The sequence below is a fragment of the Esox lucius genome, chromosome 25, assembly GCF_011004845.1.
Source record: "Esox lucius isolate fEsoLuc1 chromosome 25, fEsoLuc1.pri, whole genome shotgun sequence".
NCBI lineage: Eukaryota > Metazoa > Chordata > Actinopteri > Esociformes > Esocidae > Esox > Esox lucius.
The window spans coordinates 21,785,930-21,858,018 of NC_047593.1; the positions used below are offsets into that span (position 1 = coordinate 21,785,930).

General features: G+C 44.2%; 3 protein-coding genes across 16 annotated transcripts in view; 1 reads left to right on the forward strand and 2 right to left on the reverse strand.

Annotated features, from left to right (window-relative positions):
• The first annotated feature begins 9,160 nt into the window (after positions 1-9,160).
• On the forward strand, positions 9,161-51,857 carry rbm47 (RNA binding motif protein 47). 13 transcript variants are annotated; one of them, XM_034291012.1, is made up of 9 exons: positions 10,097-10,270; positions 10,690-10,858; positions 24,834-24,860; positions 45,146-46,016; positions 46,231-46,573; positions 47,992-48,015; positions 48,694-48,906; positions 50,349-50,539; positions 50,817-51,857. In XM_034291012.1, exons 4-9 carry the CDS (start codon positions 45,177-45,179, stop codon positions 51,057-51,059), a joined length of 1,854 nt encoding a protein of 617 aa, XP_034146903.1. In that variant the 5' UTR covers positions 10,097-10,270; positions 10,690-10,858; positions 24,834-24,860; positions 45,146-45,176; the 3' UTR covers positions 51,060-51,857. The 13 variants fall into 13 exon arrangements, with proteins under 13 accessions (XP_028974057.2, XP_034146903.1, XP_034146904.1 ...); XM_034291013.1 differs by lacking the exon at positions 24,834-24,860 and adding an exon at positions 34,320-34,348; XM_029118224.2 differs by lacking the exons at positions 10,097-10,270; positions 24,834-24,860 and adding an exon at positions 9,161-9,323.
• Positions 51,858-59,055: 7,198 nt separating this feature from the next.
• mettl14 (methyltransferase like 14) lies at positions 59,056-68,942 on the reverse strand. Its single transcript, XM_029118233.2, has 12 exons — positions 68,700-68,942; positions 68,038-68,126; positions 67,645-67,732; positions 67,391-67,468; positions 66,876-66,963; positions 66,186-66,276; positions 64,234-64,375; positions 63,404-63,496; positions 63,205-63,321; positions 62,210-62,420; positions 60,555-60,647; positions 59,056-60,258 (listed from the first exon to the last, which is right to left on the reverse strand). Exons 1-12 carry the CDS (start codon positions 68,763-68,765, stop codon positions 60,047-60,049), a joined length of 1,368 nt encoding a protein of 455 aa, XP_028974066.2. The 5' UTR covers positions 68,766-68,942; the 3' UTR covers positions 59,056-60,046.
• Positions 68,943-71,980: 3,038 nt separating this feature from the next.
• The window catches only part of prss12 (serine protease 12), a 34,436-nt gene continuing 34,327 nt past the window's right edge, over positions 71,981-72,089 (reverse strand). For both annotated transcript variants that reach the window (XM_034291001.1, XM_034291000.1), the window contains exon 13: positions 71,981-72,089. This exon is cut by the window's right edge and continues 2,027 nt beyond it. The gene's annotated coding sequence lies outside the window, so the exon portion shown is untranslated.

The window sequence follows — 72,089 nt, forward strand, 5'->3', positions numbered from 1 at the left end:
GTAAATTACTGCGTCATCCGCATACATCTGCGAGAAGACGTTTGGGCATGAATTTGGTAGGTTATTGATATAAAGAGAGAACAGAACCGGCCCAAGGACAGACCCCTGTGGGACACCAACTCCAGAATCTAAACAGGGAGATTTGACACCATCTACTACCACTGTAACATGGTGTTAGCTTCAAGAATTTATCATGACATTTGAGGAGAAAATGTGTTGGGAAGCACTTTGCCAAAGGATGTTGATTTGCATTTGACGCAGCCACCGTCCATACAGGTAGGCCATGTGATCCTGCTTTTGCTTTGCATCTAAGGAAATTGTGGTTATCATTGGCTGCTGACCACATTGAATTTAAGCTAAGAGTGCAGGTGTATAGCCACAGTTTATTTCTTTCATTTGCGTTTTGAAAATCCATCGCTGGTGGCCCTAACAATCACAGGTTACGTTCACACGTAAAATGTATTTGGGTGCGATTGTTCACGATTGCAAACATGCATTCGCATGGGTTATGGGTTTTGCAACGTTTTGACAACGTTTGTGGTTGTGGAGCAAAACATCAGACTACTGCAGATTTAGTGTACATAAATGTATGCAAATTCTGTTTTTGGTCAGCTATGTAAACTCCTAATGTTGATTGATCCCGCAAAATGTGTTCAATTGGTTAAAGGCTATTTCTATTTGTTTTCTAATTCCTCTTAATATTAAAGTAATCTAAAAGTAATTCAAAGTAATCGGATTATGTTACTGAGTTTGAGTAATCAAGAGGTTACGTTACTGATTTCAAATGTGGACAGGAAACTTGTAACTGTATCGGATTACATTTAAAAAGTAACCTACCCAACCCTGGGCGGGGTAAAAGAAAAAAATATCATGAGAGAACTCCACCAGCTCATGACCTTGCTGTAAAACCGAAATAAGTCATTTAACTTGGTGACAGATTACTATTTTACCTTTTGGTTGTTCACTCTTCCATTTGGTCAACTGGGCATGTTAGGTTATTTAGCAGATTTTCTCAATTCATTCCTATCATACATAATAAAAGGATAGGATAGTCATGTATTTATTTTCCAATCAATGTACATAAAACTTTGAGACTTTGAGACTCGAATTTATGAGAGATCAGTTGTTGCTTCTGTTGATGACGAGGCACCCAGTTGATCCTGTTAGACATCACATGCAGAAGACAGAAGATTCATCTGCTTTTGGACAGCGGAACTGAACTGAGCTCATTGATTCCTGCGGTTTGGTAGGACTGTTATCCACACAGAACAAAGACACACACATTCAATTCAAGGATATAGTTGGACCAAACAGAAATTAATTTGGCTTGACTGACTAAACATAATGACTTGACGTGAACAAAAACATATCTTTACAATGACTTTTTTGGTTTTACTGTTCCTTTGAACTGCTCAGTGATTGTACACTTTGAAGGTTATTCTGATATTCTGTCACTAAATAAATATCTGTTCTGTCATTCATCTGGTATATTCTATTCCTTTAACTCCTCCCTACCAAGTGTTTGTGTACTTACCCTTACAAGTGGGTTATATTATGTAGTGATTATGTCCTTTGTTGTAGAGGTCAGGTTGTTCACAGGGAATGGCAATACATCTGTAATGTAATACATCTGTAATCTCCATTTCTTAATGAGAGCAATTCCTGAGATTCAACATGATTTCCTGTATAGTTTTGATCTTATTTTCATACATTCTACAGGATTGTATCTAGTACAACAATTACATATTTGGGGCAATTATTATATAATGTAACACACCAGATCATGAATGTGATGATGATGAGATTATTCAGGTGACATAGACATATGGATGACTGCAGTACACCTCCCTCACCACTGGGGGGAGACATGTACTAAGAACCTAGCAGCATCATTAGTGTAATTTATCACAAGTCTGGTCTAAAACATATATACATGTTCTCCTACCCACGAGAAAACCTTCCCCTAGCCCTGTCCCTCATACAAACCCAGAACCCTAAGTCCTGCCCGTCAAAGAACACCTCCCAAAACCCTTTCCCCCACTTGAAAGTTCCCTCTAAGCCAGGGGCGGACTGGGTGATTTGGAAGCCTGGGCTGGATTCTATCAGACCACAAACAGAGCATGAATGTCCCCCTGCTGAATGCTAGTGCACAACCACCTGATCTACACATCATCACAGTGTCTAACATACAACCACCTGATCTACACATCATCACAGTGTCTAACACACAACCACCTGATCTACACATCATCACAGTGTCTAACATACAACCACCTGATCTACACATCATCACAGTGTCTAACACACAACCACCTGATCTACACATCATCACAGTGTCTAACATACAACCACCTGATCTACACATCATCACAGTGTCTAACATACAACCACCTGATCTACACATCATCACAGTGTCTAACATACAACCACCTGATCTACACATCATCACAGTGTCTAACATACAACCACCTGATCTACACATCATCACACTGTCTAACATACAACCACCTGATCTACACATCATCACAGTGTCTAACATACAACCACCTGATCTACACATCATCACAGTGTCTAACATACAACCACCTGATCTACACATCATCACAGTGTCTAACATACAACCACCTGATCTACACATCATCACAGTGTCTAACATACAACCACCTGATCTACACATCATCACAGTGTCTAACATACAACCACCTGATCTACACATCATCACAGTGTCTGACATACAACCACCTGATCTACACATCATCACAGTGTCTAACATACAACCACCTGATCTACACATCATCACAGTGTCTAACATACAACCACCTGATCTACACATCATCACAGTGTCTAACATACAACCACCTGATCTACACATCATCACAGTGTCTAACATACAACCACCTGATCTACACATCATCACAGTGTCTAACATACAACCACCTGATCTACACATCATCACAGTGTCTAACATACAACCACCTGATCTACACATCATCACAGTTTCCACCATGCAATTCACTTGCTGAAGAAGTTACTAAAGTCAGAACCTCCCTAAAACAAGCAACAGCTCCAACTAGCTGCAGTAAACTGACAAAGCATCTCAAAGGACGACCCCATGAGTGTGGTGATGTCAGTGGAACTCTGAAAGTGCTGGTATTCTTAATTGAGGAAAAACACATATGTATTGAAGGAGCCAGAAATAAAAGCTGATGTTCAGTACTTTGGCCACATTTATCTTTTAATAACATTTTAATAAGCCTTGAGTATGCATCAAAAACAGCAATATGGATTCTACCATTCAAATGCCTATGGAGGGAATTGTATAACCAACTGTTCAACATCCAACACAACAACAGCCATTATTTCGGTCATGGTATGAGGGCTTGGTTATAAAACAGTTTGAAAGAGTTGTTGCTGCAGGATTTCGGGACCAGGAAGGCTTTCCTGTTCACTACACAACAGGGCGTATGTGTGTGTATATATGTGTAATGTTTATGATTGTGTTCAATAATCACTCCTAGGAGGGGGGTGGAGCTTGTGGGTAAGCTGACCTGGAATTTTCACAATTAAGGTGTAATCTTTACTGAAAGCCTCCAGACTGTTCAAACTCCACTTTTTCCACTTTTCCCAGTTTTTTCCAATTGCTAAAATATAATTTGGCAAACTAGGCTGGTTTTATCAAAATACTTAACACAATTCACAAAACCACACACACAAACTGCAAAATACCTCATATATCCTGCAAAATGAAGCACTGCAGCCAAAACTACATATAGCATTATCAAAATCAAACTTTTGCATTAAATGGCACACACTTCATTCATATTACCAGATTTTTGTCTAACCAACTACACGCTGTTGGGCATAATGAAAAGTACTCTCATCATTAGCATGCTTTGCCATAATACTAAAACAGTTCAAATTGTAGAAAATTCTTCAGATTGTTCACATGCACAGAAATATTTGCAGATACACACACATGCTGTTGAAACATGTATTTATTTGTATTTTTCACCAAACAAGTCAGTGCAACATATGCCCATATGGACTGAACAAAAATATGCTCTCAAAAAACAGTAAATTGAAAAAGAAAATTGCAGAACAAATGTGAAGAAAATAATTAGGCAGCATCTTGCCGAGCAGCTGGGTCTGGCCACAACGCCTCGTCCACATCACAGGCAATATCCTCCCCTGCCAGACATCGAGGGAAGTGCCTTGAGTGCCTCTTCCATCCCTGAATCGCACCCACATCAGTCTCATCACATGCCTCTTCCATAGCCTGCACAAGAGGCATGAGCACAAAGGGCTGCCGGTCGTATACCTTCCACCACCGTGCCGAAAAGAACTCTTCTATGGGTTCAGAAATGGTGAGTATGGTGGGAGGTATTGCATGATGAAATGGTGAGTATGGTGGGAGGTATTGCACAAGAAATTACACTGGGAAACAGTGTTGTGTGTAGTGTACTGCAGTCAGTATGATGTTATCCAGTCCACTGGGAAACTGTGTTGTGTGTAGTGTACTGCAGTCAGTATGATGTTATCCAGTCCACTGGGAAACTGTGTTGTGTGTAGTGTACTGCAGTCAGTATTGTACTTACATCCACATATGCTCGTCTGACCATATGCTTGTCTGAAAGTTGTTTCATTCTGATTTGGTTTCTCTTGAGAATGCAAGCCAATGTGGACAGACTGACTCATTGAATGTTGTTGAATGTGGTGTTCTCTTGGATGATGTGGCTTTGAATTTCTCGTAATCTGATTTCATTATTTTCCAAAACCATTTACAACGGCAGCTTCCTGTACCCCGGGTGAAAATGTGGCCCCTCCTCCACCATGGTTGTGTCTCTCAGCCATTCATGAAGTAAACAGGTGTCACCCAACTGATACACTATGACATTGGGTGTACTGCATAGTGTGAAAGACATGTTGGTTACATACCTGTACTCCAGTCTAAATGTCCGGATGACACAGGCGACAGTAAAACGGCTCATGTTGGGCTGCACTTCCTGTCCAGCCTCTCGCTTTGTCAGCCCATGGTTGATGACATGATCAACTAAGGTTGCTCTGATTTCATTTTGAAAGTTGTTGTCTTCTTTGGCCATGAACTCCTCTACCAGCTGTACCCCTACCTCACACTCTTCCTCCTCCTCTCATAGTGCTTACTTCCTGATTGAAGTGGTATCAATGAACCATTGAGGTGTTTGGCCAGGTGGCACATGTATTGGCCAATTAGCTCATGTAGTGTTATTTTGAATGGCAGTGTTTTGAAATGGCAAATGTGACTTTATGTCAGATTGTTGTGTCTTATGCAGAGAACTGTGTTCAGTGCATTTAAAAAGTGCCATTCTGTCTTTACAGTCTCTCTCTCTACTTCTGTCTTTACAGTCTCTCTCTCTCTACTTCTGTCTTTAAAGTCTCTCTCTCTACTTCTGTCTTTACAGTCTCTCTCTCTACTTCTGTCTTTACAGTCTCTTTTTCCATTTCTGTCTTTACAGTCTCTTTTTCTACTTCTGTCTTTACAGTCTTTTTCTACTTCTGTCTTTACAGTCTCTTTTTCTACTTCTGTCTTTACAGTCTCTTTTTCTACTTCTGTCTTTAGAGTCTTTTTCTACTTCTGTCTTTACAGTCTCTTTTTCTACTTCTGTCTTTACAGTCTCTCTACTTCTGTCTTTACAGTCTCTCTCTCTACTTCTGTCTTTACAGTCTCTCTCTCTACTTCTATCTTTACAGTCTCTCTCTCTACTTCTGTCTTTACAGTCTCTTTTTCCATTTCTGTCTTTACAGTCTCTTTTTCTACTTCTGTCTTTACAGTCTCTTTTTGTGCTTCTGTCTTTACAGTCTCTTTTTCTACTTCTGTCTTTACAGTCTCTCTCTCTACTTCTGTCTTTACAGTCTCTCTCTCTACTTCTGTCTTTACAGTCTCTCTCTCTACTTCTGTCTTTACAGTCTCTCTCTCTACTTCTGTCTTTACAGTCTCTTTTTCCATTTCTGTCTTTACAGTCTCTTTTTCTACTTCTGTCTTTACAGTCTTTTTCTACTTCTGTCTTTACAGTCTCTTTTTCTACTTCTGTCTTTACAGTCTCTTTTTCTACTTCTGTCTTTACAGTCTTTTTCTACTTCTGTCTTTACAGTCTCTTTTTCTACTTCTGTCTTTACAGTCTTTTTCTACTTCTGTCTTTACAGTCTCTCTCTCTACTTCTGTCTTTACAGTCTCTCTCTCTACTTCTGTCTTTACAGTCTCTCTCTCTACTTCTGTCTTTAAAGTCTCTCTCTCTACTTCTGTCTTTACAGTCTCTCTCTCTACTTCTGTCTTTACAGTCTCTCTCTCTACTTCTGTCTTTACAGTCTCTCTCTCTACTTCTGTCTTTACAGTCTCTTTTTCCATTTCTGTCTTTACAGTCTCTTTTTCTACTTCTGTCTTTACAGTCTTTTTCTACTTCTGTCTTTACAGTCTCTTTTTCTACTTCTGTCTTTACAGTCTCTTTTTGTGCTTCTGTCTTTACAGTCTCTCTCTCTACTTCTGTCTTTACAGTCTCTCTCTCTACTTCTGTCTTTACAGTCTCTCTCTCTCCTTCTGTCTTTACAGTCTCTCTCTCTACTTCTGTCTTTAAAGTCTCTCTCTCTACTTCTGTCTTTACAGTCTCTCTCTCTACTTCTGTTTTTACAGTCTCTCTCTACTTCAGTTTTTACAGTCTCTCTCTCTACTTCTGTCTTTATAGTCTCTCTCTCTCTGTCAACCTGTGGCAACCTGTTAGCTAGTCAAGCCCTCTACACATAAGCCCACGCTGGTCAAAAACCTGGAGCTTTCTCCAGTTCACTTAGTTTACATTTTTAAGCCTTTTCCAAAATGTAACCCTTTAATAGACTAAATTCCTGAACATCACAGTAGAGGATATTGCAGTTTGGATTGAGTTTCTGTTCCTGTTTACACAACAGAACAGCCTGGTACTTTCTGACACTGGCAGCAGGCGTACTTTGACCTTCAGACGTTTGTCCCGCATGTAATTAACGTCACAATATGAATTAGATTGAAACGTCTTATTCTGTGCTGAATTTGTGATACAGTGTTGAGTTTTATCAGGGTATTTGGGCTGTAATGGCCAACTAAAGACATGAGACCTTGAACAAGTCACAAGGGTACAAGCACTCTGTGTGTGTGTGTGTGTGTGTGTGTGTGTGTGTGTGTGTGTGTGTGTGTGTGTGAGTGTGTGTGCGTGTGAGAGAGAGTAGGTTTGGGTCAGATCTCTCTCTCACTCGTCAGTACTGAATTAGACTCCATTACAAATGTGTAACACACACATACACACACACAGGTTCTGAGAAGGTTGTGGTCTCAGCTGTCATTAGACTGATAAAAGCAAGAACAGTAGCGTTCGTATAGAGAACAAGGTCATTCACCACAACACACTGTAGCTGGTCCATCATCTAATGTGTATGTTTTAGTGTGTGATGTGATGGCTTTGGACAGATTAACATTCTAACAGCTAGAGCCCCCAAATCCACTGGGAGGGGGTGTAGGAAAGAAGACAGACAGAGAGACAGAGAGACAGGCAGGCAGGCAGACAGACAGGCAGACTGACTGAATAAACCAGGAACAGGATAAATAATAATAATGAGACATCATTTCCCCCCCTCCTCTCCCAACAGGTGTTCTGGTTTCTGTGTTCTCTTTCTTATGGGTTCTGCTTGTACTATGTTTTCTTTGTTCTTGAATTGTGTATGTTCTATGTATTCTATGTGTTCTGTGGGTTCTGTATGTTCTATGTTCTCAAAGTGTTCGGTGGGTTTTGCATGTTCTATGTTCTCAATGTGTTTTGTGGGTTCTGTATGTTCTATGTTCTCTATGTGTTATGTGGGTTCTGTATGTTCTCTATGTATGTTCTGTTAAATATTCTATTGACTTGTTGGAAGTCCACTCCCCTTCCCTTTGTCTTGCTTTGTAATGTGTTTGGAGAGTGTGTGTGTGTGTGTGTGTGTGTGTGTGTGTGTTTATACCTGTACGTGTGTGAGTTCGCAGGCTGAAATTACATGGCCTTTACATGGGAGGCCCTCCACTCATGGACAGCATTTACATGGGAGGCCCTCCACTCATGGACAGCCTTTACATGGGAGGCCCTCCACTCATGGACAGCATTTACATGGGAGGCCCTCCACTCATGGACAGCCTTTACATGGGAGGCCCTCCACTCATGGACAGCATTTACATGGGAGGCCCTCCACTCATGGACAGCCTTTACATGGGAGGCCCTCCACTCATGGACAGCCTTTACATGGGAGGCCCTCCACTCATGGACAGCCTTTACATGGGAGGCCCTCCACTCATGGACAGCCTTTACATGGGAGGCCCTCCACTCATGGACAGCCTTTCCTTTGGGGTTAGGCATTTCTGGTTCGGTCAGTGTTAAGCATTAGGGCTAGGTTAAGTTTAGGTACAAATGTTTTTGAGGTTAAGTTAATGTTAGGGTTAGGATTAGGATTAGTAGGAGTTTTTATGAGCAATCAGCTTTGGATAGCTAATGTGTCTGAGTCTGTCTGTGTGTGTTTGTGTCTGTGTGTGTGTGTGTGTGTCTGTGTGTGTGTTCGTGTGTGTCTGTGTTTGTGTGTGTGTGTGTTTGTGTGTGTCTCTGTGTGTGTGTGTCTGTATGTGTCTGTGTCTGTGTGTGTGTCTGTGTCTGTGTGTGTCTGAGTGTGTGTGTGTGTGTGTGTGTGTGTTTGTGTGAGTGATTTACAGGAGTCAGCAGGTTGAGTAAGTATTAAAAGGAATTCTCTTATTGAGCAATATCCCTTAACTGCCACTTCCCAGTCTCTTTGTCCCTCCCTCTTTCTTTTTCTCGGACTCCCACTCCCTCTCCTAGCCTCCCTCCCTGCCTCCCTCCCTCCCTCTCCCTCTCCTAGCCTCCCTCCCTGCCTCCCTCCCTCCCTCCCTGCCTCCCTCTCCTAGCCTCCCTCCCTGCCTCCCTTTGCCTCTCTCTCCCTCCTTCACCCCTCCTTCCTTATCTCCCCTCCTTGTTGAAATATATTTCAGTTTCAGTCCATTTCTGACTCAACCTCACCTTCCTAATATATAAACACACACACACACACACACACACAGACACAGACATATGGACAGACACACACATATACACACTTTAGGGAACTTGACAGTACGCAGTGTGTGTGTTGTCACTCTAAACACAAGCGGTCATCAGTTCTCCTTTCTGCCTGTCACAGTGCTGCTGCTACCAACTGTCGCGCCGTCCTGTCACACGCCAATGTGGAGTTGTCACGGTGACCGCCGGGGACAGGAAGAGGACCGTGGGTATGGAACAGACCGTGGGTCCCAGGTAGGCGGAGTCCACACATTGACAGAAGAGGTTTCACTGAAATGGACCCAACAAGAACATATTGGTCCCACTGTGGACAGGAGGGGTTGTGGGGGACAGAAAGAGAGAGGCATAGAACAGTCTAGAAGTGGAGGTGGAATGATGGGATGGATGAAAAGAATGTCATCACACCTTTGTGGAGGGAACACAGGAAGTGCCATCACCCCTGAGTTGTCATGTGATATGTTGGACAGGAAACACAATCCTTCAAAGGCCTGTGTATGTCTGTTTGTCTGCCTGCCTGTCTGCCTGCCTGCCTGTCTGTCTGCCTGCCTGTCTGTCTGTCTGTCTGTCTGTCTGCCTGTTTGCCTGTCTGTCTGCATGTCTGCCTGCCTGTCTGCCTGTCTGTCTGCGTGTTTCTTTGTGTGTGGTCAGTAAGGATGGCTTCAACATGGTTTTCAGGAAAGACACCTGTAATGTATCAGAATGCTGTTCTGGTCCTTATCCAGCCTTGGGCATACACACACACGCGCACACACACACACACGCACACACACGCACGCAAACACACACACACACACAAAACACTGGCAAGGACCTTTGGAGGATTGCATTTCCCACTCGGAATGATAGAGCAAGGGAGAGGGAGGACAGACAGAGAACAGAGGGAGTCAGATTCTGGTTTGGTGAGTTTTAGAGATAGTGTACACCACACAGGGTGAGACACACACAGAGGGAGAGAGACAGAGAGAAAGAGAGACACAGAGAGAGAGAGAGGGAGAGAGACAGAGAGAGAGAGAGACACACAGAGTGAGAGACACAGAGAGAGAGACAGAGAGAGAGACAGAGAGAGAGACAGAACAGAGACATTCATGTTCTCAGTTCCAGAGAGGATTGGAGGACAAACATTTGGTCCAGGCACCACCGGGTGGCCATAACGGCCTGGAGTGAAGAGACAGAGGGAGCAGGTGAACTGGTTGGGCATGTGCACTTCAGTCTGTGTGTGTGTGTGTGTTTTCCTTCCAAACTTTCTTTTCCGTCTGTGCTCTGGAATGTGGGGCTTATGTCAGTGAGAGTCAGGTACAGACCCACTAATTATCAGTAACCTCCCTCCCTCCAACGGCAGACCTTCTCTCACTGTGAGACCGGCACTGGAGACCAGAGGAGAGACAGGAAGAAATGAAAGAACTGACTCAGAAGCCCACTCACACTATCAGAGAACAGAAACTGTGGCTGGCTAGCTTGTGTGTGTTGATTGGTTAGTGTGTGTGTGTATTGGGGTGTGTGTGTGTTGACTGGTTAGTGTGTGTGTGTGTGTGTGTGTGTTGGGGTGTGTTTCAATCCCAAACCCAGCTGAGCTAACTGCCGCTTCACGGTCCTGTCATAGAAGACAGGAGACTGGCCAGACTGGAAGAACCAGTGGACGGAGGTAGAGAACAAGTCAGAGGAACGGAGAGAGCAGACGACAGCGAGGAGGAGAGAATATGAGACAGTTGGACTTTTAAATGGTGGCAACAGATCCTCGGACGTGACTCTCACATTCACTACTTTACCAGGTAAGAAACAAGATGTCTGTCTGCCTGTCGGACTGTCTCTGCCTCACTCTGTCTGTCTCTCTGTCTCTGCCTCTCTCTGTTTGTTTCTCTCTGTCTCTGCCTCTCTTTGAATCTCTCTGCCTCTGCCTCTCTCTGTCTGTTTCCCTCTGCCTCTCTGTCTGTTTCTCTCTGCCTCTGTTTATTTGTCTGTCACTATTCATGTCTGAATTTCTCTGTCTGTCTGTCTTTGACTGACTTTCTAACTTTTTTCTCTTCTTAACCTTCATGAGTCCCAGTGTGACAGAAAGTTTGTTTTAATATTGTCTTGCTGTGTCTGTGCGTGTGAGACGTGTGTATGTGCACATTAATGTGTGAATGTGTATTTGTGGGTGAATGTGTATTTGTGAGTGTAATAGGTTTGGGTACAGAGTACTTCCTACTTTGTCACCTGTAGAACTTGGGGTCATTATAACCTTACAACAAATGAAAGCCGACAGTTTATGCTGTTTTACCACAGAGCCTCTAGTGGCCAAAAGGCCAATCACAGAGCCTCTAGTGGCCAAAAGGCCAATCCTAGAAAGGCAATGCAGTGAAATGGGAGGGACTTCCTTCTAAATCCTCCAGTTAGGGAGTCCTGTCCAACTGGCTCATTAAGAGAAGCACACCTTGTTGAGAACTTTATTGTCCCTCCCCAGGTATGTTGTCATGTCAACCGACTCAGCTTGTGTTCATGTGACAGCATTCTGCTGTACAGCAGGTGTCAGGTAGACATACATTACCTAATACTACATTATCCAGACTCATCTTCTACTTTACACATTACTACATTACCCAGTTCACCCCCTCTTTCACTATATCACCCAGACTCCTCTCTCTACTGCATTATCTATGTCTACATTACCCGGTCCCTCTCTTCTACTACATTACCCCGACTCCTTCTCACCTCTCTCCATTTATTTCCTGAAGGGTAGCGAAGTGTGAAGGAGACACACCCCTGTCCCTGCCCACTCCCCTATCCCTAACCCCTCCCACCCCTGTCCCTGCCCACTCCCCTATCCCTAACCCCTCCCACCCCTGTCCCTCCCGCTTGTTTCTGTGCCTGGAGGTGAGAGCAAGGATTCAACAGGGCCTAGTTCTGCCCGGTGAGAGTGTGTGTGTGTCTGTGTGTGTGTGTGTGTCTGTGTGTGTTTTTGTGTTTGTGTGTGTGCCAGTGTGTGTCTGTGTGTCTGTGTGTGTGTCTGTGTGTGTGTGTGTGTGTGTGTGCGTCTGTGTCTGTGTGTGTGTGTTTGTGTGTGTGCCAGTGTGTGTCTGTGTGTCTGTGTGTGTCTGTGTGTGTGTGTGTGTGTGTCTGTGTATGTCTGTGTGTGTTTGTGTGTGTGCCAGTGTGTGTCTGTGTGTGTCTGTGTGTGTTTGTGTGTGTGCCAGTGTGTGTCTGTGTGTGTCTGTATGTGTCTGTGTGTGTGTGTGTGTCTGTGTGTGTCTGTGTGTGTGTGTGTGTGTGTCTGTGTGTGTCTGTGTGTGTCTGTGTGTGTGTGTGTGTGTGGGCATTAGTATGCCTACGTGTCCTAAAGATACGTTGAGTAAACTCAAAAACCCATGAATGGTTGACAGTTTCATAATGATGCAATCACTGATGGAAATCAACCCTACATAACCTGAAAATGATCTTTGTTATAACCCGAACACTTTCTGTCATAACCTGAACACTCACTGTCATAACCTGAACACTCACTGTAATAACCCGAACACTCTCTACAATAAACTGAACACTCTCTGTAATAACCTGAACACTCTCTGTAATAACCTGAACACTCTCTGTAATAACCTGAACACTCTCTGCCTCTGTCTTAAATGTTTCTCTCTTTCCCTGTCCATCCCCCTCTCTCTTTCTCTCTTTCCTTGCCGTTCCTCCATGTGTTTGTTGTGGTATAATACAGGGGTAGGTCGGTTGACACGGATCACTTGTAAGTTGTTCAGAGTTGAACCAGTTTCCAGTTTGTGATGTTTATCTTGTCACTATCAGACGTTCCACAAAAACACAGACACAAAGAGACAAAAGGAGAGGTATAGAAACAGAAAGGGGGGTCAATATTAAAGGAGCAAGTTGATGAGAAGACTCTAAAAACACAATCATTTACGCACTCATCAACATTCATCCTCCTTATTCTACTGTCCTACCCTTAACCCCAAAAACAACCCGAAGATAAGATGATTCATAGAGTTAAACCTGTTCCCACACACTTCTGTTTAAGAGGCATGGGACTGACCATGTGACAGTCATGTGACCTTAGCCTGACGCTGCATTGTGTGTGTGTGTGTGTGTGTGTGTGTGTGTGTGTGTGAGTGAGTGAGTGAGTGAAAGAATGAGAGCATTTGTGTTGAAGATGTGAATAGATCAACAATTCGAAAAAAAGAGAGAGAAAAGCACCTGTAACAGGACCCTCTCTCTCCCTCTCTTTCTTTCTCTCTCTCTCCTTCTCTTGTCTCTCTCTCTCCTTCTCTTTCTCCTTCTCTCTCTCCTTCCCTCTCTCTTTCCTCTCAACTGAGTGACAGTAGAAGAGTACATACCTGAACAGGACAATGGCTGTATTCTTCACCCCAGGTCTGAAAGAGAGAAGAAAGAGGGAGGAATGTAGAGAACAGTACTGTCTGAAAGTGAAAGGGGATAAAACATGCAACACTCTTCTGACAAAGGCCTCTTTTAATTCACCTAATCTAATTAAGAATGACTTACCAGGCATATGTGTGTGTATGTGTGTGTGTGTGTGTGTGTGTGTATGTGTGTGTGTGTGTGTGTGTGTGTGTGTGTGTGTATGTGTGTGTGTGTGTGTGTGTGTGTGTATGTGTGTGTGTGTGTGTGTGTGTGTGCCAACGTTGTGATGCATCCTGTCTGGCCCCCTCATCAACCTCAACTAAACACGCCCAACAACTACACTCCCCTACAACTAAACAGCCTGACAAGTAAACAGCCTGACAACTAAACACCTCTGACCACTAAACTCCCCTACAACTAAGCACCCTCAAAACTAACCACCCCACAGCTAAACAACTAAACACCCCACAACTAAACAACTAAACACCCCACAACTAAACAACCACACGAATAAATACTCCACAGCTAAACAACTAAACACCCCACAACTAATCACCCCACAACTAAATAACCCCACAACTAAACAACCACATGAATAAATACTCCACAGCTTAACAACTAAACACCCCACAACTAATCACCCCACAACTAAATAACCCCACAACTAAATAACCCCACAGCCAAATAACCCCACAGCTAAATAACACCACAGCTGAACAACTAAACACGCCACAACTAAACAACCACACAAATAAATACTCCACAGCTAAACAACTAAACACCCCACAACTAATCACCCCACAACTAAATAATCCCACAACTAAATAACCCCAAAACGTTCTCTCTCAACCCCCGTATGAATTGTACGTTCTGGGGAATATGTTCAGAAAAACTGAGAAAGCGTAACAATCCTATACGACCTTGCTAACACACACACAAACACACACACCATACACGCACACACCACACACAAACGCACCACTCCACAAACACACACACCATACACCACACATACACACACACAGATACCACCCACACACACACACACATACACACACAGACACACACACACACACAGAATGTGACACGTTGATTCTTCTCTCCCGTCTCCTCGACACTTCACCCAAATCATTGTTTATCTCTCCTTTGCTCTTTCACCCTCTTTCTCTCCCCTTTACTCCCTCTCTCTCCCCCTCTCTCTCACTCCTTCTCTTTCTCACCCTCTCTCTCTCTCACTCCCTCTCTCTCACTCCTTCTCTTTCTCCCCCTCTCTCTCTCTCACTCCCTCTCACTCCTTCTCTTTCTCCCCCTCTCTCTCTCTTCTCTCTGTCTCTGCCTTTCTCCCTCCCCCTCACTGTCTGTTTCTCTCTCTTCCACTCTCCCTTTCTGTCCCTCTCTTTTCTCGACCCTTCCTCTCCTTTTCACTCCCCCTTTCTCTCCCCCTTTCTTTTTCTCTTTCACAATCCCCCGCTACCATCCCTCCCTACCTCCTCCTACTCCTCCTTCCTCCCTCTCTCACTGCCTCCTTTCTTTTGCTCTCTTCTTGACCTTGACCATGGGACGACTAGCCACTCTCTTCTCCTATTGGCTGTCTGAGATCACATGACTCCTTTGTCAGCTGACAAGGGGAAAACTTGTTAACAAAGAACGAAAAAACACACACAGCAGTTTAATGATTGACAGGTTGTGTGTACGTGTGTATTTCTGCAGAGTCATCTAGGGAATAAGTGGGATGAGATTAACCAAAGACAACTACTTCCTTATCTCTTTCATGTTCCAAAAACTGTAAATGTGTGTCTCTGTGTACGGTTGGGGACTTAAAGTCACCAATACGTGAAGTTTAGGCATTTCATTTATAATGGTTAGGGTTAGGGTAAGGGTATGGTGAAGTTTAGGGTTAGGTTGAGGTTAAGGTATGGGCAAGGTTAGGGTTAGGTTAGTGTTAAGATATGGGCAAGGTTAGGGTTAGGTTAGGGTTAAGGTATGGTGAAGTTTAGGGTTAGGTTAGGGTTAAGGTATGGGCAAGGTTAGGGTTAGGTTAGGGTTAAGGTATGGGCAAGGTTAGGGTTAGGTTAGGGTTAAGGTATGGGCAAGGTTAGGGTTAGGTTAGGGTTAAGGTATGGTGAAGGTTAGGGTTAGGTTAGGGTAAGGGTATGGTCACGGTTAGGGTTAGGGTAAGGGTATGGTCAAGGTTAGGGTTAGGTTAGGATAAAGGTATGATCAAGGTTAGGGTTAGGTTAGGGTAAAGGTATGATCATGGTTAGGGTTAGGTTAGGATAAAGGTATGATCAAGGTTAGGGTTAGGGTAAAGGTATGGTCAATCAATCAATCAAATGTATTTATAAAGCCCTTTTTACATCAGCAGTTGTCACAAAGTGCTTTTACAAAACATCTGGCCTTAAACCCCAAGGAGCAAACAATAGTAGTGTTGAATTTCAGTGGCTCGGCACGCTAACCCTATTACCTATCTAACCTCCCCCTATTACCTATCTAACCTCCCCCTATTACCTATCTAACCTCCCCCTATTACCTATCTAACCTCCCCCTATTACCTATCTAACCTCCCCCTATTACCTAGCTACCTCCCCCTATTACCTATCTAACCTCCCCCTATTACCTATCTAACCTCCCCCTATTACCTATCTAACCTCCCCCTATTACCTAGCTACCTCCCCCTATTACCTATCTAACCTCCCCCTATTACCTGTCTAACCTCCCCCTATTACCTATCTAACCTCCCCCTATTACCTAGCTACCTCCCCCTATTACCTATCTAACCTCCCCCTATTACCTGTCTAACCTCCCCCTATTACCTATCTAACCTCCCCCTATTACCTATCTAACCTCCCCCTATTACCTATCTAACCTCCCCCTATTACCTCTCTAACCTCCCCCTATTACCTATCTAACCTCCCCCTATTACCTATCTAACCTCCCCCTATTACCTATCTAACCTCCCCCTATTACCTATCTAACCTCCCCCTATTACCTGTCTAACCTCCCCCTATTACCTGTCTAACCTCCCCCTATTACCTATCTAACCTCCCCCTATTACCTGTTTAACCTCCCCCTATTACCTGTCTAACCTCCCCCTATTACCTGTCTAACCTCCCCCTATTACCTATCTAACCTCCCCCTATTACCTATCTAACCTCCCCCTATTACCTGTCTAACCTCACCCTATTACCTATCTAACCTCCCACTATTACCTATCTAACCTCCCCCTATTACCTATCTAACCTCCCCCTATTACCTATCTAACCTCCCCCTATTACCTATCTAACCTCCCCCTATTACCTATCTAACCTCCCCCTATTACCTATCTAACCTCCCCCTATTACCTATCTAACCTCCCCCTATTACCTGTTTAACCTCCCCCTATTACCTGTCTAACCTCCCCCTATTACCTGTCTAACCTCCCCCTATTACCTATCTAACCTCCCCCTATTACCTATCTAACCTCCCCCTATTACCTGTCTAACCTCCCCCTATTACCTATCTAACCTCCCACTATTACCTATCTAACCTCCCCCTATTACCTATCTAACCTCCCCCTATTACCTAGCTACCTACCCCTATTACCTAGCTAACCTACCCCTATTACCTAGCTAACTTCCCCCTATTATGTAGCTACCTCTGATCCTGTACAATTCATCCCGTTCACACAGCCTTTCCAATCATCTTCTTAGCACAAATCCAACATGTAAGGTTTAATAACACCACTTCTGAAAAGGTATTAATCAGGCCTCAGTCTTGATATATGGCCACTGTGTTGCGTGAATTAAGTTATGTAGCTAGAGGACAATCGTGAATCATACAAGGACAAATCGTGACTGCATTTGAAATGACTTAAAGAGCAAAAGATAAAATGGGGAGCATTTGCTAAAATGAAACCAAACTTGATTTTCAGATCTTGCTTGCCCTTCATTACACACAGTGACACACTAGTGTGTTGATTGGTGAAGAAAACACATTCCTAGGCTTTAAAAAAAAATCACCCTAGAAATAGCTCCCTTTAGGCTTAGGGGTTAAGGGTTAGGGGTTAAGGGTTAGGGTTTAGGGGTTAGGAAATTATGTTTTTCTTTTAAGGCAAATCAACTTTGGTGTCCCCATTTAGATAGCGAAGTAAGCGTGTGTTTGTAATACACTCTGGAATGTGTTCCATCCATGGGGACACAGAGCTAAAAGCTGACAAACAGTGGGGGTGTTCTCTAATAGTGTGTGTGTGTGTGTGTGTGTGTGTGTGTATGTGTGTGTGTGTGGAAGCCTGCAAGTGTCAGAGGGCAAAGTTGTCTCCAACATAGACCCTCCTGCTGTGAACTTGACCCAAAACACACACACACACCACACATATACACACCACACACACACACACCACACACACACACACCACACATATACACACCACACATATACACACCACACATATACACACCACACATATACACACCACACATATACACACCACACATATACACACCACACATATACACACCACACATATACACACCACACATATACACACCACACATATACACACCACACATATACACACCACACATATACACACCACACATATACACACCACACATATACACACCACACATATACACACCACACATATACACACCACACATATACACACCACACATATACACACCACACATATACACACCACACATTATTGCTGAAGTGGTGAAATACTTAATCCTCTGAAGGATTTTTGGACAAACAAGTACTTTGTTCCCTTCAGCTGTTTCACATGTTTCAAACATCACTACCATTAACTGTTACTAAACCACATCACTGTTATATTGGACATAACCTGCAGCAGTTACTAAATTACGTCACTGTTATATTGGACATAACCTGCAGCAGTTACTAAATTACATCACTGTTATATTGGACTTAACCTGCAGCAGTTACTATATTACGTCACTGTTATATTGGACATAACCTGCAGCAGTTACTAAATTACGTCACTGTTATATTGGACATAACCTGCAGCAGTTACTAAATTACGTCACTGTTATATTGGACAGATCCTGCAGCAGTTACTAAATTACCTCACTGTTATATTGGACATAACCTGCAGCAGTTACTAAATTACATCACTGTTATATTGGACATAACCTGCAGCAGTTACTATATTACGTCACTGTTATATTGGACAGAACCTGCAGCAGTTACTAAATTACCTCACTGTTATATTGGACATAACCTGCAGCAGTTACTAAATTACATCACTGTTATATTGGACATAACCTGCAGCAGTTACTATATTACGTCACTGTTATATTGGACATAACCTGCAGCAGTTACTAAATTACATCACTGTTATATTGGACAGAACCTGCAGCAGTTACTATATTACGTCACTGTTATATTGGACAGAACCTGCAGCAGTTACTAAATTACATCACTGTTATATTGGACAGAACCTGCAGCAGTTACTATATTACATCACTGTTATATTGGACATAACCTGCAGCAGTTACTAAATTACCTCACTGTTATATTGGACAGAACCTGCAGCAGTTACTATATTACGTCACTGTTATATTGGACATAACCTGCAGCAGTTACTATATTACATCACTGTTATATTGGACATAACCTGCAGCAGTTACTAAATTACGTCACTGTTATATTGGACAGAACCTGCAGCAGTTACTACATTACGTCACTGTTATATTGGACAGAACCTGCAGCAGTTACTAAACCACAACACTGATCAATAAACCCAGTAACTTTGAGACACACTTGTGACTTTACCTGTTGCCTCAACTGTCACCTAAACGTTGATACCTCAACCTTTACCTCAACTCTGTTAGGTCAACCCTGTTACCTCAACTCTTTACCTCAATTATTACCTCAGCTCTATTATCTTACTTCTGTCACCTCATCTAATGCTATAACTCTGTGACCCCAACTGTTAGCTCATCCCAGTTACCTCAACCTGTTACCTTAGTAGTCACCTCAACTTTGTTACCTCAACTGTGTGTGTGTGTGTGCGTGTACATGTGTGCATGAATGTGTGTGTGTGTGTATGTGTCTGTATGTGTGTGTGTGTGTGTGTGTGTGCGCGTACATGCGTGCATGCATGTGTGTGTATGCGTCTGTATGTGTGTGTCTGTGTGTGTGCGTACGTGCGTGCATGCATGTGTGTGTGTGCGTGTGTATGCGTTTGTTGTGTGCGTACGTGCATGTATGTGTGTGTGCGTACATATGTGCATGCGTGTGTGTGTATGTGTCTGTATGTGTGTTTGTGTGTGTATGCGCGTACATGTGTGCATGCGTGTGTGTGTCGGTGTCTGTATGTATGTGTGTGTCTGTGTGTGTGTGCGTAAATCCGTGCATGCGTTTATGTATGTGTCTGTATGTGTGTGTGTGTGTACGTGCGTGCCTGCGTGTGTGCATTCATGTATGTGTGTGTGTGCGTTCGTGCATGTATGTGTTTGTGTGTGTGTGTGTGGTGGAGGGCTTCCATCACCATGTTAGTAGTGTTGCTGTGACCAGGGTCTTTATCAACAGGAATGGAAGTATGACTACTGATAGCATGAGACTGCCTACGCCAGATCATCTCCCTGTGTACAGGGTCTCTGTCTCTAACCAGCAGTCTGTTCATTCCCTCTGCTCTCTCTCTCTCTTCATTCCCTCTTCCTGCTCTCTCTCTTCATTCCCTCTTCCTGCTCTCTCTCTTCATTCCCTCTTCCTGCTCTCTCTCTTCATTCCCTCTTCCTGCTCTCTCCCTTCATTCCCTCTTCCTGCTCTCTCTCTCCGTATTTCCTATTTTTCCCTCTCTCTCTGTTTATTCCCTCTTTCTGCTCTCCCTCTCTCTTTCTCTCTCTCTCTCTCTCTCTCTCTCGTCATTTCTCCCTCCTCCTTCTCCTCTGGTCTATTGCTTTATTGCTCTGATTCAGTGTAGATTTATCATATGGGAACTTTATCTCCAGCAGAGATCTTTGAACTGAGTGTGTATAAGTGTATGTGTGTGTGTGTGCATGTGGGAGAGAAAGAATCAGTGATTACAGGTCCTTCATTAACAGAGTCAGTGGTTAATGTTTCACTGGTGGGCCCACTAATACACACACACATAAGATGGAAGACATTGGGGTAATATAATGGTTTACCCAACCCACAATACGTTTGGGGTCACACTGTTCAGAAGATCGTCTGTTGGGACATTATTATGTGTCTTTCACGCTTCTACTCTAATGCTGCCTTCTTTAACTTGTGGGAGGTGTGAATTTACCTGTGGCAAAGTGTTAAATACCAAATGCGTGCGTTCATATGCTGTTGAGAAATGCTGATTTGCTAATGGCCAACAACTGTGTGAACATAAAATAATGAGATGAACATTCACATGACAGGATGAACAAACACACATGAGAGGATGAACATACACACATGACAGGATGAACATACACACATGACGAGATGAACATACACACATGACAGGATGAACATACACACATGACGAGATGAACATACACACATGACAGGATGAACATACACACATGACGAGATGAACATACACACATGACAGGATGAACATACACACATGACGAGATGAACATACACACATGACGAGATGAACATACACACATGACGAGATGAACATACACACATGACGAGATGAACATACACACATGACAGGATGAACATACACACATGACGAGATGAACATACACGACTGGATGAACATACACACATGACGAGATGAACATACACGACTGGATGAACATACACACATGACGAGATGAACATACACGACTGGATGAACATACATGACTGGATGAACATACATGACTGGATGAACATACACACATGACAGGATGAAACATACACACATGACAGGATGAACATACATGACTGGATGAACATACACACATGACAGGATGAAACATACACACATGACAGGATGAACATACATGACTGGATGAACATACACACATGACAGGATGAAACATACACACATGACAGGATGAACATACATGACTGGATGAACATACACATATGAGGAGGTACAGAATTAGCTCTCCATTAAACAGAACAAAAGACTGAAATGCGACAAAAAATATTTTTATTGGTTACAAAGTCAGACTAGATCCTGTGGGCCAAAAGTTAGTCATAAGGATTAGACCTCAATATGTTAACTGTTACACCCTGACAAGGTTCTCCACATGACATGTGCTGAGCAATATTTCTTCGTCAGGTTGGTAATTCATATGTTGTGTTGCACCCAAACACACACACACGTGTGCACATGTACACACACACATGCAGTTTCAGTTCTCCACATAGTGTTCCTTTAAGACATCTGTGGAATGTGTTCAGTTTGATTTCTATTCACTTTCTCAGGCTCCTTTGTCTGTGTATATCTGTGTGTCTGTGTATCTGTGTGTGTCTGTGTGTGTGTGTGTATCTGTGTGTGTGTGTACTTTAATCAAACTGACCATCAACAAAGAATGCTTTCTGGCCTAGCTGTTAGATTATTGTGACTTTTTGATGCTGTTGTTGGCTTCAAATTAATCAAACCAACGACAACATGTGTCTTCATTTCCCAGTCCATGCTAGCCTAAACGACAAGGTCTCAGATCACGTCTTTCCAGTCCATGCTAGCCTAAATTTCAAGGTCTCAAATCACGTATTTCCAGGCTATGCTAGCCTAAATGACACGTCTTCCCAGTCCATGCAATCCTAAACGACAAGGTCTCAAATAACGTCTTTCCTGTCCATGCTAGCCTAAATGACCATGTCTCAAATAACGTCTTTCCTGTCCATGCTAGCCTTAACGACGAGGTCCCAAATCACGTCTTTCCAGTCCATGCTAGCCTAAACTACAAGGTCTCAGATCACGTCTTTCCAGTCCATGCTAGCCTAAATTTCAAGGTCTCAAATCACGTATTTCCAGGCTATGCTAGCCTAAATGACACATCTTCCCAGTCCATGCAATCCTAAACGACAAGGTCTCAAATAACGTCTTTCCTGTCCATGCTAGCCTAAATGACCATGTCTCAAATAACGTCTTTCCTGTCCATGCTAGCCTTAACGACGAGGTCCCAAATCACGTCTTTCCAGTCCATGCTAGCTGAAATGATAAGGTCTCAAATCATGTATTTCTAGTCCATGCTAGCCGAAATGACTAGGTCTCAAATCACGTCTTTCCAGTCCATGCCTTCATATACGACAAGGTCTCAAATCACATCTTTCCAGTCCATGCTAGCCTAAACGACGAGGTCTCAAATCACATCTTTCCAGTCCATGCTAGCCTGTATGATGAGGTCTCATATCACATCTTTCTAGTCCATGCTAGCCTAGATAACAAGTTCTAAAAGAGAAGCCTAAATGACAGGGCCTCTCTCTCTCGCACTTCTTGTCATTAATTTGAGCATTCACACCTGGCTTTTGCACAAGGCTTCCAAAGCAGAGGGAGTGAAAAAGATGCAGTGTGTCAGGCTAGTTAGACCCTCAAGTTTAAAAAACCATCAGATGTAAACAAGGTGGGTCTACTGTGATTTGCCATCTGATTGTGAGACTAGACATGTGTATTACATTTAATGAGTTCCAGGTCCTGGTCCACACCTGCGGAGTACCTGGTTTGGGGGGCCTGTTGCTGTCCCTGTCCTTGTCCACCTGGTCATACTTCTGACCTAGTCTAAATTTCAATAGACTCTGGATTTAGCCCACATGCATTTATTAATTATTCCAATTGGACTCTTAATTGACTCTTATGTCACCCGGCACAGCCAGAAGAGGACTGGTCACCCTGAGCCTGGGTCCTCTCTAGGTTTCTACCTAAAATTTGGCCTTTTTAGGGAGTTTTTCCTAGCCACTGAAATTCAACACTACTGTTGTTTGCTCCTTGGGGTTAAAGGCTGGGTGTTTCTGTAAAAGCACTTTGTGACAACCGCTGTTGTAAAAAGGGCTTTATAAATAAATGTAATTGATTGATACCTCCCAATTTAAATTATTCAGTGTTTCAAATGTTTAAAATATTTAAAATGACAGGGCAGATATTTGCATTTTAAGAGCAGCCCCTAACCCTTAACCATTTTCAAGGTAATTGCAAGTCTGAACTGTTCATAAGTATATTGGAGATATTGTGCTGCACCTACATGCACACACACACAGACACAGACACACAGACACACAGACACACAGACACACAGACACACACACACAGACACAGACACACACAGACACAGACACACAGACACACAGACACACACACACAGACACAGACACACACACACACACACAGACAAACAGACACACAGACACACAGACACACACAGACACAGACACACAGACACACAGACACACAGACACAGACACACACACACACACACACACAGACACACACACACACACACACAGACACAGACACACAGACACACACACACAGACACAGACACACACACACACACACACACACAGACACAGACACACACACACACACACACACACACACAGACACACAGACACACACACACAGACACAGACACACACAAACACACACAGACACACACACACACACAGACAAACAGACACACAGACACACAGACACACACAGACACACACACACACACACACACAGACACACACACACACAGACACACACACACACACACAGACACACACACACACAGACACACAGACACACAGACACATAGACACACAGACAAACAGACACACACAGACACAGACATACACACACAGACACACACACACACAGACACAGACAAACAGACACACAGACACACAGACAAACAGACACACAGACACAGACATACACACACAGACACACACACACACAGACAAAGACACACAGACACACAGACACACAGACAAACAGACAAACAGACAAACAGACACACACACACGTACCAACACACATCAATGATCTCACTGGAACTTTCAATGATTGTTGTCAATGAACAACCTATTCTCTCCCTTTCTCGATCAGTTGGGGGAGGAGTACGGAGGGGGGAGGAGGGGGGAGGGGGGAGGAGGAAGGAGGTGGGAGTTACCTGTAGACCCACCCCTCCCTCCTCAACGTTGGGTAAACACTCAGACACCTTTGGAACCTACACACACAAACACACACCAGCAGAGAGTCAGGTAGAATAGTACGGCGTCACATTGTGTCAGAGAGCGGACAGAGACTGTCAGAGAGTGTGTCAGAGAGGGGACAGAGAGGGACAGCGAGTGGACAGAGACTGTCAGAGAGTGTGTCAGAGAGGGGACAGAGAGGGACAGAGAGTATCAGAGAGAGACAGAGAGTGTGTCAGAGAGGGGACAGAGAGTGAGCCAGAGAGAGACAGAGAGTGTGTCAGAGAGTTTAGGGATTTCTATCACGGTATCTCCCTGATTTGGACTGCTCTCTCCCTCCTCCAGGTTTGGACTGCTCCCTCCCTTCTCCAGGTACAACTGACCCGCCTGTCTGTTGACAATGATTGTGTGTTCTGATTGTGGCGTCTGTGGTTTTCTGCTTAATTACATGTTTATTCACGTCGCGTGTTACCCTCAGTGTCCACATTAGATTTTTTATTTGCCCACAGCTTTCATCGCATGTTCAATCTCAGTCTAGGTTTTTACTCTTGTCCGACCCTGGGCAAAATACTATTTTTCTTTCTGCTTTTGTAATAGTTTTCTATAATCTATTTATTATATTTCTTTATTTCCAAATGTTCTGTTAGTTACATTTCTTTACTTCCTTGGAAAGGAAAGGAAGCGTTTGATTGTATGTTGGCTAACTTGTACTGTTTCTCTAAACCAGGGTCTTTACCAGGCTAACTAGTACTGTTTCCAGAGCCTTTACCAGGCATGGATGAAAGCCTTACTATCAGACAGGGAAATGAGAACTTTTTACACAAAAAAACAGCAGATTGTCATGTGGTATGTGTGTGTGTGTGTGTGTGTGTGTGTGTGTGGGTGTGCATTAAAGTGCGTGCTCGTGTGTGTGTGTGAGGAGACTAGAATAACAGAGAACTGCCATTCATGTTGCTTGTAGTGATCATATGATCAATAGTCTTTCACCATGCTAGGGCAATTTGTGTGTGTGTTGTGTGCACTGTGGTATTGTGTGTGTGTGTGTGTGTGTGTGTTGCTGTTTACAGGTGTTGGATAGACCTTGTCAGCAGACTTGATGTTTCTATGGTTTCTATGGTTTTACATGGCATTTTACAGTCATTCAGCAGAAATCCAGATTCGGTTGAACAACCAACCCATAGACAGTACATAGTGTTAGTGTTTCTATGGAGTCTCCCTTGACAACCAGCTTCACAATACGGTCATGTGATTCATACCTTTAGCAGATTGACACCTTTCAATGTTAATGTTGTAAAAATGTTTTGGTAGGGTTGGGGTTAGGCTTGTGAATGAACTCTGATGTGGTAGGTTCAGTCCCTTTGAAACACTATCTCTACTATATGTACAGATGAAAACCTATCCCCTACATATTCCACTACTTTAGATCTGAGTATTATGGGATACAGGGATTCTCAAGGTCCTGCAGTGCTTTTGTGTTTTCATAGTTACTGTCTTTCACACCAGTTTCATTGTAATTGGTCAACATAGCTTTGGGGAGATAGACTGGGTATTGTGGTTTGACATGGTCACACACACCCTCTGTGTTTGCAGAAGGGGTCGGCAATAAACAGTGTCTGTGTATCACCGTAGCCCTTATCAGAGTCCCTACCAGCAGGATAATGTTAGTGAGTTTGACTCCAACTAGCAAGTCTGGATGCAAAGTGATCTCATGATCAAAACACACACACCTTGTCCTCACCATTAGGAAACACTGCTGGGTGACATCGTCTTTGATGTCACAATGGGTTGAACCTTTTTTTACTCAGTGATTTGACAACGTCAATGTCTGTAACAAACACTGGAGTGGTTATCAGTGGGGTGACAGCATTAACTGTAACTGTAGTGGTGATAGTGTAGAACAATGTCAGCTAGGGCCTTGAGGACAACGCTAGCTGATTATTTAAAGGAATGTGTTGGTCTCATAACCCAATGCTAAATCATGACCTGATGCTAACTCATAACCTGATGCTAACTCATAACCTAATGCTAAATCATGACCTGATGCTAACTCATAACCTAATGCTAACTCATAACCTAATGCTAAATCATGACCTGATGCTAACTCATAACCTAATACTAAATCATAACCTGATGCTAACTCATAACATAATGCTAAATCATGACCTGATGCTTACTCATAACCTGATGCTAACTCATAACCTAATGCTAAATTATGACCTGATGCTAACTCATAACCTAATACTAAATCATGACCTGATGCTAACTAATAACCTGATGCTAACTCTTAACCTGATGCTAACTAATAACCTGATGCTAACTCTTAACCTGATGCTAAATCATGACCTGATGCTAACTCATAATCTGATGCTAACTCATAACCTAATGCTAAATCATGACCTGATGCTAACTCATAACCAGATAATCATAACCTAACCCTAACTCTTAACCTAATGCTAACCTGATACACAAAATAATCAAACATTTGAACTCATATCCTGATGCTATAACTCTAATGGGGGCCACTTTGGTTGATAAGACATCAGTATGAGGGCCGCCCCAAGACAAATGAATGCAGCCCTTTATGCAATGGTGGACACGTCACAGGCTGCACAAAGCCAGAACATTCAAACTAAGCTTGCCATTGATTAAGCCAGCTCATTAAGTCATTGCTCACTCAGAGTGCCAGCTCATAACACACACTCTAACCTATATACTTAAATATGACCAGATGACCACTTCCTCGTTAAGGTGAAAGAGTTCATTATTAGTGGTTACAATAATAAGTGTCACATGGCGTTATACCAAGTTCTGTGCCTCTGTATTATAGCATATGGCCATTTTGTAGATGTAATTGATGTCATGATTCAGCAGGATGTGATGTTTGTGGTCACTGCTGTTATTCTCCATTGTGATTGGTCAGCAGGTTTGTTAGAATGTGACGAGTCTCCCTGGGACTGGAGTGAGATCAGGATGTCACTTCCCACATTAGATAAGATGGCTGTGGTTTGGGACAGTTCATCCAGCTGTTGCTGTCAGATAAATCCCTGAACACATAAAGGTGTGACTAGAGGACTGGGACATGAGAACACAACGACATACGGCAGGAAATGCTGTGGGAGGAGTGTTGTGGGCTGGGGGGGGGGCAGGACAGAATAGGGGAAGAGGAGGGTTTAAGCAAATTAACTGGAAACAACCTGCAGTTGTGTGTCTGCTCATGTGTGTCTATGTGTGTGTAGTTATGTGCGTGTGTATTTGTGTGTGTATGAGAGTAAGGGAGCGGGGAAGGCGGGGCGGGAGGTCGTTTGCCCTCAGTGTGACCTGGCATTCTTTGTGCCAGCTTTACTTTGAAGAGCTTTCCAGTGCCGGGGTGGGTGGGTGGGGGTGGGTGAGGGTGGGTGGGTGGGGGTTGGTGGGTGGGGGGTGGGGGGTTGGGGACGGAGGGAACATTCAGTGCTCTCCTCCTCTACTTCCCTCTTTCCATCACTCCCTCTCTCCTCTCCCCATATCTCCATTTACTTCCAACCCTCACCTTCTCTGCACCTCCTCTCCTCTCCTCCTCACCCTCTTTTCACCACCTCCCCCTTCCCTCACTCCCTCCCTCTCTCCCTCTCTCCCTCTCTCCCCATTCATGTACCTGTACCCCTCATTCCTCTGGTTCACTCAAGCTCGATGAGAGGAGCAGATGTGATGGGAAAAGAGGGAGAGGAGGTACAGGTCCTGGAGAGGGGAAGGGAGAGGAGAGGGGAGAGGGGAGGAGAAGAGGAGCAAGGGGTTGTTTTAGGTGTTTTAGGGATTTCTTGACTTCTCTTTTCTATTCTTGTCTGAATTCTCTTAATAACTCTGTCATGTTATAACAGTATTGTTCTTGTCTGAATTCTCTTAATAACTCTGTCATGTTATAACAGTATTGTTCTTGTCTGAATTCTCTTAATAACTCTGTCATGTTATAACAGTATTGTTCTTGTCTGAATTCTCTTAATAACTCTGTCATGTTATAACAGTACTGTATCAGTACCTGTTTCATTTAAACCTGTAAAAAACCATTATATTAACCATTTTTATGTCCAACACAGGGAGTGAGATAGACAGGGAGTCAGATAGACAGGGAGACAGATAGACAGGAAGACAGATAGACAGGGAGTCAGATAGATAGGGAGACAGATAGACAGGGAGACAGACAGACAGACAGTCAGATAGACAGGGAGTCAGATAGACAACATTTAGAATGTTACGATGTAGACTACATTTAGAATGTTACAATGTAGACTGCATTTAGAATGTTACGATGTAGACTACATTAAGAATGTCACAGAGTAGACTACATTTAGAATGTCACAGAGTAGACTACATTTAGAATGTTACGGTATAGACTACATTTAGAATGTTACAATGTAGACTACATATAGAATGTTACGGTGTAGACTACATTTAGAATGTTACAGTGTAGACTACATTTAGAATGTTACAATGTAGACTACATTTAGAATGTTACGATGTAGACTACATTTAGAATGTTACAATGTAGACTACATTTAGAATGTCACAGAGTAGACTACATTTAGAATGTTACGGTATAGACTACATTTAGAATGTTACAATATAGACTACATATAGAATGTTACGGTGTAGACTACATTTAGAATGTTACAGTGTAGACTACATTTAGAATGTTACAATGTAGACTACATTTAGAATGTTACGATGTAGACTACATTTAGAATGTTACGATGTAGACTACATTTAGAATGTCACAGAGTAGACTACATTTAGAATGTCACAGAGTGGACTACATTTAGAATGTTACGATGTAGACTACATTTAGAATGTTATGATGTAGACTACATTCAGAATGTCACAGAGTAGACTACATTTAGAATGTTACGATGTAGACTACATTTAGAATGTCACAGAGTAGACTACATTTAGAATGTCACAGAGTAGACTACATTTAGAATGTTACAATGTAGACTATATTTAGAATGTTACGATGTAGACTACATTTAGAATGTCACAGAGTAGGCTAGATTTGTTAAAGAGTGGAGGTTGAGTTGGCAGACATGCACTTTACAGAGAAGGTATTTTCTGAAAACTTGCTATAACAAGGCAATGTTTCACAATGGGATCCCACTAGCCTGTGCTCCACTCTGCCCACATCCTTTCCTTGGCTCGGCCCATTCAGCTCCTCTAGCACCACCCAACCCACTCAGCTCCTCTAGCACCACCCAACCCACTCAGCTCCTCTAGCACCACCCAACCCACTCAGCTCCTCTAGCACCACCAAACCCACTCAACTTCTCTAGCACCACCCAACCCATTCAGCTCCTCTAGCACCACCAAACCCACTCAGCTCCTCTAGCACCACCAAACCCACTCAGCTCCTCTAGCACCACCAAACCCACTCAACTTCTCTAGCACCACCCAACCCATTCAGCTCCTCTAGCACGACCAAACCCATTCAGCTCCTCTAGCACCACCAAACCCACTCAACTTCTCTAGCACCACCCAACCCATTCAGCTCCTCTAGCACGACCAAACCCATTCAGCTCCTCTAGCACCACCAAACCCACTCAGCTTCTCAAGCACCACTGAACCCACTCAGCTCCTCTAGCACCACCAAACCCATTCAGCTTCTCTAGCACCACCAAACCCATTCAGCTTCTCTAGCACCACCCAACCCATTCAGCTCCTCTAGCACCACCCAACCCATTCAGCTCCTCTAGCACCACCAAACCCACTCAGCTCCTCTAATACCACCAAACCCACTCAGCTCCTCTAGCACCACCCAACCCACTCAGCTTCTCTAGCACCACCCAAGTTGTTTTGGTTTAGTGTCTGTCACTGGGAATTGGTGTGTGCTGCATCATGGTCATGCTAACTGTTGTTAGCTAGAACTCCATTTGTCAAATGCTTCGTATGCAACAGTTGAACACGTACTGTGAATTTAGAGATTAATTTTCTTCCACTATGATTGAGCAGAGAGGGGAGAGATTCATTCTCCTCCACAATGATTGGGCAGAGAGGGGAGAGATTCATTCTCCTTTAAGATTTGATTCATTTATTACCAGGAAATCATGATTAAGAACACATTCTAAATTACAGCAATGACCTGGGAGCAATTTGGGTTAACTTTCTGGCTCAAAACTACAGGCTCACTGGCCTAACACCCTTAAACACCATTGTAACTGGATGGGCAGGGCAGGGATACAGACAGACTGACAGGCCAGACAGACAGACAGGGCAGACAGACAGACAGGGAAGACAGACAGACAGACTGACAGGGCAGGGAGACAGACAGGGCAGGGAGACAGACAGACAGGGAAGACAGACTGACAGGGCAGGGAGACAGACAGGGGCAGGGAGACAGACTGACAGGGCAGGAAGACAGACAGGGCAGGGAGACGACAGGGCAGGGAGATAGACTGAAAGGGCAGGGAGACAGACAGGGCAGATCAGACAGACAGACTGACAGGACAGGGAGACAGACAGGGCAAAGCAGACCGACAGGGAAGGGAGTCAGACAGACAGACAGGGAAGACAGACAGACTGACAGGGCAGGGAGACAGAGAGGGCAGACAGACAGACAGGGAAGGGAGACAGACAGAGCAGACAGACAGACAGACTGACAGGGAGACAGACAGGACAGGGAGACAGACAGGGCAGGGAGACAGACAGGACAGGGAGACAGACAGGGCAGGGAGACAGACAGGGCAGGGAGACAGACAGGACAGGGAGACAGACAGAGCAGACAGACAGACAGACTGACAGGGAGCCAGACAGGACAGGGAGACAGACAGGGCAGGGAGACAGACAGGACAGGGAGACAGACAGGGCAGGGAGACAGACAGGGCAGGGAGACAGACAGGACAGGGAGACAGACAGAGCAGACAGACAGACAGACTGACAGGGAGACAGACAGGACAGGGAGACAGACAGGGCAGGGAGACAGACAGGACAGGGAGACAGACAGGGCAGGGAGACAGACAGGACAGGGAGACAGACAGAGCAGACAGACAGACAGACTGACAGGGAGACAGACAGGACAGGGAGACAGACAGGGCAGGGAGACAGACAGGACAGGGAGACAGACAGGGAAGGGAGACAGACAGAGCAGACAGACAGACAGACTGACAGGGAGACAGACAGGACAGGGAGACAGACAGGGCAGGGAGACAGACAGGACAGGGAGACAGACAGGGAAGGGAGACAGACAGAGCAGACAGACAGACAGACTGACAGGGAGACAGACAGGGCAGGGAGACAGACAGGACAGGGAGACAGACAGGGAAGGGAGACAGACAGGGCAGGGAGAGAGTGTGATTGCCTGTATATCCTGCTATCATGAGGTGGTTGGCTTTTTATCATTTTATTGCTGGTTTGGACTATGAAGCAGATTCCTAAGGTTAGAATGGCTTAGACCTTTGTAGTGTGTGTGAGTAATGATTGAAGGAGAGATGTTTTTACGTCCTTGATCAGTTGTGTGAGTAATGATTGAAGGAGAGATGTTTTTACGTCCTTGATCAGTTGTGTGAGTAATGATTGAAGGAGAGATGTTTTTACGTCCTTGATCAGTTGTGTGAGTAATGATTGAAGGAGAGATGTTTTTACGTCCTTGATCAGTTGTGTGAGTAATGATTGAAGGAGAGATGTTTTTACGTCCTTGATCAGTTGTGTGAGTAATGATTGAAGGAGAGATGTTTTTACGTCCTTGATCAGTTGTGTGAGTAATGATTGAAGGAGAGATGTTTTTACGTCCTTGATCAGTTGTGTGAGTAATGATTGAAGGAGAGATGTTTTTACGTCCTTGATCAGCCGTCAGTCATTGTGTGGTTTAACGGTAAACGGTTAACGCTGACCGGACTGCTGGACGTCCTGTCTTCATCCAGTCACCAGAAAACTGTCTGGCCACTAATTGGCTGGACTGGTTTGCTGTGCGTGAAGAACAACTGTTAATCTTTCACCTGCTCTGACCCAATGAGGAAAAGGGGGAGGGACTACCTTACTGAACTCTCACCTCTTCACAAACACTCATATTGTGTATACGGACTGACGTACAGTACACACACATGTACACACACACGTACACACACACGTACACACACGTACACACACACGTACGTACACACACACGTACACACGCTTTCTTTCTTCTTTCTGTTTCCTTCTCTCTTTTTCTAGCATTTTCTTTCTCTTTTGCCCCACTTTCTCTTTCTTTCTCCCCTATCTGCTCTCTTTCATTCACCCTCTCTTCGTCTGTTTGATATGCATTCTTGGTTCAGGATTGTTGATAATCGATAATAAAAGTCTTTATCAGACTAAAACAACAACACAATGAATTTAGAATAGATTACACACCCTCTCTCTTTTTTCCTCTCTGTCTCTCTTTCTCTGTCTCTCTTTCTGTGTCTCTCTTTCTGTGTCTCTCTTTCTCTGTCTCTCTTTCTGTCCCAGGTCTGAGTGTTAATAAGGAACCACTCCTCTAGTCAGTGAGTTGAGAAGGAGTGGGTTTGGTTTCGTCTAGGTCTCCTCACTCTCTTGACTTTCTGCTTTCTCCATGACCCTCTCACACAGTAACCTGTGACTTTTACCTTTTCCTCTCCTCACAATTCTCTCCCTCCATCATTCTCTCATTCTCTCTCTGTCTTTCTCTCATTCTCTCTCTGTCTTTCTCTCATACTCCATTCAGTTGAAAAGGCTTTATTGACATGAGAAACAAACGTATATACATAGCCAAAGCAGGAACAAAACAATAAACAAAATCAAATTAACTGATCAACGCCTAACAAATGCCATTAAAACAGAATTTCTGAGGAATACGTATGTTTTTAATCTGTTTTCATCTATTTTGTTTTAAACAAAGTGCCAGTGCAAAATCATCCAAAAAGGCAAAACATTTAATAGAATAAACCCTATAGAAATGTAAATAAGGGAAGTGAATGAACTGTACATTATATTGTATTTACAAACTGCTTTATGCTCCATCAAAATTATTTTTATTATGGCAGCAGGTCACACATGTTGATGCTCTGGTGGCTACATACACCCTCTCTATATCTGTCTGTCTCTTTATCTCTCTGTCTCACTCGGTCTGTTGCTCTTCTCTCTCTCTCTTACTCCCTCTGTCTCTCCTCTTTCTTTCTTAGCTGCTTGCTAAGGTGTGTACTATTTACTTAGCTAGGGCCAGGTTAGTAACGCATTTACGGTTGTTATGTACACACACACACACACACACACACACACACACGTGTTCTAACATGACTCACTGGTTCCTTTGGACTGTGGTTAGATGTGCACCATCTAAATCTGTGCAGAAACTACAATACAGTAAGAACTCTTAAAACCTACAACTCCCTGTAGGCACCTCTCCTAAATGCCAGCCCCCCTGTCCTAGTAGTTACGAGGGGACTGTTGGGGAGGGGGGTTGATGAAGCAGGTGCTTTAGGATGTGGTGTGTGTGTTCTCTCCCACACACACACACACACTCACACACATACACGTACACACACTTACACGCACTGTAGCTCCACCTCCACCTGACTCAGCCCTGCTGTTGCTTCGGCCCTGTGTTTTGTGTGTGTGTGTGTGTGTTTTTGCTCTGGACCTGTGTGTGTGGGGGGGGCTCCTCAGTTCCCAGTACTACCTGTCTCTACACACTCAGAAGCGGTGCAACGCTGAACACTCTGGAGGAAAGGAGAGGGCCATCCTGCTTTTTTTTCTTCTCTTTCCTCATGTCTTTCCTTTCTTCCTCTATTTTCTCTGCTGTTCTATCTCTTTCTTGTCCTCCAACCATATCATTCATCCATCCTGTAGTGTTCTAAACGACTGTTCCTTTAGGCAGGACTGCTAATGACTGACCGGCTGAGGTGAGTGGTGCTGTCTGTCTCTCTCCCTGCCTACCTGTCTGTTCTGTCTGTGTTGTCTCTCTCATTGTCTGTCCGTTGTGCTGTTTAAAGCGGTCTGTGATGTCTGTCTCTGACCACAGTGTTTTTGCTGCCAGGTTTCTGTTCAGACAGGTGGATTATTATAATGTGCGTGTGTCATGTCTGTGACAGTGTGTTTGCCTGCTTGTTTGTTACATGGTTAGATGTAGTGTGTTGGGGGCAGGGGGACATGTAAAACTGTTCTGGGGTCAGCTGTTCTGGGCTGGAGGCCCAATGGGACTGTGTGAGGGTTTGTAAAACTGTTCTGGGGCCAGCTGTTCTGGGCTGGAGGCCCAATGGGACTGTGTGAGGGTTTGTAAAACTGTTCTGGGGCCAGCTGTTCTGGGCTGGAGGCCCAATGGGACTGTGTGAGGGTTTGTAAAACTGTTCTGGGGTCAGCTGTTCTGGCGTTGTGGACCTGTAGGACTGTTTATTTCAACTTTCATTTATCAGGTAAACTGGTTGAGAACGTATTTGAACTAACTGTGTCTGGGGTGAGGTCAGTGTCTGTGGCGAGGTCAGTGTCTGTGGCGAGGTCAGTGTCTGTGGTGAGGTCAGTGTCTGTGGTGAGGTCAGTGTCTGTGGTGAGGTCAGTGTCTGTGGCGAGGTCAGTGTCTGTGGTGAGGTCAGTGTCTGTGGCGAGGTCAATGTCTGTGGTGAGGTCAGTGTCTGTGGCGAGGTCAGTGTCTGTGGTGAGGTCAGTGTCTGTGGCGAGGTCAATGTCTGTGGTGAGGTCAGTGTCTGTGATGAGATCAGTGTCTGTGGTGAGGTCAGTGTCTGTGGCGAGGTCAGTGTCTGTGGTGAGGTCAGTGTCTGTGGCGAGGTCAGTGTCTGTGGTGAGGTCAGTGTCTGTGGCGAGGTCAGTGTCTGTGGTGAGGTCAGTGTCTGTGGTAAGGTCAGTGTCTGTGGCGAGGTCAGTATCTGTGGTGAGGTCAGTGTTTGTGGTGAAAGATTACAGATTCCCTGAGATTAGCAATCCAGACGTTTCATTGGTCAAGGTCTCTTGTTACCATGTGACCCTGTCGTTAAGGACGACTGGGTGGACACTGTGCCAATGTCCACGTGTGTCCGTGTGTGTGTTTGTGGCTCAGTGTTTGTCAGTGTAGACCAGAGACTGAGACTCTCATTGTTCTCCATTCTGTTTGCTCACACAGATGTACACACTCCCCTATCTACAGTACAGACACGGCACGGAACAGCCAGTGTTTGTATTTCACTGTGTTTCTGCTGTGGCTATGAAGAATGTATACTTAATATGGAGAGAGAGGGAGAGGAGAGAGGAGAGAGGAGGGAGAGAGGAGAGAGGAGGGAGAGAGGAGAGAGGAGGGAGAGAGGAGAGAGGAGGGAGGAGAGAGAGAGAGAGGAGAGAGGAGAGAGAGAGAGGAGAGAGTTTATTTTGAATCAACCAAGTGATCACCAGTTGACCACTGCTAGACCACCCTAGACCTCCATAGACCACCCATGACCTATATAGACAACCCTAGACCTTCATAGACCACCCTAGACATCCATAGACGATCCATGCCCTATATAAAAAAAACATAGACCTTCATAGACCACCCTAGACCTCCATAGACCACCCATGACCTTCATAGACCACCAATGACCTATATAGACAACTCTAGACCTTCATAGACCAGCCTAGACCTTCATAGACCACCCATGACCTATATAGACAACCCTAGACCTTCATAGACAACCCATGACCTATCTAGACCACACTAGCATATATAGACCACCCTAGACCTCCATAGACCATCCTAAGCTCCATAGACCACCCATGACCTATATAAACCACACTAGCCTATATACTGTAGACCACTCTAGACCTCCAAAACCATCCTAGACCTCCATAGACCACCCTAGACCTTCATAGATAACCTCTTCACCAACATAGATCACCTTAGACCTATATATATATGCTTTTAACCAACATAGACCACAATCGATCAATCTAGCTAAATCCTAGACCACAGAAATTGTCAAGAAATTCTGTATCAACAGTGCTAGTTCAACAGTGCTAGTTCAACAGTGCTGTATCAACAGTGCTAGTTCAACAGTGCTAGTTCAACAATGCTGTATTAACAGTGCTAGTTCAACAGTGCTGTATCAACAGTCCTAGTTCAACAGTGCTGTATCAACAGTGCTAGTTCAACAATGCTGTATTAACAGTGCTAGTTAAACAGTGCTGTATCAACAGCGCTAGTTCAACAGAGCTAGTTCAACAGTGCTGTATTAACAGTGCTAGTTCAACAGTGCTAGTTCAACAGTACTAGTTCAACAGTGCTAGTTCAACAGTGCTAGTTCAACAGTGCTATATTAACAGTGCTAGTTCAACAGTGCTAGTTCAACAGTGCTAGTTCAACAGTGCTAGTTCAACAGTGCTGTATTAACAGTGCTGTATTAACAGTGCTAGTTCAACAGTGCTAGTTCAACAGTGCTAGTTCAACAGTGCTAGTTCAACAGTGCTAGTTCAACAGTGCTAGTTCAGGGCTTCAGTAAAATAGTGTAACGTCTCAGTGGAGAGGTGTTAGAATCTCTTCCCTAGCCCTCCCAGTTTTAACCCGGGCCCTCCCAGTTTTAAACCTAGCCCTCCCAGTTTTAACCCCGGCCCTCCCAGTTTTAAACCTAGCCCTCCCAGTTTTAACCCTGGCCATCCCAGTTTTAATTCTGGCCCTCCCAGTTTTAACCCTAGCCCTCCCAGTTTTAACCCAAACCTCCCAGTTTTAACCCTGGCCCTCCCAGTTTTAACCCAACCCTCCCAGTTTTACACCCCCCCCCCCCCCCCCCCCAGTTTTAACCCTGGCCCTCCAAGTTTTAACTCTAGCCCTCCCAGCTTTAACCGTCCCAGTTTTAACCCTGGCACACTGATTAAAGGACTCAGACATCGGTTGAGTAGCTGACTGATTGACTACACTGTGCTGGCTCCAGGTTAGAACAGTCTAAATGTAGGGGGTTTGTGCTGATACCTGATCATCATTGGCCAGCCCTGAAATGCTCATTATCACAGATGTCAGTGTTGAGTCCTGACAAACAATATTCTCTAAGACAGTGTTTTTCAACCCTGCTCCTTGAGGCACACCGCCCGGCATGTTTTAGATCTCTCCCTGCTCTGTCACACCTGATTCAAATGATCAGCCCATTATCAAGTCCTTGGTGAGCTACATCATGTATGCTTGGGCAGGGAGAGATCTAAAACATGCTGGGTGGGGTTGGCTCCAGGAGCAGGGTTGAAAACCACTGCTCTAAGATACCACTGTCCTCCGGTTTGCCTTCTTTTCAGAATAACAGTGTCAAGAGCAAGTTTTTTTTATTTACCGGGAAATCATTTCTACAAGTGAAATAAAGCATTTACTTTACTTTACTTTAATACAGTAAATCAACTGCTGTTTTAAGTAAACTAATGTTATACTGTAGATTCATTAGTTTATTGGTTTGCAATTAATGTAATTCTTGAAATACACTGTATTCTGATCTGGCAGATTCTTATTGACATAAAAACATCAGAAAAGATTGGTTAGGGAGTTATAATTATTATTAGTGACTTTATAACTGTAATAGTGTTGTTTTTGCATCTTTTTCCTCGGTCAGGTTGTTGACGTGAAGTCTTTGTATTCCCACTCTGGTTATTGTTGCCTGCTGCACCCAGTCAAAGTCCTATTCCAGGAGAACGGACAGCAGGGAGAACATTCTGATCTGAGGTTGTTTCAAGGGTCGACCTGACTGTTGTAAAACCTTATATACGGTAGTTATTTATAAACTGGATGCTTCAGTACCTGAGTGCTGATTTGCTGAAAGCTGTGGTTACCAGTTTATAATAGCAATAAGGAATGTCAAGGATTTATTCAGGTACTTTGGGTTGTTCTGTGCATAACTACACCTTTACCTGTGGTTTATGGGCTGTATACCTTACTGATGTATAACAGTAGATGTTATATTCTATTTAACTGTCTGTGGACCAGATACTCACATCATTCTAATGTATAACAGTATATGTTATATTCTCTTTAACTGTCTCTAGACCAGATACTCACATCATTCTAATGTATAACAGTAGATGTTATATTCTCTTGAACTGTCTGTAGAGCAGATACTCACATCATTCACATGTATAACAGTAGATGTTATAATTCTGCATCTGAAGCAGATTCTCTTTAACTGTCTGTTAATGGAAAAGGTGTCAGCAGTTTCTACCAAATTGCGTGTGTGGAGTAATGGACTACCATAAAAACACTTGTAGTTAAAAGAAATATACATTAACTACACACACTTGACCTGTGACGCTCTCTTACACACACAGACACACACTAGACCTGTGTCTCGCACACCCACACAAAAATACACACTTGACCTGTGTGATCTTATTTAGAAGGGCTAACCAGGCCTGTGAACCAAACTTTTAAAGAGGCTTGCAAGACCTGTGACCAGACATTTAAAGGGGCTAGCCAGGCCTGTGACCAGACATTTAAAGGGGCTAGCCAGGCCTGTGACCAGACATTTAAAGGGGCTAGCCAGGCCTGTGACCCAGACATTGAAAGGGGCTAGCCAGGCCTGTGACCAAGATAGTTAAAGGTGCTAGCCAGGCCTGTGACCAGACATTTAAAGGTGCTAGCCAGGCCTGTGACCCAGACATTTGAAGGGGCTAGCCAGGCCTGTGACCCAGACATTTAAAGGGGCTAGCCAGGCCTGTGACCCAGACATTTAAAGGGGCTAGCCAGGCCTGTGACCCAGACATTTAAAGGGGCTAGCCAGGCCTGTGACCCAGACATTTAAAGGGGCTAGCCAGGCCTGTGACCCAGACATTTAAAGGGGCTAGCCAGGCCTGTGACCCAGACATTTAAAGGGGCTAGCCTGCCCTGTTACCCAGACATTTAAAGGGGCTAGCCAGGCCTGTTACCCAGACATTTAAAGGGGCTAGCCAGGCCTGTGACCCAGACATTTAAAGGGGCTAGCCAGGCCTGTGACCCAGACATTTAAAGGGGCTAGCCAGGCCTGTGACCCAGACATTTAAAGGGGCTAGCCAGGCCTGTGACCAGACATTTAAAGGGGCTAGCCAGGCCTGTGACCCAGACATTTAAAGGGGCTAGCCTGCCCTGTGACCAGACATTTAAAGGGGCTAGCCTGTGACCAGATATTTAAAGAGGCTAACCAGGCCTGTGACCCAGACATTTAAAGGGGCTAGCCAGGCCTGTGACCAGACATTTAAAGGGGCTAGCCTGGCCTGTTACCCAGACATTTAAAGGGGCTAGCCTGTGACCAGACATTTAAAGAGGCTAGCCTGTGACCAGACATTTAAAGAGGCTAGCCTGGCCTGTTACCCAGACATTTAAAGGGGCTAGCCTGTGACCAGACATTTAAAGAGGCTAGCCTGTGACCAGACAGTATGTATTTCATAATTTCTCATAATTGAATCCATCGATGCAGACATTGACATGAATAGGCTTGGATCAAAGCTGATTGACATTGACCCCCTGTCTTTCCAGAACGGTTTGGCTGTCAAATACAAATGGTCACTTTCTGACTGCTTGATGTGTGGGCAAACGCGTTTGGAAAGTCTTGTTTGAATCCAAAGGGGCATTTGAATTCAAGAAGTGATTGAATTCAAATGTATTCACCCTGGGGTTGGACCAGATGGTTTTCCATGACACTGCTCTCTAACCTTTGACCTTATGGCTTATGACCTCTATGCACTATGTGTTCTTTGTTGTTTTAGCTGTGTGTGTGTGTGTAAGTTTGTGTGTATGTATTAAGGCAGTGATTTGAGTTGATAATTTACCTTTTGCTGCCTTGGGTTTTCTAATCCACCTGACACACACACACACACAGACACACACACACTCACACACAGACACACGCACACACACACACACACCGACCCAGACATGCCCTGTTAAAAAGATCAGCCTTTGCCAAACAGGCCGATTGAGGAGAGAATGAAAAATCAACAAATCATTGTATTTTCTCTACTGCTCTGTCTCTTGTTTCAGTCAGTCTATTTTCTCTACTGCTCTGTCTCTTGTTTCAGTCAGTCTATTTTCTCTACTGCTCTGTCTCTCGTTTCCGTCAGTCTATTTTCTCTACTGCTCTGTCTCTCGTTTCAGTCAGTCTATTTTATCTACTGCTCTGTCTCTCGTTTCAGTCGGTCTATTTTCTCTACTGCTCTGTCTCTCGTTTCAGTCAGTCTATTTTCTCTACTGCTCTGTCTCTCGTTTCAGTCAGTCTATTTTCTCTACTGCTCTGTCTCTCATTTCAGTTGGTCTATTTTCCCTACTGCTCTGTCTCTCGTTTCAGTCGGTCTATTTTCCCTACTGCTCTGTCTCTGGTTTCAATGTATTTTATATACTGATGTATTTTTCATTTAAGTGAATGCAGGATATTTTGTCATGACGACTGATATAAGCTCAGACTGTACTTTGACTCACTTCTCACAAAATGTCGAAGGAACAGAGAATGTACAACAGTTTCACTTCTATTCACAAACACGGATGTGAGATTTCATCACCTTATGGGAGCCAGAAATGTACCTCCAAGATAATATAAAGACATAGTGTCTCCCTGATAAGATAATAGTAAATGCATCTTATCAAAGTGACAGTGTATTTGCAGGTAGTGACGGCCATTCAAGGCTTAATTACCATTCTTCTAGCAGCAGGATATTATGCTAGCAGTGCTAACTCAGATTTTCATTTTCAAAATAAAAGCCATAATTGAAATATATTAGGTAATATAGTTAACAATCTAGCCTGTACATTTTATGTTTAACGTCCGTTCTTATGTTATTCTTGTCTGTTCTTTTTTACAGACTAGATTGTTAACAGTATTGCCTTATACATTTCAATGATGGCTTTTATTGTGATAAAGAATATCTGAGTGCTGCCAGCATAACATCCTGCTGCCAAAACAACGCTAATGAAGCCTCCAATGGCCATCACTATTTGCAGGTATGCTACCTGGGATCTAAATCCAGGTGTTCAATTTCATGTAATATCCCCAACTCCTTAACCCTCTGTGTGCCAGCCTGCTCCTTAACCCTCTGTGTGCCAGCCTGCTCCTTAACCCTCTGTGTGCCAGCCTGCTCCTTAACCCTCTGTGTGCCAGCCTGCTCCTTAACCCTCTGTGTGCCAGCCTGTTCCTTAACCCTCTGTGTGCCAGCCTGCTCCTTAACCCTCTGTGTGCCAGCCTGCTCCTTAACCCTCTGTGTGCCAGCCTGCTCCTTAACCCTCTGTGTGCCAGCCTGCTCCTTAACCCTCTGTGTGCCAGCCTGTTCCTTAACCCTCTGTGTGCCAGCCTGCTCCTTAACCCTCTGTGTGCCAGCCTGTTCCTTAACCCTCTGTGTGCCAGCCTGCTCCTTAACCCTCTGTGTGCCAGCCTGCTCCTTAACCCTCTGTGTGCCAGCCTGCTCCTTAACCCTCTGTGTGCCAGCCTGCTCCTCAGCATGGTTTCTGCTCTGTCACTTTGAGATGATGAACAAACTGATAAACGATCAGGCTTGTTAGCACTTTACACAATAAAAAATGGAATGGAGGGAGGGAGGAAAGGGAGGGAGGGAGGGAGGAAAGGGAGGGAGGGAGGAAGGAAAGGGAGGGAGAAATGGGAGGAGAAAAAGCCAAGGAAGACGGAAAGGGAGGGAAAAATATTTAGTGGCAACTGAAGTGGTTTTACTGTTACTATAGGAACGTATAAATATTTGTAAACATTTTTGTGAAAAAGTTGAGTATGAATCTTTTAATGAATCTTTACTTGAATCAGTAGAAGGAAAAGTTGTTTGAGGTGGCTGAGTATTGGAGAAGATCCCAGATGAAAGATTCCCAGAATCAGGAGGAGGTATAAATAAAACCCCAGATGAAAGATTCCCAGAATCAGGAGGAGGTATTCATGTAATCCCAGATGAAACATTCCCAGAATCAGGAGGATGTATTAATAAAATCCCAGATGAAAGACACCCAGAATCAGGAGGAAGTATTAATAAAATCCAAGATGAAAGACACCCAGAATCAGGAGGATGTATTAATAAAATCCCAGATGAAAGACACCCAGAATCAGGAGGAAGTATTAATAAAATCCAAGATGAAAGACATCCAGAATCAGGAGGAAGTATTAATAAAATCCCAGATGAAAGATTCACAGAATCAGGAGGAAGTATTAATTTAATCCCAGATGAAAGATTCCCAGAATCAGGAGGAAGTATGTAGAAAGTCTGTAACATCCCAGCAGGATTTCTTGAAAATATTTGTTGGAGAAAAGTTCCCTCAGTTTTGTAACTTGGGAACAGCCAATCGTTTTTTTTTCTTTCTCATTTTCCCTCTCTTTTTCTGACATTCACCTCCTCCCTCCTCCCTCTCTCGCTCTCCTCCCTGTCTCGCTCTCTCTCCTCTCTCTTCCCAGGATGAGGTGTGTGTGTCTTTGGTAGGACTTAACGGTGTGTGTTTGTGTGGTATTGGGTCAGACCAAATGAGAGTGCATTGTCATGGTTGCATGACTTTGTAACCGTGTCTACCTCAGTGGACGCCCTTGCCCAACACCCCTCCCCCTGGTGTTGATTTGGCCTACTTGAATCCCGACCAGGGTGGATTTTTGTACTGAGGCCGGCGTCGTGCTACGGCTTCACCACGGGGGGGGAGGGGGCCTGAACACATCTGAGGGGCCCCTATATTAGTTACAGGTTTTTGCAGCATAAAAAATGCTCTAATGTTTGTTTGATCGGTCATCGGTTGTAGTGAAGTGGGCTACAGTTTAACGAAAAGCTTGATGACTTGTCAGAACCTAGAGATAACTAGGCGTAGGATTTTAGAAATGTATTAGGCCAATGGTCAAACTAATAATGTACCAAGCAACACACCATGTCGACCTTCAGGTTCCATTTAAAAACAGGGTGGGAGATAACAGGATGGTAGACTAAACTGCTCTCCCAACTGGTGTCGTGGTGTAGAAGACCCCAGGCTAACTCTGTTCCTGACTTAGTCCCTCATACCCCAGGCAAACTCGGTTCCTGACTTAGTCCCTCAGACCCCAGGCTAACTCTGTTCCTGACTTAGTCCCTCAGACCCCACGCAAACTCTGTTCCTGACTTAGTCCCTCAGACCCCAGGCTAACTCTGTTCCTGACTTAGTCCCTCAGACCCCAGGCTAACTCTGTTCCTGACTTAGTCCCTCAGACCCCAGGCTAACTCTGTTCCTGACTTAGTCCCTCAGACCCCAGGCTAACTCTGTTCCTGACTTAGTCCCTCAGACCCCAGGCTAACTCTGTTCCTGACTTAGTCCCTCAGACCCCACGCAAACTCTGTTCCTGACTTAGTCCCTCAGACCCCAGGCTAACTCTGTTCCTGACTTAGTCCCTCAGACCCCAGGCTAACTCTGTTCCTGACTTAGTCCCTCAGACCCCAGGCTAACTCTGTTCCTGACTTAGTCCCTCAGACCCCAGGCTAACTCTGTTCCTGACTTAGTCCCTCAGACCCCAGGCTAACTCTGTTCCTAACTTAGTCCCAATCTAAACCATTTTGTAAACAAACTAAATGGTTAATAGTTTTTTGTGTAGTGTTGTTAGGTTTTTGTGCTGGGTTGTTGTGTTTTTGTGTAGTGTTGTTAGGTTTTTGTGCTGGGTTGTTGTGTTTTTGTGTAGTGTTGTTAGGTTTTTGTGCTGGGTTGTTGTGTTTTTGTGTAGTGTTGTTAGGTTTTTGTGCTGGGTTGTTGTGTTTTTGTGTAGTGTTGTTAGGTTTTTGCGCTGGGTTGTTGTGTTTTTGTGTAGTGTGTCTGGTGTTCATTTGTAAAGGCTGAGAAGTGCTGAGGATTTAAATAGTTGAGTTTTTCCGTTATGTAGGCACCGAGGGGAACAAGGTTTGTCGTTAAGAGGTTTATGTTGAGACACACACACAAAACACTCACACAGAAAACACACACACACAAAACACACGCACACAAAACACACACACACAAAACACACGCACACAAAACACACGCACACAGAAAACACGTGTGTGTGCTACAAGGAGGGAGTCTGGTCGTAGAATAAGAGGTTTAAGGTCTCATTGTTCTCTGTTCTCCATGACCCTTCACACACACTCCTGACGAGGCCATGGTCAGTAACACTGCCACTGTGAGTGCTGCCACCTGGAGGATGGGTAGGGTACTCAAGCTGTTTCTCTGATGTATCGGCTCAGTCACCAAAGCCACAGGATGAACTCATCATCTACACCACCCTTTCCAGCTTAACCCCACCTGGCACACACACACACACAGCATGTGACCTGGGAGTGTCTGGGGAACCATTTATTGTGGCTTTACAACCTCATCCTCTGCCCTGGGGGTCAAAGGTCAAACAGCTCAACCAAAACAGGGCCGTGACACAGGCAGATAAACGTGATTGTGATACAATGATGAAATAGATTGTTATAGTGTATTGTTCCAGCTTTTATGGATGCTCTGTTTTAATTGGACTATGTGACCATGTGACCAGTACTGTGTGACCTTGTGGTGACTTGGGATTTCCTCTATTCTCCAGTATCTCTCTTATGATTGCATTGTATATAGATGCGATGTGTACCATAAATACATTATCATCTCCTCTCTGAACGGTGCTGATGATTATGTTCTCTTTTTGATAAATGTTGTGTGATCCCTGTTTATCTAATAGAAAGCAATTAGTTGATCTGTCACTCCCTGTCACTCCCTGTCATTCACGTCCTCTCTCAATTTCTCTCTTTCCCCTTTTCTGCCTCACTCTTGTTCTGTCCTTCTCTGATAGGCCCCAGATCTAATTGGATGGTTTGGTCAGAATGACAGCCGAAGATCCCGCCTCATCCTCTTCTTGTACCATGAATAATAACCCCACCCCAACTGGATCGAACCCAGCTGTCCCCTCCAGTCAATCCCTTCATGGACCAATCACAGTGCCCGAGGGAGTGGCTGGGGCGCCTAACGAAGCGGCCTTGGTGTCGCTGATGGAGCGTACTGGGTACGGCATGGTGCAGGAGAATGGCCAGAGGAAATATGGGCCTCCGCCAGGCTGGGACTCCGCCTCCCCGCCGCGTGGCTGCGAGATCTTTGTCGGCAAGATCCCGCGGGATGTCTACGAGGACGAGCTGGTGCCGGTGTTCGAATCGGTGGGGCGGATTTACGAGATGCGCCTGATGATGGACTTTGACGGGAAGAACCGAGGCTACGCCTTCGTGATGTACACGCAGAAGCACGAGGCCAAACGAGCCGTGCGGGAGCTCAACAACTACGAGGTGCGGCCGGGGCGCCTGCTGGGGGTCTGCTGCTCTGTGGACAACTGTCGACTCTTCATTGGGGGGATCCCCAAAACCAAGAAGAGAGAGGAGATCCTGGAGGAGGTCTCCAAGGTGACAGAGGGTGTTCTGGACGTTATAGTGTACGCGAGCGCCGCCGACAAGATGAAGAACCGTGGCTTCGCCTTTGTGGAGTACGAGAGCCACCGCGCAGCCGCCATGGCCCGCAGGAAGCTGATGCCCGGCCGAATCCAGTTGTGGGGGCACCAGATCGCCGTGGACTGGGCAGAGCCAGAGATAGATGTGGATGAGGATGTCATGGAAACGGTGAAGATCTTATACGTCAGGAACCTGATGATGGAGACCAGCGAGGAGACACTGCGACAGGTGAAAATTACTCATGGATTGTTTAGGAGATTTTTAATTGGTTGCTTGGTTCTAGGTGTTTGGCCAGTGGAACCCAGGTTATTAAACATGTTTCCCTGGGTGTTCTAGGTGTTTGGCCAGTGGAACCCAGGTTATTAAAAATGTTTCCTTGGGTGTCCTAGGTGTTTGGTCAGTGGAACCCAGGTTATTAAATATGTTTACCTGGGTGTTCTAGGTGTTTGGCCAGTGGAACCCAGGCTGTGTGGAACGAGTCAAGAAGATCCGCGACTATGCCTTTGTCCACTTCTCATCCAGAGACGACGCAGTGGTTGCCATGGACCACCTGAACGGGACTGAGGTCGAGGGGTCCTGTATTGAGGTGACCTTGGCCAAGCCTGTCGATAAAGAGCAGTACACGCGCTACCAAAAGGCCTCTAAAGGGGGTGCTACAGCAACTGTGGCGGCACCAGAACCTGCCCAGCCAAACTATGTGTACCAGTGTGACCCGTACACACTAACTTACTATGGTTATCCCTACAACACCCTCATCGGACCAAACCGGGACTACTTTGTCAAAGGTCAGTCTGTTCATACCATGGTCGGGTTCAGTTCCGTTTCCATGTTCATTCAGAAGGTTGAACACATTCCAATATCACAGTGAAGATTGAAATGGAAATGTTAGTTGTATTGACTTAGTACCTTGAATTTTACACCCTGATAATCTTTCTGATGCTGTAGACTTGGTCTGATGCTGTATACTTGGTAGTAGTGGTAGATCTGTTGCTTGTTGTCACTGAACCTGTATGTTTTTATCAAATGCTTTTTGTAAATTAATTTGATCCAAAAACCACACTCAAATAGATGTGTGTGGTTGTAAATGCAAGACATATTGAAAAATAAATACACATCAATACATTTGATGAATCAACAATCATGAATACTATCAATGAGAATTTGACTAATAGAATGATGTGTTGTGAATAATGATGGTGATCCCATGAATGTGTAGCAGAATAAATCACTGATCTGCCATTTGGAAATGTGATTAGTTAAAATAGAGTTACAATCTTTGCTGTTGGAGTGGTAAAGAGACTGTCTGCAATATGACATCATCCATTACAAAAGGGTGATGCGACTTCTTGCTCAGGAACCACAACAACAACTGAACTCAAATATTTCAAGATGGCAACTGTTGGTTCCATGAAGTCACCTCTGTTCCAGTATTATGTCATCTCAGTCCCATTTAGTCATCTTTGTTCTATAATTAAGTCATTTCTGTCCCATTACGTAATTTATGTCCTATTTGGTCATATTTGTTCTATAATTAAGTAATCTCTGTCCCATTACGTAATTTATGTCCCATTAAGTCATCTCCATTCCCATTTTTATGTCCCATTAAGTCATCTCCATTCCCATTTTTATGTCCCATTGAGTCCTCTCCATTCCCATGATGTAATTTATGTCCCATTGAATCATTTGAAAGAGCATGGACAGCACCATTTTAAAATAATTAATTGTCTTCATCTAGTACTTCTGAGTTTTGGAATATTTGCTCACACGTCTAATTCTTTGGCTGACCCCCTCCCCCCCAAAAGCCTTTGGATTATTCAACCATTCCCTAAGCCTTATGAAGAGACCCTACAGAGTACCACCAGAGTACTTGCAGATCAGATGTGACAGTTGTTGTTGTTGATGTGACAGTAAGCAGGAAGTCTCTGATGACTTCATATTGCAGGATGTCTCTTTACGTGCTGAGCCCATCTCCTCTGGTGACCGAGGCCAGAAGGTGTCTGGGTGGCTGCTCATGCAACCTGTGTCCCATATGGCACTCTATTCCCTATGTAGTGTGCTACTTTTGATCATAGACCTTTGGGCCTTAACCGCGTGGTCTCTGGTCAGAGGGGATCCACTACACAGAGAGCAATGTGCGGTTGGGATACTCCAGATCTATTTAGACTTTGACTGTAATCACTGTGTTCTGGTTTTCTCTCCAAAGGAGGTCCAATGATACAGACCAATGGTAATCTATCCCATCCTTATTGACTTCTCTTTTTCATCCTATCCAATGAAACATCAACTTCCTGGTCTTATGACTGACTCTCTCTGGTTTCTGTGACAACTTCCTCTCCTACTGTTCCAACATTTTTTTGTTTACTGGAAATTTGTCTATAACGTCACATATAGTTCCCCTGGGCCTCTGACTGATATACAGTCTCAAACACCACGCTAAGTTGCCCCCATGACAAACTGCCTAAAGCCCTTGTTATGCTGCTGCAACGTTCCTGCATGTAACTCAGAATGCTTCAGACCATTAGTTCCTCCAGCATCACAGATGCTGTACTAGTGATGGGTCACACTCAACAATGCCTTGATTAAACACATAATTACTGCCATTATCAAAGCAAGCATTGTACTCAGTTTGAAAGAAGTAGTAGAAATAAGTTTATTATTATAAAAAAAACATTCTCACAGAACTTAATTGGTTCTGTTCAGCCCGAACAAACCTCACATTTCGGCCCCAATCCATAGATAATGTTAAGAGTTCAGCTATCTCCATTTATTAGTCAATCAAACAACTACATGCAGTAGATTATTTATGGAAGCATTCCCCAAACACTGAATTAAACAACTCTATACAGTAGATCCTGTATACAAGACTTTGCTAAACAGCGCCGCCCTCTGGTCTGCCTGTGTCTAGCAGGTGCTGTGCGGGGGCGTGGCCGTGCAGCGGCAGGTAGCCGCGCCCCCGGCCCCAGGGGATCTTACCTAGGGGGTTACTCGGCCGGTCGCGGCATCTACAGCCGATACCACGAGGGCAAGGCTAAGGGCCCAGACAGCAAGGCCTACGAACTAGTGCCTTCCCTGGAGCTGGCATCATCTGTCAATCCCGTCGGCATCAAGCCCGGCTCAAGTCAGTCATGCACATCGTCATCCCGTAACCCTAAACTGTCCCCTGTACCCACAACTGTCTTCCTCTGACCTCCTGTCCTTCTCAAGCCTGGCAAGTCACAGAGAGCCTTTCTCACACCTGTGTCGTAGGTGTCTCTCACCTCTCACACCTGTGTCGTAGGTGTCTCTCACCTCTCACACCTGTGTCGTAGGTGTCTCTCACACCTGTGTCGTAGGTGTCTCTCACACCTGTGTCGTAGGTGTCTCTCACCTCTAGGTGTCACTCCTTGATCCCTCCTCCTGTCTGTATCTCTGTACATTGATCCCTCCTCCTGTCTGTATCTCTGTACATTGATCCCTCCTCCTGTCTGTATCTCTGTACATTGATCCCTCCTCCTGTCTGTATCTCTGTACATTGATCCCTCCTCCGGTCTGTATCTCTGTACATTGATCCCTCCTCCTGTCTGTATCTCTGTACATTGATCCCTCCTCCTGTCTGTATCTCTGTACATTGATCCCTCCTCCTGTCTGTATCTCTGTACATTGATCCCTCCTCCGGTCTGTATCTCTGTACATTGATCCCTCCTCCTGTCTGTATCTCTGTACATTGATCCCTCCTCCTGTCTGTATCTCTGTACATTGATCCCTCCTCCGGTCTGTATCTCTCTATATGGCCTGGCCATTCTATCATCAACTTCTGTCTCCTGATTGGGAGAAAAAAACATCTTGTAGCAACGATGATGTTATTTGGTCCTTAAATTCTTCCTCAGTCATGCTGAGTGTCACGGTTCTGCAACACCTGACCTCCTTTGATTATCATCACTCATTGGTTGATCAGGGTTTAGTTAGGTGCGTCTCATTGGTTGATTAGGATTTAGTTAGGTGCGTCTCATTGGTTGATTAGGATTTAGTTAGGTGGTCTCAGTGTGGAATGTTAATCAGACTGTAATCTGGACTTGATTGCTTAATCCTCAATCCTGATCCCAATCTCACTCTCTAGAATCACTGAATCATAATGACTGAATGGACTTTTGTCCGTCTGAAACAATGAGTGACGTTGTTTTGGTTTGTGTGTGAAAGCAGTTTAATCCCGTGCTCAGCACCACATTAATCCAAATCACACTCCCACCGACAGAGGCTGAAGCTAACTTGTGTAAATCCATCTTCTTCATCTCCCTTCTTCTCTCCTCTCCTTCACTCGCTCCTCTCCTTCCCTCCTTCTCTGCCTTCCTTCTAGTCTTTTTTCCTCTGTGTCTCCTTCTCTTTACCTCCTTCCCTTTCTCTTTCTACATATCCTTTCTACACATTGTCTTCTGTTCGGTTGAAGAGTTCCTTGCTTTCCTTTTCGCCTCAATGTGATTGGACATTGCAGTGACATTTCTCAATCTGACTATCATTGTGTGTGTGTCTGTGTGTGTGTGCATGTCTGTGTGTGTGTGTGTGTGTCTGTGTGTGTATATATAGTTGGGCTACAGGCTCTAGGAGGGCAGTACCAGGTGTTCTCGACAGCCCAGGGCGCCAAGCTGATGGAGGATGGGAAGATGCACCATGCAGCCATGGAACACCTCATCAATCCCCTGGCCCTTCAACATGACCACAACGCCCAGAGCACCCAGGCAGTCTTACCGGCTGTATCCACACCGCCACCCTTCCAGGTACACACACACCCTACCGGTATAACACACTCTCCCTCCCCCTTCCAGTTACACACACACACCCTAACGGTATAACACACTCTCCCTCCCCCTTCCAGTTACACACACACACCCTAACAGTATAACACACTCTCCCTCCCCCTTCCAGTTACACACACACACCCTAACGGTATAACACACTCTCCCTCCCCCTTCCAGGTACACACACACACCCTAACAGTATAACACACTCTCCCTCCCCCTCGTCCTGGCCTCACACGTGACTCCCTCTCACCAGGGTCGCCCCATCACGCCGGTTTATGCCATGGCCCATAACGTCCAGCGTATCCCCACTGCCGGCGGCCTGTATGGGGCGGGGTACATGCCCGTCCCCAACTACAACGCCGCTGCCCTGGCCGCCCTCCAGAAGAATGCTGCGGTGGCCGCCGCCTATGGGGGGTACGCCGGCTACACCATACCCCAGGCCTTCCCCGCCACGGCCTTCCAGGTCCCCATCCACGACATCTACCAGACCTACTGACAACATCCACTTCCAGACCCAGACACAACCTACTGACAACCTCAGTCGGACACCACATGTCTGGTCCACGACACCCGCTCAACTTCCATACAACCTCTAGCATAACACGAAAACGTCAGTCAGGAAATGGCTGCACAACCACAATGTAACGCTCAAACAACGTCTGTGTCAGAGTGTGGAGTGGAACTACAATTGAGATGCAGCAGAAGAACTTTCTCATTCCTATCGTTTCCTGTGTCCACTCTGGATCCCATTCTCAACCTCTAATCATCGTCTACCGTGCCGACATTCCGGGCCCGACATTCTGCAACGTCTTAACAACGTCTACCGTGCCGACATTCAAACGATGACCGATGTCAACTCAGCCAGCAACATCTATGCAAATATTTCAAGCCAAACTACTGGACTCTTACACTGTACGTCGGTTGAACACAGCCCAAAATCTAGGCTATGTTATAACGCATGCCAAACCTACCAAACCTCTGATGTTAAAATAACGTCTATGCAAGACCTACTGGCACCTTCTAGATCCACAATGTGTCTTTCACCAGGTTCACATTGGTCCAAATCAATACTAGACACCTTGACCAGATTCTTCCAGCGTATATTATGTAGAGTCTAGAGTCTAAACTATAATTTTAGACCTCAAAGCCAGTCAGTTTCACTGTTTTCTTAATGTTTTCTCAATGTATTCTTCCCATCTAATCAGGGAGATCAGGTTTATCAGGTAGCACATAAGAGCAGCAGTACTCCTCTTAGGGGATACTTTGAATACTGTACCCCAATACCATCTATCAGAAACATAAACTGAGCAGAAGACCATGTAGGACTAACTGAAGGAGATGACCACTCCCACCCAACCCAGTCACCAATCAGACCATGCCCATAAACCCCACCCCTATATGACATCACTCCATTCTACTGTCACCACGACAAGCCCCAAACCCAACCCATCTTCTCCTCCAAGTTTTCCGGGCAACAAGAACACTGAAGGTACACAAGTATTTATGAAGAGGTGAAAATGTACTGTTTCTCTCTTTTTATTATATTTTATTGTTTTTTTTGTTGGTTCTCTGAAGTAGAAAAGACAGACAGAATTGTACTTAAAACGTATGGACAACAAAAAAATATAAACTGAAATTATATTAAACAAAAAAAAAATACTGACCAGACTTTACTTAAGATACATTTTTTGAATTTATTATTAAAATAGTTTGTACTTTAAGTTGTTTTTGTGAACTTAGCGTCGGCCTATTCTAGCAAATGTTTAGTTTTAAGCGTTGCTAATATGATCCGTCCATGCTGTTAGCTGTTATCTTCTTATATGAGTTTGCTTGTTGATGGGTGTGTTGGTTTTATTGGTCTTATTGGTGAGATGTACTGTACTCTAGACTGTTCTAAGAAGGTTATAAAGCTATGTTGCCTGGTGGGTAGGTTGACTTTGCCCTCTTATCCTGGTATAAACCTGGAAGACAGCAGTATCTTTTTCTTCACTGTTTCTGCTTCCTAATTGACACTCAATTCCCTTCAATGGTGCACTCTGTGTGAAGCTAGTCCCACTATAAACAGGAAATAGGGTGTCATTTTAAACACAGACAGTGTGGAACCCTGTCAAACAGAGTACCTTGACAATGCCACCAGAGCGCCTAGCAACAGGCGATTGTTTTAAATGCACAGGGGTTTTTCAGGCCCAGGTTAGAGGGTTCAGTCTATAGAGTGCAGTCTACACACCAGGTCCTAGCCAACAACTGAAGTAAACTGGAACTGCTAAGCCAACGTTGAAACTTGGGTTATTTTTCTATCTATCTATTAGCTTTCATATTGTATAATGCTGTGTAACTTTTTAAAGCTGTACTTTTAGATGTATTTTTTGTGCTCTGGAACCTGACTGTCACGTCTCTGTCTCGACCAGCACATTTAGACTGAACTGTTTTATTTTTTACTACATTGAAGTTGTTTTTGGTTTCATCATTTTGTTATTATTGTCTCTAATTGTTTTTAATTGCTTAATTCTTATAAGGTGAACAAATATGGACAGAGATGATTGGTGTTTATTATTTCATATTTTTCTGACTCCTCCTCTGGACTCTTAAGAATTCGAATTGACAGTTCTCTGTACCTTCCTTAACTTATAAGAAGTCCCACTCAATTGACAACTTGAAAATTGTTGCCCCAATTGCTATATTCATGCTATAATGTCTTAAATCCAAATCCTCTATTCATCTCATTTTCTGAAATTGTTGTAGCATTATCATAAGTTACAAATGCTAAGGTAACCAAAATAATCAATTAGCATATGCCAAGCTAACATGCGTTCTCTTAGCAAATGCTATGCTAACTAAAAACAGTCTACAAGCAAACGCTAGGGATGCTAAACTAGACTACAAGTTCTACAAGTATTTGCTAAGCTAACAGGTGTTAGCTTAGCAAATAAAACACCCCTGTTAGCATTATGCTAGCAGCTTGACACTCAACTGGGGTTCAACCCACTGTTTTATCAGAGATTGACTACAATGCCTTCTACTAGAGATTTGACTAGTAGGAGGTTCTACAACTGTTAATTTCTAACTGCTGGTCTTAAGATGACTACAGTTCCTTTCCAAGCGGAAATAGTTCTAGTATCTCGACAACATAATAGAGAATGTTTTCCATTCACCCTCCCCCCATTTCACTGTCATGCCATATCTCTGTCCTTTCTCCTCCCTTCTTATCTCTCTCCTTCCTTCCCTCTTCTATTTTCACATTGCTCTCTCTTTCACTCCCTCTCCTCAGATCGCTCTCCTATCTCTCCTTCTCGTCCTGTATCTCTGTTTGACTAAGGTGCACTTAACTGTATTTGCAGTATGAAGGTAACAGATTGCCTGTATCAGATGAAGGGTGGAGGTATTTCATGTCATGGCTGGGTGAAAAGTTAAATGATGGTTTTCAATGCCTTTGAGTGTGTGTGTGTGCGTGTAAGCTTTTCTGCAGTAACAACACCAACATGAAATTACCCCAGAGGATGTTTAGGCGGCACTTTTCAGATTTGCAATGCTACTAGGAATTGCAGTACTACTGTAGCAGTCTATATAAACACACACACACACACACACATCCCACTACGATACACTCCATGTCAATGAGACAACATGCCAAAACCTGCTGCTACACGTGATGATTGAAGTGTTGGTTGGCAGATGGGAGAGAGGTGAAGGTGAAAGGCAGTTGGGATTTAAATAAATTTAACAGAATTCTGGAATGTCATCAACCTGCTCCTCTTCTACTATCTCAAACTCTGGCCTGTAAAGGGCTTCTCTCTCTCTGTTTGGAAGGCCTGTAAAGGGCTTCTCTCTCTGTGTGTTTGGAAGGCCTGTAAATGGCTTCTCTCTCTGTGTTTGGAAGGCCTGTAAAGGGCTTCTCTCTCTCTGTTTGGAAGGCCTGTAAAGGGCTTCTCTCTCTCTGTTTGGAAGGCCTGTAAAGGGCTTCTCTCTCTCTGTTTGGAAGGCCTGTAAAGGGCTTCTTTCTCTCTCTGTTTGGATGGTCTGTAAAGGGCTTCTTTCTCTCTCTGTTTGGATGGCCTGTAAAGGGCTTCTTTCTCTCTTTGGGTGGCCTGTGAAGGGCTTCTTTCTCTGTTTGGATAGCCTGTAAATGTTTTCTCTCTCTAAAGATAACTGGATTTTTTTTAATGCAGATGAGTAACGTTTATTGCATTGTTTTATGATGACAAAAAGTCAGGATATATTTAATATATGCATTGAGTGTGTTAATGTATATGAAGTCAGAAGAAATGCTATAATATATTCCAAGAGTAAACCTGTTTTTCTTTTCTTTATATACATCTAGTATAGAGATATAGAAAATAACCCCACAAAAATGTTTTTTTTTTCCAAAGCCTCAGTAGTTTAGTAAATTCAAAGTTGTGTTGTTATGTTGTGCATTATGCTGACATGTAAAGTCCAATGTTCTGGGTGGTGGGGTTAGTGAGATCAGCCTCTTCAGTGTGAAGGTCTGTAGAGCCATTCAAAATAAACAGAACTCAGAGTAACTGACCTATTTCCCACCACACACACACCCACCCACACCCACACGTACCACATCCACACGCACACACATCCACACACCTTCATGTTTGAACTTGAACAGCTAGTCGTCTAACAGTCTAACATGTCTAACAGAACAGCACTTCCATAGTTAAAGAAAGAATAATATAAATATATAACACAATAGATGTGTCTTAGGGCCCCTTTTTGCCAAACTGTGCTTTGCTGTCCCTGCTTAGGGCTGGGGCTTATTTTCCTTTGTTTTAAAGCTTTTTTCTTGTTGTATTTATAGTGGTAAACTAGATAAATAAAGCATTTTCAAAAAGAGATCTTGGTGTGTCTTCTTTTTCTGTAGAGCTTCCCAACCTAGGCGCAGAGTCCCCGAAACGGGTCACCTGTGGGGGGTGGGGAGGGTGGGGTGCAAAGCTTTCATCAAGGCAAAGAGGGGCTACGTTGAAGAAAGTAAAAATAGAAATGTATTCTGCTTTAACACTTTCTTGGTTACTACATTACTACTTATTTCACAGTTCTGGTGTCTTCATTATTATTCTACAATGTGGAAAATAGAGAAATCCCCTTGAATGAGCAGGAGCGTCCAAACTTTGACTGGTACTGTGTGTGTGTGTATATATACACTCACCTAAAGGATTATTAGGAACACCATACTAATACTGTTTGACCCCCTTTCGCCTTCGGAACTGTCTTAATTCTACGTGGCATTGATTCAACAAGGTGCTGAAAGCATTCTTTAGAAATGTTGGCCCATATTGATAGGATAGCATCTTGCAGTTGATGGAGATTTGTGGGATGCACATCCAGGGCACGAAGCTCCCGTTCCACCACATCCCAAAGATGCTCTATTGGGTTGAGATCTGGTGACTGTGGGGGCCATTTCAGTAAAGTGAACTCATTGTCATGTTCAAGAAACCAATTTGAAATGATTCGAGCTTTGTGACATGGTGCATTATCCTGCTGGAAGTAGCCATCAGAGGATAGGTACATGGTGGTCATAAAGGGATGGACATGGTCAGAAACAATGCTCAGGTAGGCCGTGGCATTTAAACCATGCCCAATTGGCACTAAGGGGCCTAAAGTGTGCCAAGAAAACATCCCCCACACCATTACACCACCACCACCACCACCAGCCTGCACAGTGGTAACAAGGCATGATGGATCCATGTTCTCATTCTGTTTACGCCAAATTCTGACTCTACCATCTGAATGTCTCAACAGAAATCGAGACTCATCAGACCAGGCAACATTCTTCCAGTCTTCAACTGTCCAATTTTGGTGAGCTTGTGCAAATTGTAGCCTCTTTTTCCTATTTGTAGTGGAGATGAGTGGTACCCGGTGGGGTCTTCTGCTGTTGTAGCCCATCCGCATCAAGGTTGTGCATGTTGTGGCTTCACAAATGCTTTGCTGCATACCTCGGTTGTAACGAGTGGTTATTTCAGTCAAAGTTGCTCTTCTATCAGCTTGAATCAGTCGGCCCATTCTCCTCTGACCTCTAGCATCAACAAGGCATTTTTGCCCACAGGACTGCTGCATACTGGATGTTTTTCCCTTTTCACACCATTCTTTGTAAACCCTAGACATGGTTGTGCGTGAAAATCCCAGTAACTGAGCAGATTGTGAAATACTCAGACCGGCCCGTCTGGCACCAACAACCATGCCACGCTCAAAATTGCATAAATCCCCTTTCTTTCCCATTCTGACATTCAGTTTGGAGTTCAGGAGATTGTCTTGACCAGGACCACACCCCTAAATGCATTGAAGCAACTGCCATGTGATTGGTTGATTAGATAATTGCCTTAATGAGAAATGTAACAGTTGTTCCTAATAATCCTTTAGGTGAGTGTATGTATACAAGCCATGTGAGATTTGTTCTCGGTAGTAAAAGTTCTCAATCTTCAAAATATTTCAGACATGCACACAATTGACCATAATAGTAACATATGTTTAAGAAATCCCTTTAAAAAGCATGTTGTTGACAATGGTCAAAAACCTTGTCCTAGTGTAGGATCCCCTTCTCTGTCCCCCCTCTAAATCTATTGTTCCCTGCCCCCCCCCTATCCCCAATAATCCATGTATGATAATGAACCATTTGTTTTCAGTGTCTGTACTACACGTTTATATAATCTACATTACATGTTACCAAACTACTCTTATCACGCAGAAATTACCGTCTACCGTCCCCGGGACAAACCTGTTCATTGTACCACACTGCCCTCTACAGGGAGAATTTCAACACATCACAGAATAGTCAAATTATTTATTAGAGAAATGTCGAGAGTGTGTACGGGGTTTATAACAGGGCAGGCATCAGGACGACATGATGAATGGTGCATTTTGTATAAGGTGCATGTCTAATCATTGCCCCCCACACTCTCCCCCGAGAGATATATATATTTTTAAATGTATAAAGCAATCGAAACCCGTTGGTCTATGATGATGTTTACTGAGACGATCGGACTGGGTCGAACTCATATACTATCGGCTATGCACATGGGGAAACATACCTGAGCAAAGCCTCTTTTTGCCCCCCATGGAACTGGGCATGAACACAACTGAGGGTGCAGGACTTTGAAGGGGCAAAGTAAGTGAAGAAATCGGTTATTCGCAGATAGCAGATGATTCCGGGCCTAAGGCCAGCAGTGCCGTTTATTTGCCGAATGCGACCTGGAATAGTCTAATACTTTTGTTAACAAAACATTTGAATATACTTTTTTGATACCTCCCAAAGTAATCGTGAGCAATTTGCTGTAAAGGCTCTATGCCTCACAGAAACTACTAGATTCAAGAGAGATTGAGAAGCCTTCCTCCGTCTTATCACACTGCTAAATCAACCGGACATTTTGGCACTTGGGAAAGAGAATGTATTTTCTCGTCAACTACAAGCGTAATTTAATTTTTAACTACATTTCTTATCGAATCATTGATGCCACTTTTCTGCACGAATATTTCCTGAAGACGGTATCTGTTTCTATAAATAAAAACGTATTAAAATAAATTACCTTTGCCCACCAGATTTATTTGATAAAGTATAATATGCCACCTTAGACCCAGTAGATGTTCCAGATCAATTGCATTGACAAATAATAAATAAATGTGGAGTCCAAACGTCAGTATTTTAAAATACATTTTAGGATAGCTTTGCAATGCCAAAATGTAGCCTATTCCGCATCATTATTATTTAATAGTCTTACCAAAACAGCCAATATGGCGTTATCAGTTAAATTGTACTGGCCTAGTTTGTTGTCATTTCTCCAAATTAATGTGTATGATATTTCCCAATTAAAAAACAATCCATAAATCTGTTGACCCCAATTAGGCTTTCTAATGGCAGACATTCGGTTCTAAACGGGCAAATACGGCCTAGTTCTGTCTTGATTAGGGACCTTGCTGAATTACTTTCTGACACGCGGTTATGTTGTGGGGGGTTTCTGGTTGATTTAAGGCCAGCCACAGATGGGCCACTGCAGGCACGAAAAACCCAAACCGATGTGGGCAGGTATGGGCTGTATCTGGTAAATATTTTGCTATCTTGGTATTGCGAAAACATTTTGGAGGTTTGTAGCGTTCTCATAAAATGTCCTGTTTAATCGTGTTTTAGAAAGGTTTACATTTGGCAAGTACAGACAGGGAAGATTCATATGGCTTTCAAATGAGGCATCTTTATGGTTGGTTATTCCATACTTAATTCAACTATCAAGAATGATCACTGTTGGCATTCTTAAAATGTGATCAACAGTCACATGATCACAGATTCACCCAGAGATGTCTCAGAGATCACCACCAATCACAATTTGTGTTTCAGAGAATCCTTTGTGGCTTTTGTTGCAAGCTTGATTCACATTGTTTAGATTTATCAATATGATCGGTGGTCTCCAGAATGGAGATTTTTGTAAGACTATTAGAGTGGTCTAAAACTTAAAATTCTTAACTCACGTTAATGAGCGTGAAAGAATGAAGATTACTGAGCTGGAGTTAGCTTTATATTAAAGATTCATATTCGTTAGTACCTCATTAACAAAACGAACACCAAAGACAGCAAATATGAGCTCTGTAGACGATAGCATTCAATTTTCAAAAGACCACAGCATTCTTGTCTGTCTCTGATTCGCTGTGTCTTCAGACCCAGCCAAGTGTTAGAAGGCTGTGATACTTTCGACATTCTTCAACAACCAACCAAAGACAACTGGGAATGTCATCGAGTCCATCTCTGCATAAATCAAGATAGTGAAGCTGCATACGTGCACGCTTGTGTATGTCCACACACACACACACACACAGAATCTGGAGACAGTCATTCCATGTGGTCACCTGACATACTGGGCCCCATCAACACAGGAAACAGATTCTCCCCATAACATCATCAAACCAGATTAAAGATCTGAGGAAAAACAACCCATCCTTTAATACAACAAGGTGAAGAACATTCATTCATTCATACCTGGAGGTTTGCTACTGACAGCTGTAATCATTTATCATGTCATGGGATCTTCAGACAGCTCCATGAAGTGAGCACATAAGTATAAAACTAAAAACAAATCAATCATAGGACGTACCAATCGGTGTGTTGGTTGGTGGGACAGAGAGATGTGGCTAAGTTCCAACACTGCTCTTACACCCATGCCATGTAGTGAACGAGTGTACACTGCTCTTACACCCATGCCATGTAGTGAACGAGTGCACACTGCTCTTACACCCATGCCATGTAGTGAACGAGTGCACACTGCTCTTACACCCATGCCATGTAGTGAACGAGTGCACACTGCTCTTACACCCATGCCATGTAGTGAACGAGTGCACACTGCTCTTACACCCATGCCATATAGTGAACGAGTGCACACTGCTCTTACACCCATGCCATATAGTGAACGAGTGCACACTGCTCTTACACCCATGCCATGTAGTGAACGAGTGCACACTTCTAGAGGTAGTGTGTTCCAATCTCTCCCCTGCCCCCTAGCGGGGGGGAAACCCTCTGTGTTGGCCTCCTCGACCCCTGAACCCTCCCCGGTCCCCCCTAAAGGACCTGTTCCTCTCTCGGCCCCTGTCACCCCCACGACCCACATTAGGCCCCCCACGGCCCCCACGGGCCGACCCTCCCCCTCGCTCCGACTTCAGCTTGGAGGGAGGCGACTTGGGGCGGAGGCGCTCTATCTCCTCGGTACAACCTGGATGGGAGAGGAGGTATCTGATTAGAAACTGACACGGAACAAATACTAGTCCAGCATTTTAAGTGTTGGTCCCCTGGGTTCATGAACTCAAATAAAAAGGTCCCAGAAATGTTCTAGGAACATAACGTTTATCAGAGCTGAATTTCTAGTGTCACGGTAAACTGTCTAATTTATTTTTTTATAAATTAGCAAAAACCTCTAAAAACCTGTTTTTCCATTATAGGGCATTGTGTTTTTAGAATATTGCTGAACACACTTCTTAATGTACTGGCATCGTGTCAGTGAATACCTACCTGAGAGGTGAGACTGTGGAACGGAGAAGTGGGAGGAGTAAGCCTCTGCATTGAAGTTACTATTGGTCAGAGTTGGACCCACCGTCAACCAACCTGGAGAGGAGGTCAATGTTAAAGACCTGGACTAACAGAACACATCCAGAAGGAGGTCAATGTTAAAGACCTGGACTAACAGAACACATCCAGAAGGAGGTCAATGTTAAAGACCTGGACTAACAGAACACATCCAGAAGGAGGTCAATGTTAAAGACCTGGACTAACAGAACACATCCAGAAGGAGGTCAATGTTAAAGACCTGGACTAACAGAACACATCCAGAAGGAGGTCAATGTTAAAGACCTGGACTAACAGAACACATCCAGAAGGAGGTCAATGTTAAAGACCTGGACTAACAGAACACATCCAGAAGGAGGTCAATGTTAAAGACCTGGACTAACAGAACACATCCAGAAGGAGGTCAATGTTAAAGACCTGGACTAACAGAACACATCCAGAAGGAGGTCAATGTTAAAGACCTGGACTAACAGAACACATCCAGAAGGAGGTCAATGTTAAAGACCTGGACTAACAGAACACATCCAGAAGGAGGTCAATGTTAAAGACCTGGACTAACAGAACACATCCAGAAGGAGGTCAATGTTAAAGACCTGGACTAACAGAACACATCCAGAAGGAGGTCAATGTTAAAGACCTGGACTAACAGAACACATCCAGAAGGAGGTCAATGTTAAAGACCTGGACTAACAGAACACATCCAGAAGGAGGTCAATGTTAAAGACCTGGACTAACAGAACACATCCAGAAGGAGGTCAATGTTAAAGACCTGGACTAACAGAACACATCCAGAAGGAGGTCAATGTTAAAGACCTGGACTAACAGAACACATCAGGAAGGAGGTCAATGTTAAAGACCTGGACTAACAGAACACATCCAGAAGGAGGTCAATGTTAAAGACCTGGACTAACAGAACACATCCAGAAGGAGGTCAATGTTAAAGACCTGGACTAACAGAACACATCCAGAAGGAGGTCAATGTTAAAGACCTGGACTAACAGAACACATCCAGAAGGAGGTCAATGTTAAAGATCTGGACTAACAGAACACATCCAGAAGGAGGTCAATGTTAAAGACCTGGACTAACAGAACACATCCAGAAGGAGGTCAATGTTAAAGACCTGGACTAACAGAACACATCCAGAAGGAGGTCAATGTTAAAGATCTGGACTAACAGAACACATCCAGAGGGCTCAGTGTGTATGTTTAGGTGTGTCAGTCCTATCAAAGTGAAAACCTGTTGGTGTTACACTAAGTGAGGTTATTTTGCCCGGCCCTAATTAACAAAATATCAGTTCTTAAGCTTGTGGATAAAATTAGGCATCAGATGTTTACCGGTTTAAAATGGACACATAAGGATGTGTATTTTAATGTTTGTCACTCAGCTCAGTTTGGAGTGTCGCCTGGTCTGATGGTGGAGTGAATGTGAGTGTCACCTGGTCTGATGGTGGAGTGAATGTGAGTGTCACCTGGTCTGATGGTGGAGTGAATGTGAGTGTCACCTGGTCTGATGGTGGAGTGAATGTGAGTGTCACCTGGTCTGATGGTGGAGTGAATGTGAGTGTCACCTGGTCTGATGGTGGAGTGAATGTGAGTGTCACCTGGTCTGATGGTGGAGTCCCTTCCAAAAAGGTGAAGTCTGCGACGACCAAGACAGAAGTGTTCTATGATGTGGAATATCTCCACCGGCTTCTCAACGTTGCCAATCTCCGGTTCCTCTGTGATGATCAGGTCAATATCCACGTTAGCATGGATGAAATCTCCATCTGTTGACCTGCGGACTGTGCCTTTAATCCCCATCAGACAGTGTTCCTGGAGGAGCAGAACATGAAGAATAAACTGTTTAAAGACCTCCACAGTGTTCCTGGAGGAGCAGAACATGAAGAATAAACTGTTTAAAGACCTCCACAGTGTTCCTGGAGGAGGAGAACATGAAGAATAAACTGTTTAAAGACTTCCACAGTGTTTCCTGTAGGAGGAGAACATGAAGAATAAACTGTTTAAAGACCTCCACAGTGTTTCCTGTAGGAGGAGAACATGAAGAATAAACTGTTTAAAGACCTCCACAGTGTTTCCTGGAGGAGGAGAACATGAAGAATAAACTGTTTAAAGACCTCCACAGTGTTTCCTGGAGGAGGAGAACATGAAGAATAAACTGTTTAAAGACCTCCACAGTGTTCCTGGAGGAGAACATGAAGAATAAACTGTTTAAAGACCTCCACAGTGTTCCTGGAGGAGCAGAACATGAAGAATAAACTGTTCAAAGACCTCCACAGTGTTTCCTGTAGGAGGAGAACATGAAGAATAAACTGTTCAAAGACCTCCACAGTGTTCCTGGAGGAGCAGAACATGAAGAATAAACTGTTTAAAGACCTCCACAGTGTTCCTGGAGGAGAACATGAAGAATAAACTGTTCAAAGACCTCCACAGTGTTAACCCAGATTGTGAGTCTTTGTGTGAGTGTGTTTGTCTGCATTGCGTGTGGATGTGTTGTGTGTGTGTGTGCAGACGTGTTGGGTGTGTAAGTGTGTGTATGTTTGTGTAGGTGTGTGGATGTTTGTGTAGGTGTGTGTATGTTTGTGTAGGTGTGTGTTACCTTGGTCCTCTGAAACACAGCTTTGGGGTCAAGGGTTTTCGTCTTTCCAGGATTATTCTTGTTGGTCTTGATCCAGCAGATGTCTTCACAACGCCTGAAACCCCACTTCCTCAGACACTGGACAGAACACAAACCTGTTACTGAGTATGTGTGTTTACGTGTGTGTTTACGTGTGTGTTTACGTGTGTGTTTACATTACCATTCTGCCCAGGTCCAGTCCCTCTCCCGATCCACACCAGAGGAAGACAAAGGAACGCAGTGCTGATATCTCCTCAATCTCCAACTTCATTATCTATAGTGAACACACAGTACTGATATCTCCTCAATCTCCTACGTCATTATCTATAGTGAACACCCAGTACTGATATCTCCTCAATCTCCAACGTCATTATCTATAGTGAACACCCAGTACTGATATCTCCTCAATCTCCAACGTCATTATCTATAGTGAACACCCAGTACTGATATCTCCTCAATCTCCAACGTCATTATCTATAGTGAACACCCAGTACTGATATCTCCTCAATCTCCAACGTCATTATCTATAGTGAACACCCAGTACTGATATCTCCTCAATCTCCAACGTCATTATCTATAGTGAACACACAGTACTGATATCTCCTCAATCTCCAACGTCATTATCTATAGTGAACACACAGTACTGATATCTCCACAATCTCCAACGTCATTATCTATAGTGAACAATGACATCTCCAACTACACTGAGTTGTAATAAGTTCACTGTAACAAAAAAACATAGACAAGATTCCTGTATTAATATTATGGTCCAAGGACATATTGATAATTGTTTTACTGGATAAAGCTGTAACTTGAAAAATAGATATTTTTAAGAGACATTTTATAAGGTTTGGTTTTGTATACAGAGTTATGGGGGTCCATTTTGACTGACAGAAGATGTTCTGTCCTCATTCTGCTCTAAACTCTTCAGGCATGCTCCTTAAGGGCAGGAGGCTCCAGGGTCAAAGGTCAATTACTGACGTTACATCTGATAGTTTTAAACACACTCACATCGTCCCAGTTCCAGAAGCGTTCGGTGTGTGAGATTCCTGACTCTCGGTAGTACTCCTCTAGGGGAGGTTCCAGGAGGATCACGTCAAACTTACACTTCAGGTCACGCAGGTCAAAGTGTTCTGGGTCCGCCTGCAGATACCTACACGCGCACCCACACGCACGCACATGCACGCATACACCCACATCCACACAAACACCCACACAAACACCCACACACGTTAGAGGAAACATATAGATGCTTCAAGACTTTAGAACACAATGTTATGAGGCTGGGTGAAATGACTACGTAAGCGTGTAACGTGTGACTACGTAAGCGTGTAACGTGTGACTACGTAAGCGTGTGTCGTGTGACTACGTGAACGTGTGTCGTGTGACTACGTGAACGTGTGTCGTGTGACTACGTGAACGTGTGTCGTGTGACTACGTGAACGTGTGTCGTGTGACTACGTAAACGTGTGTCGTGTGACTACGTAAACGTGTGTCGTGTGACTACGTAAACGTGTGTCGTGTGACTACGTAAACGTGTGTCGTGTGACTACGTAAACGTGTGTCGTGTGACTACGTAAACGTGTGTCGTGTGACTACGTAAACGTGTGTCGTGTGACTACGTAAACGTGTGTCGTGTGACTACGTAAACGTGTGTCGTGTGACTACGTAAACGTGTGTCGTGTGACTACGTAAACGTGTGTCGTGTGACTACGTAAACGTGTGTCGTGTGACTACGTAAACGTGTGTCGTGTGACTACGTAAACTGTGGTCCTAACGTGTGTCGTGTGACTACGTAAACGTGTGTCGTGTGACTACGTAACGTGTGTCGTGTGACTACGTAAACGTGTGTCGTGTGACTACGTAAACGTGTGTCGTGTGACCTACGTAAACGTGTGTCCGTGTGACTACGTAAACGTGTGTCGTGTGACTACGTAAACGTGTGGTCGTGTGACTACGTAAACGTGTGTCGTGTGACTACGTAAACGTGTGTCGTGTGACTACGTAAACGTGTGTCGTGTGACTACGTAAACGTGTGTCGTGTGACTACGTAAACGTGTGTCGTGTGACTACGTAAACGTGTGTCGTGTGACTACGTAAACGTGTGTCGTGTGACTACGTAAACGTGTGTCGTGTGACTACGTAAACGTGTGTCGTGTGACTACGTAAACGTGTGTCGTGTGACTACGTAAACGTGTGTCGTGTGACTACGTTAAACGTGTGTCGTGTGACTACGTAAACGTGTGTCGTGTGACTACGTAAACGTGTGTCGTGTGACTACGTAAACGTTACGTGTTCGTGTGACTACGTAAACGTGTGTCGTGTGACTACGTAAACGTGTGTCGTGTAACTACGTAAAACGTGTCGTGTGAATACGTAAACGTGTAACGTGTGACTACATAAACGTGTGACTACGTAAACGTGTGTTGTGTGACTACGTAAACGTGTAACGTGTGAATACGTAAACGTGTGACTACGTAAACGTGTAACGTGTGAATACGTAAACGTGTAACGTGTGAATATGTAAACGTGTGACTACGTAAACGTGTGTCGTGTGACTACGTAAACGTGTGTCGTGTAACTACGTAAACGTGTGTCGTGTGACTACGTAAACGCGTGTCGTGTGACTACGTAAACGCGTGTCGTGTGACTACGTAAACGCGTGTCGTGTGACTACGTAAACGCGTGTCGTGTGACTACGTAAACGTGTAACGTGTGAATACGTAAACGTGTAACGTGTGAATATGTAAACGTGTGAATACGTAAACGTGTAACGTGTGAATACGTAAACGTGTAACGTGTGAATACGTAAACGTGTAACGTGTGAATATGCAAACGTGTGACTACGTAAACGTGTGTCGTGTGACTACGTAAACGTGTGTCGTGTGACTACGTAAACGTGTGTCGTGTGAATACGTAAACATGTGTTGTGTGACTATGTAAACATGTGTTGTGTGTCATACATGGGCGGAGTGTTGGTGGTTGATATGAGTTCATCCTTCAGTCTGATCAGCTCTCTCAGTTTAGGATACTCTTCAAATCTGTCAGCCAGACCTGGAACACACAACTGTTACTCTGAAGTAGTGACTGCATTCTCCCATCCCATGGGTACAAACCCACAAGCACGGCGTTGCAATGCCACACTCCCCAACGCCGTGCGCACACTCCCCAACGCCGTGCGCACACTCCCCAACGCCGTGCGCACACACTCCCCAACGCCGCGCGCACACACACACACACCCCCACGCCACGCACACACACACACACACCCCCACGCCACGCACACACACACCCCAACGCCGCGCACACACACTCCCCAACGCCGCGCACACACACACACACACCCCCACACCGCACACACACCCCCACGCCACGCACACACACACCCCAACGCCGCGCCGCACACACACCCCAACGCCGCGCCGCACACACACCCCAACGCCGTGCACACACACACACACACACACCCCAACGCCGCACACACACACTCCCCAACGCCGCGCACACACACTCCCCAACGCCGCGCACACACACTCCCCCACGCCGCGCACACACACACCCCCACGCCACGCACACACACACCCCAACGCCGCTCACACACACACACCCCAACGCCGCTCACACACACCAACACACAAACAGACACATCGTACCAACGTCTCTGATGAAGTTCTGAGGTCTGTGCCCGGTGTCGACAAAGTGTTGGCAGTAGTCATTATGGGGGTTCAGACTCTGGGTACCCTGATAATAACAGACAGTGTTGGCAGTAGTCATTATGGGGGTTCAGACTCTGGGTACCCTGATAATAACAGACAGTGTTGGCAGTAGTCATTATGGGGGTTCAGACTCTGGGTACCCTGATAATAACAGACAGTGTTGGCAGTAGTCATTATGGGGGTTCAGACTCTGGGTACCCTGATAATAAAAGACAGTGTTGGCAGTAGTCATTATGGGGGTTCAGACTCTGGGTACCCTGATAATAACAGACAGTGTTGGCAGTAGTCATTATGGGGGTTCAGACTGAGTACCCTGATAATAAGACATTCTTCTAATATTTTGTTGTGTCAAAAAATGGGGGGACAGGGGGAAGAGCAGCGATGGGGGTACTAACAATAAGTCAGCTAAATAACAAGAGATAAAGACAGAAACAAAGAGGGCAAAATGTCACCTTCAGGAAGGTGCTGGAGTCCTTATAGACCTCTTCATAAGGGTTGTTCTCATCTGGGGGGGGGGCCTCCACCTCATCCTACACACGCCAACAAACAAGTCAACAAACACGCCAACAAACATGCCAACAAACATGCCAAGAAACACAGAGAAACCAAACCATTTCAGATTTTTCAATGTAGTAATCCTTCTTAATCTCCACTAGCATTCTGCGCCTACAAAGATGAATGGAATTATTGTGTGTGGTGTTTCTACCTTCTGCTCCTCAACATCGTCTTCAGTGTCCTCACCATCAATCTGGGACTTCCTCTTTGAGCAGGTCCCGGCCGTGTCCAACGATGCCCTACACACACACACACAAACACACAAAGTAAAACTGGGGATATTAGTGGGAGCCAGGGGTTTACATTTCTTATATCTTGGGGGGCTGGACTGGTTTGTGTTTGTGTGGTGTGTGTGTGACTGGGGTGTGTGTGTGTGCGTGGATGGGTGTATGCGTGGTGTGTGTGTGTGTATGCGTATGCGTGGTGTGTGACTGGGGTGTGTGTGTGCATGCGTGGTGTGTGTGTGTGTGTGTGTGTATGCGTGGTGTGTGTGACTGGGGTGTGTGTGTGTCTGGGGTGGGTGCGTGAATGGGGTGTGTCATACCTGCATGTCCCTCTAGTCTCCTCGATCTCCTTCAGTTCATCTTTGCTGTTCAGAACGGCACCAATACTGTCAGCACTCTCTGCTCCCAACTAGGACGGAATCAGACCCGTTACCGGAAGTATCGCCATGTTAACTAAGAGCTCTGTCACTTCGTTAGTCCTTCTCTTTCTACTGACGCTAATACAGTCATTATTTAACACCCACAGTGATTAACTAAGGGCCCAGATACCAAACATGAGAACCCAGTTTAGCTCAGTTAGTCTCTACCCTCAAGGGTTTTGGGTTCAATTGTAATTACGGTCACTTTTAGCACGGCTGATTCAGCAGCAATACACTGTTGAAACATAATTGATTGAATGTATTCTCTTTTAAACAACATAGGTGGACATACATATCTTAAGCAACAGTAGAAATGGCAATAACATCTTTCCCCAACTCTAGCGTGTCTACAGCGTGGTTATCAAACCTCTAAAAAAGAAATTTCCAATTAAAATACGTTGCCAAAACGTAAGAGACGTAACCAGCTTGTTATCTATCAAGTAACCCAGCCACGCTACTTAACCAAAGGACCAACCTGGAGGGTTATTATGATTTGTAAACAAGGCAATTTAAAATACAACAGCTTCCTACTGTAGCTAACGTTATGCTCTGCTAGTAGCTACCTGTTGCGCTAATAGCTGGCGTCTAAGTTTCTGCTTTTCCCGTATCTCCTGTAGGCGACTATTCATCTCTGTGTCGGTGGTTTGAAAATACAGTAGTTGAATAGCTTTCAGTAGGTTTGTCTTTGATAGCCTTGGATATATCTATTGTTACCTCTCCACAGAGGCGAGAGAAAGCTTATTTCGCTCCAAAAACATGTATCTCGGTCGGTTTCTAATGACAACTGCAGCGCGTGGGATCTGCGTCACTTCGCGTTACGTGTTTCCTCTGCTGTAATGACAAGAAACAGCCACAAGGCTGTGCTGCTGTATCGTATTATTCCGTCCTGAAAAATCTTTGAAAATGTGCTGTTATGATTCAATTCTCTCATTCCTCCCCAAGTGTGTGAAAGGAGGTGGAAGAATGAGAAAGATAGAGAGTGGGGATAGAGGGATGAGAAAGACAGATGGATAGCGGGATGAGAGAGAAGAGATAGAGGATCTCTTTAACAGCCCTGTGTACATTAGACTGTCTCTACTTTACACACTGGTGAGGGTGTCTGACTCTTTCTCCCGGTCCAAAGCGCTGCAATATGTTGTCATGTCAATGTGTCTGCTTGTTCTGCAAACACACACATACGCACACAAATAATACTATAATTCTTGAAAGCCTTGTTTGACATACCGGTGCTACATTTTGTGTATTTGAGCAAATGTGTGTGTATACAAACAGGTATGTTTGTGTTACATTTTGGGGCATCAGGGTAAATGGCATTTTCCCGGGGGGGTCAAATTTACCTGTCTGTAATATTGGGGGGCCATTAATCCCCCGTCCCCCTAAATCTACACTGTATGTGTGTCAACATGTGGTGATTCATTCATTCACATAGCAGTATAACACTTTGGAGAGCAGTTCATACAGGATGCTGAGGAAAGACAGACACAAAGAAAAACAAAGCAACATAAACAGTAAAACATGTTTTATTCTGACATTAAGTGACATCATGTCTGATCAGGGAGTTTTGGAATGTGTTGGGAACAACTTGACCGAATTCCAATAGTCCAATAGACAGCAAGTCCCTCTCAGTCACTAAATTGATATACTGTACTGATCCCTAAGCCCTGCCTCTTATACGCTGGAGTTCTGATATACTGTACTGATCCCTAAGCCCTGCCTCTTATACGCTGGAGTTCTGATATACTGTACTGATCCCTAAGCCCTGCCTCTTATACACTGGAGTTCTGATATACTGTACTGTTCCCTAAACCCTGCCTCTTATACGCTGGAGTTCTGATATACTGTACTGATCCCTAAACCCTGCCTCTTATACACTGGAGTTCTGATATACTGTACTGATCCCTAAACCCTGCCTCTTATACACTGGAGTTCTGATATACTGTACTGATCCCTAAGCCCTGCCTCTTATACACTGGAGTTCTGATATACTGTACTGATCCCTAAACCCTGCCTCTTATACGCTGGAGTTCTGATATACTGTACTGATCCCTAAGCCCTGCCTCTTATACACTGGAGTTCTGATATACTGTACTGATCCCTAAACCCTGCCTCTTATACGCTGGAGTTCTGATATACTATACTGATCCCTAAGCCCTGCCTCTTATACACTGGAGTTCTGATATACTGTACTGATCCCTAAACCCTGCCTCTTATACACTGGAGTTTTGATATACTGTACTGATCCCTAAACTCTGCCTCTTATACACTGGAGTTCTGATATACTGTACTGATCCCTAAGCCCTGCCTCTTATACACTGGAGTTCTGATATACTGTACTGATCCCTAAGCCCTGCCTCTTATACGCTGGAGTTCTGATATACTGTACTGATCCCTAAGCCCTGCCTCTTATACACTGGAGTTCTGATATACTGTACTGATCCCTAAACCCTGCCTCTTATACGCTGGAGTTCTGATATACTGTACTGATCCCTAAGCCCTGCCTCTTATACGCTGGAGTTCTGATATACTGTACTGATCCCTAAGCCCTGCCTCTTATACACTGGAGTTCTGATATACTGTACTGATCCCTAAGCCCTGCCTCTTATACGCTGGAGTTCTGATATACTGTACTGATCCCTAAGCCCTGCCTCTTATACACTGGAGTTCTGATATACTGTACTGATCCCTAAGCCCTGCCTCTTATACACTGGAGTTCTGATAGGATATGATTGGTATAAGTAATACGTTTAATCTGTGACATACAGTGAATACCTGACATGGAGTGGAACTGACTTGTTTCTATTTCCTTAGCTTGTCATTCTCCTGATTGTGTTTCTACCATGACAAAGGCATTTATCCTGCTGCATTGTCAGAACTGTGTCAGGACAGTAAAATTCAAAGTGTCAGGTGGGTACAGAAATACAAACTCCACTTGTCTTTGTTGACAACAGCAATAGAATTTGCTGCTCCCTCACTCAGCTTTCTAAATCTTAAATCATGATTCACTTGTGTTCAGTTGGAGAGTCCTTTTTCAATCAGAGAGTATCTTGTAATCTATCAGGAAGTGACATCAGGTCAGACCAGGAACTGTCAGATATGTTGAGAACCAACCAACAGACAGTTTTATCCAGACAGACATAAACAGTGTTAAGTGCTTTGTTCATCAACATTCTCTATTTAGTCTGCATTTTAGTCCTTCACTGTCCAGGAAACCTTTGCTCTACATACAGGTATATATAAGAAAACTGATGTACATGAAGACCGTATTAATCAGTTTAATTACAAGTTTAGTAAGACTGAATGAGCAAATAACAACAGTGCAAGACCATCTAAACCTTGTAGTCCTTGGAGAAGTCAGTAATGTAAAGCAGTTTGAGTGGTCAGCAGCCTTTAGCAATAGAATTGATTAGCATATAAACCATAACTTGTTGTACCAGTTGTCACTACAGTATGTGACCTCAGACAATGTTATCCAGAAATTGTCAGGGTTAGGCACCTTGCTCAAGGGCACACCTATCTTGGCTCTGGCTCAGGCTCAGGGATACAGATTCTGTTTGAACCTGTAGCCCCAATATTCTCATTTAGGCTAATCGTCATATGTGTATTTCATATTATGAGGTAGAAATCCGAGTATGATTCGTGTGTGGATATATTATACAGCTTCGGAAAAAATTAAGACACCACTGCACCTTTTTCTTTCCTTTCCAAAAATGTCCAAAAGGAAGGTTTTGAGTGAGGAACAGAAAGATTCAAATTAAGAGACCACTGCAAATTGAATGCTTCTGTTCCTCATTCAAAACCTTCCTTTTCAACTTTTTTGGAAAAGAAAGAAAAAAGTGCAGTGGTCTCTTAATTTTTTTCCGGAGCTGTATGTTTGAGAAATCTCACCGATCAACTGCGTTACAGCTATACAGCTACGTAGCTCGCCAGTAGGCAAAGCTAAAGGATTTAATCGC

Bases quoted from the DNA above. Each gene is read 5' to 3' on its own strand.
- rbm47 (XM_029118224.2), top strand. From the start codon at position 45,177: ATGACAGCCGAAGATCCCGCCTCATCCTCTTCTTGTACCATGAATAAT. The intron at 46,574-47,991 runs GTCAGTCTGTTC...TTCTCTCCAAAG, and splicing joins CCGGGACTACTTTGTCAAAG to GAGGTCCAATGATACAGACC. The intron at 48,016-48,693 runs GTAATCTATCCC...GCCTGTGTCTAG, and splicing joins TCCAATGATACAGACCAATG to CAGGTGCTGTGCGGGGGCGT.
- mettl14 (XM_029118233.2), bottom strand. From the start codon at position 68,765: ATGAATAGTCGCCTACAGGAGATACGGGAAAAGCAGAAACTTAGACGC. The intron at 67,733-68,037 runs GTATGACACACC...GTGTGTGTGTAG, and splicing joins GAGACTAGAGGGACATGCAG to GGCATCGTTGGACACGGCCG. The intron at 64,376-66,185 runs GTATGACACACA...GTGCGCGTGTAG, and splicing joins ACCACCAACACTCCGCCCAT to GTATCTGCAGGCGGACCCAG.